The 72089-nt window shown below is 43.3% G+C and overlaps 2 protein-coding genes across 2 annotated transcripts; both read left to right on the top strand.

Annotated features, from left to right (window-relative positions):
* Positions 1 to 16450: 16450 nt before the first annotated feature.
* On the top strand, positions 16451 to 26158 carry LOC123487947 (zinc finger protein 239-like). The gene is made up of 3 exons (XM_045218942.1): positions 16451 to 16485; positions 16616 to 16793; positions 25010 to 26158. The coding sequence occupies exons 1-3, from the start codon at positions 16483 to 16485 to the stop codon at positions 25741 to 25743; spliced, it is 915 nt and encodes a 304-aa protein (XP_045074877.1). The 5' UTR covers positions 16451 to 16482; the 3' UTR covers positions 25744 to 26158.
* Positions 26159 to 36591: 10433 nt separating this feature from the next.
* Positions 36592 to 60820, top strand: LOC123487944 (zinc finger protein 850-like). Its single transcript, XM_045218940.1, has 7 exons — positions 36592 to 36626; positions 36757 to 36934; positions 42237 to 43053; positions 54096 to 54123; positions 55319 to 55381; positions 55517 to 55694; positions 59419 to 60820. Exons 1-7 carry the CDS (start codon positions 36624 to 36626, stop codon positions 60240 to 60242), a joined length of 2091 nt encoding a protein of 696 aa, XP_045074875.1. The 5' UTR covers positions 36592 to 36623; the 3' UTR covers positions 60243 to 60820.
* The last annotated feature ends 11269 nt before the right edge of the window (positions 60821 to 72089 follow it).

Genomic DNA, 72089 nt, shown 5'->3' with positions numbered 1-72089 from the left:
TCCTGGAATAGGCTGTACACTATTTTCCACGATCAGCAGCTGTGCTTTTGAACTGTTTCCCTTAGTGCTGTATAGTTACTATGCAGCTTCCTGTGACTGGTACGTTCTCCCCAGTAGAACCAGTAACCTTCCTGTGACTGGTACGTTCTCCCCAGTAGAACCAGTAACCTTCCTGTGACTGGTACGTTCTCCCCAGTAGAACCAGTAACCTTCCTGTGACTGGTACGTTCTCCCCAGTAGAACCAGTAACCTTCCTGTGACTGATACGTTCTCCCCAGTAGAACCAGTAACCTTCCTGTGACTGGTACGTTCTCCCCAGTATAACTAGTAACCTTCCTGTGACTGGTACGTTCTCCCCAGTAGAACCAGTAACCTTCCTGTGACTGGTACGTTCTCCCCAGTAGAACCGGTAACCTTCCTGTGACTGGTACGTTCTCCCCAGTAGAACCAGTAACCTTCCTGTGACTGGTACGTTCTCCCCAGTAGAACCAGTAACCTTCCAGTGACTGGTACGTTCTCCCCAGTAGAACCAGTAACCTTCCTGTGACTGGTACGTTCTCCCCAGTAGAACCAGTAACCTTCCTGTGACTGGTACGTTCTCCCCAGTAGAACCAGTAACCTTCCTGTGACTGGTATGTTCTCCCCAGTAGAACCAGTAACCTTCCTGTGACTGGTACGTTCTCCCCAGTAGAACCAGTAACCTTCCTGTGACCGGTACGTTCTCCCCAGTAGAACCAGTAACCTTCCTGTGACTGGTACGTTCTCCCCAGTAGAACCAGTAACCTTGGATTTTCACGGGGCCTCCCGAGTGGTTGTTGTGGAAAATCGTCCTTATCCGCATTAAAAAAGAAATAGAGACCAGCTGGTCTGCAGAGAAACTACTCTTCATCTTTTGTTTGTTTTTAATGGTGGCGTAATCTGACTTCTCCTCCTGTTATTACTCAGTTTTTAGAAACAATGGTGACGTGACCAAACCCTATTTAGTGAAAATAACAGAGCCATTTCAGCCACCTAGGGGTTTTAAACCTTCTTTCCATAGCTCCTATTCAGTCAGATTATATTCTATCAAAAAGTAACTGTTTCCATTTATATTCCTGATACCTCATCCCTACTGTTTTACTAGGTTTCGCTATGTGTACTCTCCCTCGCAGACACCTACTTGACAATTTTTCCTGATTTTAAAGCAGAACCTGTACAGGGCAGTAAGAGACTGGTCCTCAGCCACATGGAACCAGCTTGCCTCTGCTACCTACAGTGAGGGGAAAAAGTATTTGATCCCCTGCTGATTTTGTACGTTTGCCCACTGACAAAGACATGATCAGTCTATCATTTTAATGGTAGGTTTATTTGAACAGTGAGAGACAAAATAACAACAAAAAAATCAGGAAAAACGAATGTCAAAAATGTTATAATTTGATTTACATACTGTGTAACTGAATACAAAACCAACATTGTTATACATATGATTTGATCGGCTTATTACACCAACATTCATTTATATTATTACACCAACATTCATTTATATTATTACACCAACATTCATTTATATTATTACAACAACATTCATTTATATTATTACGCCAATATTCATTTATATTATTATGCCAACATTCATTTATATTATTACACCAACATTCATTTATATTATTACACCAATATTCATTTATATTATTACAACAACATTCATTTATATTATTATGCCAACATTCATTTATATTATTATGCCAACATTCATTTATATTATTACGCCAACATTCATTTATATTATTATGCCAACATTCATTTATATTATTACGCCAACATTCATTTATATTATTACGCCAATATTCATTTATATTATTATGCCAACATTCATTTATATTATTACACCAACAATCATTTATATTATTACGCCAACATTCATTTATATTATTACGCCAACATTCATTTATATTAATACGCCAATATTCATTTATATTATTACGCCAATATTCATTTATATTATTACGCCAACATTCATTTATATTATTACGCCAACATTCATTTATATTATTACGCCAACATTCATTTATATTATTATGCCAACATTCATTTATATTATCATGCCAACATTCATTTATATTATTACACCAACATTCATTTATGTTATCATGCCAACATTCATTTATTTTATTACGCCAACATTCATTTATATTATTACGCCAACATTCATTTATATTATTATACCAACATTCATTTATATTATCATGCCAACATTCATTTATATTATTACACCAACATTCATTTATAGTATTACACCAACATTCATTTATATTATTACACACTGTCACGCCCTGGCTCCGGGGACTCTAGTATGTGGAGCCAGGGTGTGAGTTTTCATTTGTTTATGTTCTAGTTGTTGTATATCTATGTTGGCCAGGGTGGCTCCCAATCAGAGACGGCTGTAGCTCGTTGTCTCTGATTGGAAGTCATACTTAGGTAGCCGTTAGGCATTCATTATTTGTGGTTTCTTGTTCCGTGTTGGTTTGTTTATGTAACCAGGGACGTCACGTTTCGTTTTGTTGTTTTGATCGTGTGATCATTCTAATAAAGAAAATGTTCGCATTCAACGCTGCGCCTTGGTCCTCCTCTATGAATGACGATCGTGACACCAACATTAATTTATATTATTACACCAACATTCATTTATAGTATTACACCAACATTCATTTATATTATTACACCAACATTCATTTATATTATTACACCAACATTCATTTATATTATTACGCCAACATTCATTTATATTATTACACCAACATTCATTTATATTATTACACCAACATTCATTTATTTTATCATGCCAACATTAATTTATATTATTACGCCAACATTCATTTATTTTATTACGCCAACATTCATTTATATTATTATACCAACATTCATTTATATTATCATGCCAACATTCATTTATATTATTACACCAACATTCATTTATAGTATTACACCAACATTCATTTATATTATTACACCAACTGTCACGCCCTGGCTCCGGGGACTCTAGTATGTGGAGCCAGGGTGTGAGTTTTCATTTGTTTATGTTCTAGTTGTTATATATCTATGTTGGCCAGGGTGGCTCCCAATCAGAGACGGCTGTAGCTCGTTGTCTCTGATTGGAAGTCATACTTAGGTAGCCGTTAGGCATTCATTATTTGTGGTTTCTTGTTCCGTGTTGGTTTGTTTATGTAACCAGGGACGTCACGTTTCGTTTTGTTGTTTTGATCGTGTGATCATTCTAATAAAGAAAATGTTCGCATTCAACGCTGCGCCTTGGTCCTCCTCTATGAATGACGATCGTGACAGAAGAAACCACCATAACAGGACCAAGCAGCGTGAAGAAGAGAGAGGATGGACTTGGGAGCAGTGGAGTAAGAGTCTCGACTGGGCCAAGCCAAGCGAAGAGGAGAGAGGTTGGACTTTGGAGCAGTGGGGTGAGAGTCTGGCGAGAGACATGGAGGCCTGGTCCACGGGGAGAGACGCCCAGAAAATGTTTAGGGGGGGGCTAACGCCGTGGACGACGGGCCAGCAGGAGACCGCAGCAGAGCGGCCCAGCGGATTGGCAGAGGAGGCCGCCAGGTTACGGGGGCCACTGGTCGAAGAGGGGGTGGAAGATGTAGAGGCACGGCGAGAGGTACTGGCGTGTGTTGCCAGTCCGGTCCGGCCTGTTCCTGATCCCCACGTAGGGCCAGTGGTGTGTGTTCCCAGTACGGTCCGGCCTGTTCCTGCCACTCGCACCAAGTATACGGTGCGCATCGCCAGCTCGGCCCGGCCCATTCCTGCTCCCCGCACCAAGTCAGTGGTGCGTTTCGTCAGCCCTGTCCGGCCCGTTCCTGCTCTCCGCACCAAGTCTGTGGTGCGCGTCGCCAGCCCAGTCCGGCCCATTCCTGCTCCCCGCACCAAGTCTGTGGTGCATTTCGTCAGCCCTGTCCGGCCCGTTCCTAATCTCCGCACCAAGTCTGTGGTGCGCGTCGCCTGCCCAGTCCGGCCCATTCCTGCTCCCCGCACCAAGTCTGTGGTGCGTTTCGTCAGCCCTGTCCGGCCCGTTCCTGCTCTCCGCACCAAGTCTGTGGTGCGCGTCGCCAGCCCAGTCCGGCCCATTCCTGCTCCCCGCACCAAGTCAGTGGTGCGTTTCGTCAGCCCTGTCCGGCCCGTTCCTGCTCCCCGCACCAAGTCAGTGGTGCGCGTCGTCAGCCCGGCACGGCCCGTTCCTGCTCCCCGCACCAAGTCAGTGGTGCGCTTCGTCAGCCCGGTCCGGCCCGCTCCTGCTCCCCGCACCAAGTCAGTGGTGCGTTTCATCAGCCCGGCTCGGCCCGCTCCTGCTCCTCACACCAAGCCAGTGGTGTGCGTCGTCAGTCCGGCACGGCCTGTGCCTGTTCCACCGGCACCGGTCAGGTGCTGCGTCACGCCGGAGCTAGAGCAATCCGCTCCACCAGTGTTCAGTTCAGCTCTGGTCAGCAGGGCCAGACTGGACCAGGGGTACTTTGGGGGGTTAGAGAAGGAGTGGGGGTCATGTCCGGAGCCGGATCCGCCGCCGAGGCGGAGTGCCCACCCGGTCCCTCCCCTGTTGTATTTGGTTGTATATTACGCCAATATTCATTTATATTATTACGCCAACATTCATTCATATTAATACGCCAACATTCATTTATATTATTACGCCAACATTCATTTATATTATTATGCCAACATTCATTTATATTATCATGCCAACATTCATTTATATTATTACACCAACATTCATTTATATTATCATGCCAACATTCATTTATTTTATTACGCCAACATTCATTTATATTATTACGCCAACATTCATTTATATTATTATACCAACATTCATTTATATTATCATGCCAACATTCATTTATATTATTACACCAACATTCATTTATAGTATTACACCAACATTCATTTATATTATTACACCAACTGTCACGCCCTGGCTCCGGGGACTCTAGTATGTGGAGCCAGGGTGTGAGTTTTCATTTGTTTATGTTCTAGTTGTTGTATATCTATGTTGGCCAGGGTGGCTCCCAATCAGAGACGGCTGTAGCTCGTTGTCTCTGATTGGAAGTCATACTTAGGTAGCCGTTAGGCATTCATTATTTGTGGTTTCTTGTTCCGTGTTGGTTTGTTTATGTAACCAGGGACGTCACGTTTCGTTTTGTTGTTTTGATCGTGGTGATCATTCTAATAAAGAAAATGTTCGCATTCAACGCTGCGCCTTGGTCCTCCTCTATGAATGACGATCGTGACAGAAGAAACCACCATAACAGGACCAAGCAGCGTGAAGAAGAGAGAGGATGGACTTGGGAGCAGTGGAGTAAGAGTCTCGACTGGGCCAAGCCAAGCGAAGAGGAGAGAGGTTGGACTTTGGAGCAGTGGGGTGAGAGTCTGGCGAGAGACATGGAGGCCTGGTCCACGGGGAGAGACGCCCAGAAAATGTTTAGGGGGGCTAACGCCGTGGACGACGGGCCAGCAGGAGACCGCAGCAGAGCGGCCCAGCGGATTGGCAGAGGAGGCCGCCAGGTTACGGGGGCCACTGGTCGAAGAGGGGGTGGAAGATGTAGAGGCACGGCGAGAGGTACTGGCGTGTGTTGCCAGTCCGGTCCGGCCTGTTCCTGATCCCCACGTAGGGCCAGTGGTGTGTGTTCCCAGTACGGTCCGGGTCTGTTCCTGCCACTCGCACCAAGTCTACGGTGCGCATCGCCAGCTCGGCCCGGCCCATTCCTGCTCCCCGCACCAAGTCAGTGGTGCGTTTCGTCAGCCCTGTCCGGCCCGTTCTGCTCTCCGCACCAAGTCTGTGGTGCGTCGCCAGCCCAGTCCGGCCCATTCCTGCTCCCCGCACCAAGTCTGTGGTGCGTTTCGCCAGCCCTGTCCGGCCCGTTCCTAATCTCCGCACCAAGTCTGTGGTGCGCGTCGCCTGCCCAGTCCGGCCCATTCCTGCTCCCCGCACCAAGTCTGTGGTGCGTTTGCGTCAGCCCTGTCCGGCCCGTTCCTGCTCTCCGCACCAAGTCTGTGGTGCGCGTCGCCAGCCCAGTCCGGCCCATTCCTGCTCCCCACACCAAGTCAGTGGTGCGTTTCGTCAGCCCTGTCCGGCCCGTTCCTGCTCCCCGCACCAAGTCAGTGGTGCGCGTCGTCAGCCCGGCACGGCCCGTACCTGCTCCCCGCACCAAGTCAGTGGTGCGCTTCGTCAGCCCGGTCCGGCCCGCTCCTGCTCCCCGCACCAAGTCAGTGGTGCGTTTCGTCAGCCCGGCTCGGCCCGCTCCTGCTCCCCACACCAAGCCAGTGGTGTGCGTCGTCAGTCCGGCACGGCCTGTGCCTGTTCCACCGGTGGCGGGTCCGGCACCGGTCAGGTGCTGCGTCACGCCGGAGCTAGAGCAATCCGCTCCACCAGTGTTCAGTTCAGCTCTGGTCAGCAGGGCCAGACTGGACCAGGGGTACTTTGGGGGGTTAGAGAAGGAGTGGGGGTCATGTCCGGAGCCGGATCCGCCGCCGAGGCGGAGTGCCCACCCGGTCCCTCCCCTGTTGTATTTGGTTGTATATTACGCCAATATTCATTTATATTATTACGCCAACATTCATTCATATTAATACGCCAACATTCATTTATATTATTACGCCAACATTCATTTATATTATTATGCCAACATTCATTTATATTATCATGCCAACATTCATTTATATTATTACACCAACATTCATTTATATTATCATGCCAACATTCATTTATATTATTACGCCAACATTCATTTATATTATCATGCCAACATTCATTTATATTATTACACCAACATTCATTTATAGTATTACACCAACATTCATTTATATTATTACACCAACTGTCACGCCCTGGCTCCGGGGACTCTAGTATGTGGAGCCAGGGTGTGAATTTTCATTTGTTTATGTTCTAGTTGTTGTATATCTATGTTGGCCAGGGTGGCTCCCAATCAGAGACGGCTGTAGCTCGTTGTCTCTGATTGGAAGTCATACTTAGGTATCCGTTAGGCATTCATTATTTGTGGTTTCTTGTTCCGTGTTGGTTTGTTTATGTAACCAGGGACGTCACGTTTCGTTTTGTTGTTTTGATCGTGTGATCATTCTAATAAAGAAAATGTTCGCATTCAACGCTGCGCCTTGGTCCTCCTCTATGAATGACGATCGTGACACCAACATTAATTTATATTATTACACCAACATTCATTTATAGTATTACACCAACATTCATTTATATTATTACACCAACATTCATTTATATTATTACACCAACATTCATTTATATTATTACGCCAACATTCATTTATATTATTACACCAACATTCATTTATATTATTACACCAACATTCATTTATATTATTACGCCAACATTCATGTATATTATTACGCCAACATTCATGTATATTATTACGCCAACATTCATGTATATTATTACGCCAACATTCATTTATATTATTACACCAATATTCATTCATATTATTACACCAACATTCATTTATATTATTACACCAACATTCATTTTTAACATGATCATCTAAATATGGTAAGCGCAGCACTTATTCACATTCATCAATGAATAACTTCATGACTTCCAATGGAGTACCACAGTATGAGTCATAATACCCATAAAACCTAACCTAACCTAGGATAGTGTCTCAGATCTGGAGCAAGCCCTATTAAACAACCTTGTCTCAAAACCTGAATGTGAATACCTTTGCTGCAAATGTGCCATAAGTCCGTGCCTGTACATTTTGCCGAAATTACACAAACCTAAAACACAACAAGGCAATTATCCAGGCAGACCAGTGGTTGCAGGAATAGACTCAATGTTAAAGCCATTGTCGAGCTTTGTAGACTATTTGATTAAATCTCATGTGCAAAAGCATTGCCATCATATGTGAAAGACTCTATAGATTTCATAAACAAGATCTCACCAATAAGGGGATTAACAGAAGACTGTATTTTGGTCACATTAGATGTGGAGAGTCTATATAGCAGCATTCCCTACACGAGGGCTGGCAGCCTTAGCTCACTACTTGAGAGACCGAGACACGAGGGCTGGCAGCCTTAGCTCACTACTTGAGAGACCGAGACACGAGGGCTGGCAGCCTTAGCTCACTACTTGAGAGACCGAGACACGAGGGCTGGCAGCCTTAGCTCACTACTTGAGAGACCGAGAAACTGACAAACACCCACCTACAAACTTTATTCTAGAGCTGAATGTGTTTTGACATAATTTATAACTATTTAAGGTTTGATGATGAATACGACCTCCAAACGAATGGAACATGGATGGGCTCCACATTCGCTCCAAGCTATGCTAACCTTTATGTGGGTCTGTTTGAAAATCGTTTTTGTTAACAATGAAATACCATTATTGAATAAAACCCTGAAGTGGTATCGATATATTGATGAAATTTTTTGCATATGGGGAGGAACGGGAGAAGAGCTGTCAGACTGTATGGCATTACTCAATGACATTGACCCTAATCTCAAATTCACTATTGAATGTGACACTAAACATGTTCATTACCTCGAGCAAAGTGTGAGATGCTGTCAAGAAACAATGGCATGTTTTATCATCGGACCCAGCTCTGCCAGCTGAATTTAAGAAACCACCACTTATTGTACAAAGGAGAGGTTGCAATTTACGCGACATGTTGGTCGATGCCAACTGCCAGCCACAAAAGAAAATGAGCCAGGCTTGTTTACGCCCTCTTCCGAATGGCAGCTATCAAATCAAATCCAATCAAATTTTATTTGACACACACGTGTTTAGCAGATGTTATAGCGGGTGTAGCGAAATGCTTGTGCTTCTAGCTCCGACAGTGCAGTAATATCTAACAAGTAATATCTAACAATTTCACAACATATACCCAATACACACAAAACTTGTAAGGAATGGGATTTAAGAATATATACATATATGGACAAGCAATGACAGAGCGGCATGGACTAAGATACAGTAGAATATTATAGAATAGAATGCAGTATATACATATGAGATGAGTAGTGCAAGATATGTAAACATTATTAAAGTGACTAGTGTTCCATTTCTTAAAGTGGCCAGTGATTTCAATAGGCAGCAGCAGCCTCGAATGTGCTAGTGATGGCTATTTAACAGTCTGATGGCCTTGAGATAGAAGCTGTTTTTCATTCTCTCGGTCCCAGCTTTGATGCACCTGTACTGACCTCGCCTTCTGGATGATAGCGGGGTGAACAGGCCGTGGCACGGGCGGTTGATGTCCTTGATGACCTTTTTGACCTTCCTGTGACATCGGGTGCTGTAAGTGTCTTGGAGGGCGGGTAGTTTGCCCTCGGTAATGCGTTCGGCAGACCGCACCACCCTCTGGAGAGCCCTGCGGTTGCGGGCGGTGCAGTTGCCGTACCAGGCGGTGATACAGCCCGACAGGATGCTCTCAATGGTGCGAGCTAATAATGTAAAAAATAATACATAAGAGTTGGATGACCATTGAAATAAATGTTTCACAGTCAGAGCTTGTTTTTCCGAGCTACTTTAAAGGGGCAATCTACAATTGCTACATCCAATTTCAAACGTTTAAATTAATTATATATACCCATCGACTCTTTTAAGAATGTAACTTGTAAATAATATGCCCAATGAGCTTTGTTCAACTGTCGTCCCTCATCAGAACCCAACAAGCCTGTTTAACTACATTGTTTGTAAACAATGTAAACATGGTTCGCCTGAAAACATGAATAAACTAGAATTGAAATATCATGGACGTTCAGTTCTTGCGTCCCATAGCAGTATGAATTTGAGCGGGGTTGTATTTCTCCAGCCTCAGATTTTACCAAATCGGGTGGGGTGCGGATTATTTTTAACACATACTTATCAAATTTTTAGGTACAATTTTTTTTTTTTTTCTTTCTTAAAAACTGCATTGTTGGTTAAGGGCTTGTAAGTAAGCATTTCACTGTAAGGTCTACACCTGTTGTATTCGGTGCATGTGGCAAATACAATTTAATTGTATTACCTTTTCTAACAGGGTATTTTCTAACAGGGTATTTTCTAACAGGGTATTTTCTAACAGGGTATTTTCTAACAGGGTTTATTCATAACAGGCTCTGTCGTAGCCGGCCGCGACCGGGAGACCCACGTGGCGGCACATAATTGGCCCAGTGTTTTCCAGGGTAGGGGAGGGAATGGCCGGCAGGGATGTAGCTCAGTTGGTAGAGCATGGTGTTTGCAACGCCAGGGTTGTGGGTTCGATTCCCATGGGGGGTATGACATTTTTATTTATTTATAATGTATGCACTAACTGTAAGTCGCTCTGGATAAGAGCGTCTGCTAAATGACAAAAAAATAAAATAATAATAACACGATTTATTCATAACAGGGTTGATTCATAACAGGATTGATTCATAATGTACAAATCCCTATTCAGCTTCAACATCTGCGTAGAGGAAATTATTATCTGTAAGAAGTAAGAGAACTGGTTATTTACCAATTATTTGTTTACATTGGGCCTCATTCACCAACCGTTCTTACGAAGTAATGTGTTCTTAAACCCCACTTACGCACTTTTTAACGAAGATTCTGACATTCACTAATGTGCAGGTACTCTCCACCTTGGAATTTTTAGCCTCTGGGACATTTCAGCGGGAGTTAGCAGACCGGGTGGGGCATATCACAGCCATCCATCAGCCGCGCTCTCCCACGAGTTGTGGATGGAATAAATCAACTGGCCACACAATATATTTTCTTCCCCTACACAGCGCAACAACAGCTGCCGGTCAAGAGAGGGTTCTACTCTATTGCGGGTCTGCACAACGTAATCGGGGCAATAGACTGCACTCGCGTGCGCATTAAGGCGCTCTCACCAGACCCGTTCCCGTACCTCAACCGCAAGCAATATCACTCAAATCAATGTACAAGTCATCTGCGACTCCGACAACCATCTCTTGAACGTGGTCTCCCGCTTCCCAGGAGGTGCACATGACTCTTATATTTTGCAGAACAGTTCTGTGGGAATGCGCCCGGAACAAGGAGCTGCTGGAGACGCATGGCTCATTGGTAAGCATCGTTCAGTAATTTCAAATTCCAATTGTTGGTTTCAAAAAGTGGGTTTCTTCATTTAATTACTTGTTTCATTAGGAGAATCGGGCGGTATGCCCTGGCTAATGACGCCACTAACAAACCCTCAGACGCACCAAGAGGCCTCTTATAACCAGAGGCACGCACGCACCCGCTCCAGCATTGAGCGAACCATTGGTATTCTGAAGGGACGCTGGATGCGTTTGGACACAGCAGGGGGGAAGCTGCTTTACAAGCCAGAGAAGGTGAGTAGGACTACTTGTCTTATTCAGGTTTGAAAAATTGAGAACATGTTGTAGGATAATCTAATTCCAACAATTCATTTTATTGAGTTTTTCTAGCTTTTGATCATCTTTACAGTGTTTTTTCAGGTTTGCAGAATAATCATGGCCTGTTGTGTGTTCCACAACATCGCTATGAAGCGTGGCGTTCCACTTCCACTTCCGCCACCACACCAGGATGTGCGTCCTGACCCATTGCTGGGACCAGACAACCGACTTGGCGTGGAAGTCAGACAACAAATCATTTCTCGTTTTTGATTTGTTTTGTCCTTTAAATACCACAAATTAAACACATGAAATGACACAGGTTTCAGTGCGCGTCCTTTATATTTTTTAATGTGTGTTAATGTCTTTGAATGTTTCTGATATTGTGGCCAGAGTAGAAGCAATTTCACAGAGACTTTGCGCAATCCGCTCCTGGTTATCCAAGACCTCATCGAAGATGACACGTGCAGTTGGACGGGACCTGGGGGCACGTACAGAGGCAGGCCTACTGCAGGAAGGCCGAATGGTGTCAGGTTCCTCTTCACAGAGGGGTTGCCTGGATTGGAGATCTGTAAATAACAATAACAAAAACGATACTGAAAGTAAAACAGTCACAGTGCACTGATTTTTTTAATTTTTTTTTAGATGTTTCAGTTTGTTCAATATAGGCCTACTGCAAAAGCAATAGGATTTCAAACTGAATAAACTAGGAATTCAGGTGAGGACTCATTCACAGTCACATAGGCCCACATTTGGTCTGACTAACTGGTGTAAAATTCCTTTCCAATCGTTTCACCGTTGCTTTCAGTTAAATTATGGCATGCAATTGTATAAATTCAGAAAGACTTGCTTACCGTTTGATTCACTGGTGGGAGATGGCCTTGGAGGATATGAAGCTGTTGAGATAGGGCCCTGGTCAGTGTCCAGTTGCTCCGCTGATTGCACACCTGAGTGCCATCTCACCAATAATGGTCCCGATGCGCTGGTCAATCTCAGATAACTCAGGGCCTGCATGCCCCCTCCAGTGGTCAGCGTATGTCTCTTATGTTTGGCAAAGGATTTTTTGTGCTCTGATTTTAAGTCAAACCATTTCTTTTTTACATCTTCAATTGAGCGACGTTGTCCAATAAAACAGAGTTCCCGGAATCCGTGAATGAGGGAAATAAGTATTTGACCCTCTCTCAATCAGAAAGATTTCTGACTCCCAGGTGTCTTTTATACAGGTAATGAGCTGAGATTAGGAGCACACTCTTAAAGGGAGTGCTCCTAATCTCAGCTTGTTACCTGTATAAAAGACACATGTCCACAGAAGCAATCAATCAGATTCCAAACTCTCCACCACGGCTAAGACCAAAGAGCTCTCCAAGGATGTCAGCGACAAGATTGTAGACCTACACAAGGCTGGAATGGGCTACAAGACCATCGCCAAGCAGCTTGGTGAGAAGGTGACAACAGTTGGTGCGATTATTCGCAAATGGAAGAAACACAAAATAACTGTCAATCTCCCTCTGCCTGGGCCTCCAAGCAAGATCTCACCTCGTGGAGTTGCAATGATCATGAGAACGGTGAGGAATCAGCCCAGAACTACACGGAAGGATCTTGTCAATGATCTCAAGGCAGCTGGGACCATAGTCACCAAGAAAACAATTGGTAACACACTACGCCGTGAAGGACTGAAATCCTGCAACGCCAGCAAGGTTCCCCTGCTCAAGAAAGCACATATACATGCCCGTCTGAAGTTTGCCAATGAACGTCTGAATGATTCAGAAGAGAACTGGGTGAAAGTGTTGTGGTCAGATGAGACCAAAATCGAGCTCTTTGGCAACAACTCAACTCGCCGTGTTTGGATGAGGAGGAATGCTGCCTATGACCCCAAGAACACCATCCCCACCGTCAAACATGGAGGTGGAAACATTATGCTTTGGGGGTGTTTTTCTGCTAAAGGGACAGGACAACTTCACCGCATCAAAGGGACGATGGACGGGGCCATGTACCGTCAAATCTTGGGTGAGAACCTCCTTCCCTCAGCCAGGGCATTGAAAATGGGTCGTGGATGGGCATTCCAGCATGACAATGACCCAAAACACACGGCCAAGGCAACAACGGAGTGGCTCAAGAAGAAGCACATTAAGGTCCTCGAGTGGCCTAGCCAGTCTCCAGACCTTATCCCAAAGAAAATCTATTGAGGGAGCTGAAGGTTCGAGTTGCCAAACGTCAGCCTCAAAACTTTAATGACTTGGAGAAGATCTGCAAAGAGGAGTGGGACAAAATCCCTCCTGAGATGTGTGCAAACCTGGTGGCCAACTACAAGAATCGTCTGACCTCTGTGATTGCCAACAAGGCAAGTACTAAGTCATGATTTTCAAAGGGGTCAAATACTTATCAAATACTTATTTCCCTTATTAAAATGCAAATCAATTTATAACATTTTTTACATGCATTTTTATGGATTTTTGTTGTTGTTATTCTGTCTCTCACTGTTCAAATAAACCTACCATTAAAATGATAGACTGATCATGTCTTTGTCAGTGGGCAAAGGTACAAAATCAGCAGGGGATCAAATACTTTTTTCCCTCACTTTATAAGGAGCATTGGTGGCAGATCTGAAGGCCGAATGGTAAAGATCATCTAGCCGCTCGATTTATCCTACCATGACTATATCCAACCCAGCTCCATGTGTTGCACTATCATGTATCCTACCATGACTATATCCAACCCAGCTCCATGTGCTGCACTATCATGTATCCTACCATGACTATATCCAACCCAGCTCCATGTGTTGCACTATCATGTATCCTACCATGACTATATCCAACCCAACTCCATGTGTTGCCACTATCATGTATCCTACCATGACTATATCCAACCCAGCTCCATGTGTTGCCACTATCATGTATCCTACCATGACTATATCCAACCCAGCTCCATGTGTTGCCACTATCATGTATCCTACCTGGCTGAAGCTTTGATCCAGTGGAAGAAGTATTGAGGGGCAGGGAGGTTAAAGGTCACTGCAGGGATAGAGCTGTTACTCTACACTATCCCTAGATAATCCAGTAATGAGAGAAAATGGATAGAATATTTAGGGCCCTATCAAATCTGTTAAATGTTTTACCTAATTACATTTTGTTTAGTTTTGTGTTTTCTTCATGTAGTTTTTCCAGGTTTCTGATTTGTCCCTGTTTTTTTTTTGTTTTTTTGCTCTCAAAATCACACTGTTAATAGAAAAACAACAACGTTCTAAGTCCACAACAATACTTAAACCACATCAGGAGACCACTTTTGACGTTCTCCTTTTTGGGTGTAGATACCCTTTAATTCAAGTGGCACCAGCAAGAGCCTTGCTTGGTTAGTGGTGTCTCTGTAGCACACGTGATTGCAGAGTTTGCTGAACAAATCACAACTGGATTGATGCAAATAATCATGATATCATTCTGCAAGGTAGGCATAGACTACTTTGTAGTTAACATTTAATTGACAAGTGTCGTGTATTGGGATTATGCCTTTGTTAAATGTTTTAAGTGGAACTGAAATAATGTTGATTTTAGTATCAAGAGGGAATGTTTTAGTGTAGCGCCACATAAAACAGACAGGAAGTGTGTTGTAGACAGGGGAGACTGGTGATTGGCCAGAAGAGGGAGCCCATCTTTTTGCATTGTTTATAAGTAGGGGTAAACGAAGAAGAGAGGCAGAGCAGCCATTCTGAGGCGTCGCTCTCCGGATGTCATGTCATCTGTCACTTATGCTGAAAGCTTGTGATCTGAATAAACTTATGATCAAGGATTCAGTATGAGCGGACTCCTTTCTTTATCAGCAATGATTGCCACCATTCACCCGATACGACACAAGGTTTTTGGGAAAGCTTTTCCATCAACCAGAAGATGGTTACCATTATCATAATCTCTAACAGCTACACAGTTTGGAATATGCCTGCCTCGTCATTATTTTTTCAATCTGCATTACCCACTCCAGTCAGCAGATGACGATGTGAGACTTTCAGGTGATGCTTCTTGTGTGACGTGTAATCTAGTGGACGGGACGGGAGGCTTTTTCAACAGCGACAAAAGGCTGCTGATTCAACCAGGCGGTAGTTTGCTAGCGAACATAAAGTCGAAACATTGAAGGTCTTTAGACCAATCTGGTTTATTTAATCTTAGTGTTTAGCACATCATTATGTTTACGTGTCTACTAGTTCATTTAAACGTAATTTGCTTGTTAAATTATCAAATGTGGTAAATTGATACTGCACTAGGTTAATCGCCCGGAGCTTGAGCTCACTAAACTAGACGGAGAAAGAAGCTTTCAGAATGAAAAAGGAGGAAGAGGAGGCTATCACATTGAAAGAAGAAGAGGATGATATTACAGTGAAAGAGGAAGATGGGGAAGAGGTTGTCAGAGTGGAAGAGGAGAAGGTAAAAGCTTTCATAATCAAAAAGGAGGACGATGCCATAACATTGAAAGAAGATAATGTAGTGAAAGAAGAGGAAGAACCTTTTGGAGTAAAAGAGGAAGAGGAGGCTATCTCAATAAAAGAGGAGCAGGAAGCCGTTTTGGGAGTGAAAAAGGAGGAGGAGGAGCCTGAAGATCCGATTAACACCAGTGAGTACTGTCTTTAAAACAGGGGCACAAACTATGCAGTTCTTGAACTAATGTGGGGTTTTAAAGGGGCATTCTACTGAAGTTCTACACTTGAATATGTTGTTCAGTACTGTAGGTATTGTTTAAGGGGCAATCTGCAATTGGTACATATATTTTTGGACTTTTAAATTAGATTTATTGAATTATCCATGTTGGTCTACATTAAAGTGTACTTCATCTAATATAACAGGCTTTTAAAATTCAATACTGGTGCATAATTTCTATTTAAAATATCAAAGGGCACCCATTTCGTGGAAAGACCCTTTTATATTTGCATCAAACAATATTTCATAAATGCACAATGAAAGCGACAATTTAAAGCCCTGTTTAGACATATTCATGTCTCTTGTAAGACCCTATGATTGTAATAGATCATAAGTTTACCATCTGTTTGATGTTCTCGTTCACACAGGAGAGAGACATGACTATCATGGATCCTCTGGGGAGCCTCAACAACATCCTGATGCTGACGAGGCAGAGAAGAGTCTCTCCAGATCAGAACACCAGATGGTACAGCTTGGTCTGGTCTAGCATACAGCTTGCTCCATCGGGGGCTGGGTTTCTGTAAAGCACTTTATGACAACAGTGACATCAGCATCCATAATGATATGTGTCTGTGTCCCCTCTATATGGTTACCAGGACAACGCTAGCCCTTCCGCCCTCCCAGAGTCCCCGTGTCGTACCTCTCCCAGTAGCACCTTACTGTTGGGTCTGAAGAGGTTGTCTGTGCGGCTGGTGGACTGCAGGAAAACAACGGGGCTGAGTGGAACTGTGAGAGGAGGAGAAGAGAAGAAAGGAGCAGATTTGACTCATCAAAGTAAGTGCTGTAGTTTAGTTTGAACAAATAAAATAGATCTGCCCACTGGTATCTGTTACCAGGACAACCAGCAGAGTTATGTTAGTTGACATGAAGATAGACTTGTATCTGTTACCAGGACAACCAGCAGAGTTATGTTTGTTGAGATGACAATAAACTGGTACAGTTGAAGTCGGAAGTTTACATACACCTTAGCCAAATACATTTAAACTCAGTTTTTCACAATTCCTGACATTTAATCCTAGAAAAAATTCCCTGTTTTAGGTCAGTTAGGATCACCACTTTATTTTAAGAATGTGAAATGTCCGAATAATAGTAGAGAGAATGATGTATTTCAGCTTTTATTTATTTCATCACATTCCCAGTGGGTCAGAAGTTTACATACACTCAATTAGTATTTGGTAGCATTGCCTTTCAATTATTTAACTTGGGTCAAACGTTTCGGGTAGCCTTCCACAAGCTTCCCACAATAAGTTGGGGAAGTGTAGCTCAGTTGGTAGATCATGGCGCTTGCAACGCCAGGGTTGTGGGTACGATTCCTACGGGGGGCCAGTATGAGAAGAAGAAAAAAATGTATGCACTCACTAACTTTTGTTATGTTGATATAGGACTCGTTTTACTGTGGATATAGATACTTTTGTACCTGTTTCCTCCAGCATCTTCACAAGGTCCTTTGCTGTTTTTCTGGGATTTTCTTTGCACTTTTCGCACCAAAGTACATTCATCTCGAGGAGACAGAACGCGTCTCCTTCCTGAGCGGTATGACGGCTGCGTGGTCCCATGGTGTTTATACTTGCGCACTATTGTTTGTACAGATGAACGTGGTACCTTCAGGTGTTTGGAAATTGCTCCTAAGGATGAACCAGACTTGTGGAGGTCTACAATTTTTTTCTGAGGTGTTGGCTGATTTCTTTTCATTTTCCCATGATGTCAAGCAAAGAGGCACTGAGTTTGAAGGTAGGCCTGGAAATACATCCACAGGTACACCTCCAATTGACTCAAATGATTTTAATTAGCCTATCAGAAGCTTCTAAAGCCATGACATCATTTTCTGGAATTTTCCAAGCTGTTTAAAGGCACAGTCAACTTAGTGTATGTAAATTTCTGTCCCACTGGAATTGTGATACACTGAATTATAAGTGAAATAATCTGTCTGTAAGCAATTGTTGGAAAAATGACTTGTGTCATGCACAAAGTAGATGTCCTAACCGACTTGCCAAAACTATAGTTTGTTAATAAGAAATTTGTGGAGTGGTTGAAAAATGATTTTTAATGACTCCAACCTAAGTGTATGTAAAATTCTGACCTCAACTGTATATTTCCACCACAGTAGACAGTTCTGTTAGTTGACATGAAGATAGACTGGTGGATATGGATGTTATGAATATCATAACACTGAAAAAGGATTCTGCCAATGAAAAGAGAGAAACCAATAGACTATATAAAACCTTGATGAAAGTTAGATTTAGAAAGAAAGTTTCAAGATGATCTGATGTATGGTGCATGTTTTACAAAAACTTTTCCTAAAAACATTATGGATGTTACCTTGCCTGTCCCAGTCACCCCCCTATCTTTACAATATTCTAGAACAAATCCAATGTTATTTGTCACATGCGCCGAATACAACAGGTGTAGACTTTACAGTGAAATACTTACAAGCCCTTAACCAACAATTCAGTTTTAAGAAAGAAAAAAGAAATATAGCAAATAATTAAGGAGCAACAATAAAATAACAGTAGCGAGGCAATATACAGGGGGTTCCTGTACAGAGTCAATGTGCGGGGGCACCGGTTAGTCGAGGTAATTGAGGTAATATGTACATGTAGGTAGAGGTAAAGTGACTATGCATGGATAATAAACAGAGTAGCAGCAGCGTAAAAATGGGGGTGGGGTGGGAACAATGCAAATAGTCCAGGTAGCAATTTGATTAACTGTTCAAGAGTCTTATGGCTTGGGGGTAGAATCTGTTAAGACACCTTTTTTTACCTTGACTTGGTGCTCCGGTACCGCTTGCCGTGCGGTAGGAGAGAGAACAGTGTATGACTAGGCTGGCTGGAGTCCTTTGCAATTTTTGGGCCTTCCTCTGACACCGCCTGGTATAGAGGTCCTGGATGGCAGGAAGCTTGGCCCCAGTGATGTACTGGGTCAAACGCACTACCCTCTGTGGTGCCTTGTGGTCGGAGGCCGAGCAGTTGCCGTGATGCAACTAGTCAGGATGCTCGCTATGGTGCAGCTGTATAACTTTTTGAGGGTCTGAGTACACATGCCAAATATTTTCAGTCTCTTGAGGGGGAGTAGGCGTTGTCGTGCCCTCTTCACGACTGTCTTGGTGTGTTTGTACCATTATAGTTTTTTGGTGATGTGGACACCAAGGAACTTGAAGCTCTCAACCTGCTCCACTATAGCCCCGTCGATGAGAATGGGGGTGTGCTCAGTCCTCCTTTTTCTGTAGTCCACAATCATCTCCTTTGTCTTGGTCACGTTGAGGGAGAGGTTGTTATCCTGGCACCACACTGGCAGGTCTCTGACCTCCTCCCTATAGGCTGTCTCATCGTTGTCAGTGATCAGGCCTACCACTGTTGTGTCGTCAGCAAACTTAATGATTGTGTTGAAGTCGTGCTTGGCCATGCAGTCATGGATGAAAAGGGAGTACAGGAGGGGACTAAGCACGCACCCCTGAGTGGCCCCTGTGTTGAGCATCAGCGTGGCAGATGTGTTGTTGCCTACCCTTACCACCTGGGGGCGGCCCATCAGGAAGTCCAGGATCCATTTGCAGAGGGAGGTGTTAAGTCCCAGGTTACTTAGCTTAGTGATCAGCTTTGAGGGCACTATGGTGTTGAACGCTGAGCTGTAGTCAATGAATAGCATTCTCACGTAGGTGTTCCTTTTGTCCAGGTGGGAAAGGACAGTGTGGAGTGCAATAGAGATTGCACCATCTGTGGATCTTTTGGGGCGGTATGCAAATTGGAGTGGGTCTAGGATTTCTGGGATAATGGTGTTGATGTGAGCCATGACAAGCCTTTCAAAGCACTTTATTTCTACAGACGTGAGTGCTACGGGTCGGTAGTCATTTAGGCAGGTTACCTTGGCGTTCTTGGGCACAGGGACTATGGTGATCTGCTTGAAACATGTTGGTATTATGGACTCGGTCAGGGACAGGTTGAAAATGTCAGTGAAGACACTTGCCAGTTGGTCAGCGCATGCTCAGAGTATACGTCCTGGTAATCCATCTTGCCCTGCGGTCTTGTGAATGTTGACCTGTTTAAAGGTCTTACTCACATTGGCTGCAGGGAGCGTGATCACACAATCACCGGAACAGCTGATGCTCTCATGCATGCTTCAGTGTTGCTTGCCTCGAAGCGAGCTTATAAGTCATTTAGCTCGTCTGGTAGGCTCGTGTCACTGGGCAGCTCGCGGCTGTGCTTCCCTTTGTAGTCCGTAATAGTTTGCAAGCCCTGCCACATCCGACGAGCATCGGAGCCGGTGTAGTATGATTCAATCTTAGTCCTGTATTGACACTTTGCCTGTTTGATGGTTCGTCAGAGGGCATTGCAGGATTTCTTATAAACGTCCGGGTTAGAGTCCTTCTCCTTGAAAACGGCAGCTCTACCCTTTAGCTCAGGGAGAATGTTGCCTGTAATCCATTGCTTCTTGTTGGGGTGCGTATGGTCTCTGTGGGGACGACGTCATCGATGCACTTATTGATGAAGCCAGTGACTGATGTGGTGTAACCCACAATGCTATCGGAATAATCCCCAAACATATTCCAGTCTGTGCTATCAAAACAGTCCTGTAGCTTAGCATCTGTGTCCTCTGACCACTTCCTTATTGAGCAAGTCACTGGTACTTCCTGCTTTAGTTTTTGCTTGTAAGCAGGAATCAGGAGGATGGAGTTATGGTGAGATTTGCCAAATGGAGGGCGAGCAAGAGCTTTGTACGCGTCTCTGTGTGTGGAGTAAAGGTGGTCTAGAGTTTTATTTCCTCTGGTTGCACATGTGACATGCTTGTAGAAATGACATAAAACGTATGTAAGTTTCCCTGCACTATACAGGTGGTTGAGTGCCGTCTTAGTGCCAGCATCGGTTTGTGGTGGTAAACAGACATCTACGAAAAATATAGATGAAAACACTCTTGATAAATAGTGTGGTCTACAGGCAAACAAAACTCAAGATTAGTTCAATTTTGATTCTTAAATGAGGACTGTAGCGTCTAATGATGAAACATTATGGAGTCTTAAAGGAGGACTGTAGCATCTAATGATGAAACATTATGGAGTCTTAAAGGAGGACTGTAGCATCTAATGATGAAACATGGAGTCTTAAAGGAGGACTGGGATGAAAATGGAAAGTAAAGGGGATATCTAGTCAGTCACAGCTGAATGCATTCACTCTAAATGTGTCTTCCTCATTTAACCCAACACATCTGAATCAGAGAGGTGCGGGGGCTGCCTTAATCGACGTTCCACGTCATCCGCGTCCGAGGAAAAGTTGTTGTTGGGGGATAACTGCTTTGCTCAAGTGCAGAACGGCAGACCTTTCCACCATGCGGGCGTGGGGATTCGAACCAGTGACCTTTCGGTTACTGGCCCAACACTCTTAACCGCTAGTCTACAAATGTTCCAACTTCAATTAATTATTTCTCAATGATGCTTTAAAGGAGACGTTTACCCAAAATCCAGAAACTCTGAAGTGATTCCATACTGTGAAACTAGTCCAGTGGAGTGCCCTCTCTCCCTGTAGTGCTGTACTGAAACAGCTTCAAACACGTATCACGTGACGTTGCTGAATGCGGGCCTCGCTCTGCTGCTTTGCCAGTTAATTTGTTATTTTATTAAAGCTATGGCCTTTGGCTTTCACCTGGAATTGTTTATTTATGTCTGAGAAATAAACTTTTTTCGATCAATAAAACATATACAAATATGATGATATCATAGTTAATTCATGACATCTGAATGAATTAACCTTTTCATACTTCAGACCCCTTGACCTTGCCATAGTGTGCAAAGCTGTCATCAAGGCAAAGGGTGGCTATTTGAAGAATCTCAAATACAGTGGGGAGAACAAGTATTTGATACACTGTCGATTTTGCAGGTTTTCTTACTTACAAAGCATGTAGAGGTCTGTAATTGTTATCATAGGTACACTTCAACTGTGAGAGACAGAATCTAAAACAAAAATCCAGAAAATCACATTGTATGATTTTTAAGTAATTAATTTGCATTTTATTGCATGACATAAGTATTTGATCACCTACCAACCAGTAAGAATTCCGGCTCTCACAGACCTGTTAGTTTTTCTTTAAGAAGCCCTCCTGTTCTCCACTCATTACCTGTATTAACTGCACCTGTTTGAACTCGTTACCTGTATAAAAGACACCTGTCCACACACTCAATCAAACAGACTCCAACCTCTCCACAATGGCCAAGACCAGAGAGCTGTGTAAGGACATCAGGGATAAAATTGTAGACCTGCACAAGGCTGTGATGGGCTACAGGACAATAGGCAAGCAGCTTGGTGAGAAGGCAACAACTGTTGGCACAATTATTAGAAAATGGAAGAAGTTCAAGATGATGGTCATTCACCCTTGGTCTGGGGCTCCATGCAAGATCTCACCTCGTGGGGCATCAATGATCATGAGGAAGGTGAGGGATCAGCCTAGAACTACACGGCAGGACCTGGTCAATGACCTGAAGAGAGCTGGGACCACAGTCTCAAAGAAAACCATTAGTAACACACTACGCCATCATGGATTAAAATCCTGCAGCGCACGCAAGGTCCCCCTACCAGCGCATGTCCAGGCCGTCTGAAATTTGCCAATGACCATCTGGATGATCCAGAGGAGGAATGGGAGAAGGTCATGTGGTCTGATGAGACAGAAATAGAGCTTTTTGGTCTAAACTCCACTCGCTGTGTTTGGAGGAAGAAGAAGGATGAGTACAACCCCAAGAACACCATCCCAACCGTGAAGCATGGAGGTGGAAACATCATTCTTTGGGGATGCTTTTCTGCAAAGGGGACAGGAAGACGGCCCCGTATTGAGGGGAGGATGGATGGGGCCATGTATCGCGAGATCTTGGCCAACAACCTCCTTCCCTCAGTAAGAGCATTGAAGATGGGTCGTGGCTGGGTCTTCCAGCATGACAACGACCCGAAACACACAGCCAGGGCAACTAAGGAGTGGCTCCGTAAGAAGCATCTCAAGGTCCTGGAGTGGCCTAGCCAGTCTCCAGACCTGAACCCAATAGAACATCTTTGTAGGGAGCTGAAAGTCTGTATTGCCCAGCGACAGCCCCGAAACCTGAAGGATCTGGAGAACGTCTGTATGGAGGAGTGGGCCAAAATCCCTGCTGCAGTGTGTGCAAACCTGGTCAAGACCTACAGGAAACGTATGATCTCTGTAATTGCAAACAAAGGTTTCTGTACCAAATATTAAGTTTTGCTTTTCTGATGTATTAAATACTTATGTCATGCAATAAAATGCAAATTAATTACTTAATTATCATATAATGTGATTTTCTGGATTTTTGTTTTAGATTGTCTCTCACAGTTGAAGTGTACCTATGATAGAAATTACAGACCTCTACATGCTTTGTAAGTAGGAAAACCTGCAAAATCGGCAGTGTATCAAATACTTGTTCTCCCCACTGTATATAATATATTTGTTTAACACTTTTTTGGTTACTACATGATTCCATATGTATTATTTCATAGTTTTGATGTCTTCACTATTATTCTACAATGTAGGAAATAGTCAAAATAAAGAAAGACCCTTGAATAAGTAGGTGTTCTAAAACCTAAACAAAAATATAAACGCAACAATTTCAACGATTTACAGTTCATATAAGCCAGGGCTGCCCAACCCTCTTCCTGTAGGTTTTCAGTCCAACTCTAATTTAGCATATCTGATTCAGCTTGTTAAGGTCTTGTTGAGCAGCTAATAAGTAGAATCAGGTGTGTTAAATTAGAGCTGGACTGATAACCCACAGGACGATACATCTCCAGGAAGAGGGGGGTTGGGCAGCCTTGATATAAGCAAATCAGTCAATGTAAATAAATTCATTAGGCACTTATCTATGGACTTAACATGACTGGGCAGGAACGCAGCCATTGGTGGGCCAGCCAATCAGAATACATTTTTCCCCACAAAAGGGCTGTATTACAGAGAGAAATTATCCTCAGTTTCATCAGCTGTCAGGATGGCTGGTCTCAGACGATATGGAGGTCCTGGGATGGCGTTGTTATACGTGGTCTACGGTTGTGAGGCCGGTTGGATGCACTGCCAAATTCTCTAAAAAGACGGAGTAACATCTCCAGTGGATATTCCTGCAGTCAGCATGCCAATTGCACACTCCCTCAAAACTTGAGACATCTGTGGCATTGTGTGACACAATTGCATATTTTAATGGCCTTTTATTGTCCCCAGCACAAGATGCACCCTTGTAATGATCATGCTGTTTAATCAGTTTCTTGATATGCCACACCTGTCAGGTGGATGGATTATCTTGGCAAAGGAGAAATGTTCACTAACAAGGATGTAAACAAATTTGTGCACAAGATTTGAGAGAAATAAGCTTTAGTGCTCTTGGATTTCTGGGATCTTTTATTTCAGCTCATGAAACATGGGACCAACACTTTACATGTTGCGTTTATATTTTTAGGAACAAAATATTTCACATTCTTTTTGACTTTATCCAAAATATCATGACATTAGTGATAGTCTAAATCAGAAGAATTGCCATTTAAACAGCAGTGTCGGACTCTTTCGACAATGGGGAGATGTTACTGATGTGCTTTGTGTCTGTCTCCAATGTAAAAAAAAAAAGAAGTTTGGGACTTCCACACAAAATTACTTATCTTAGGTTGAAGGAAATGTGTAGGTCTCATTCTGTATCATACAGCTATTAAGGTTATACATTTACAACCAGCTGCGCAATAGGAATCCAGAGATGTCTGTGTCTTGAGTGTCCTAGAACTGTCTAGTTTTTTGTGTTCTGACTTATAAAACAGAATGAATAAAAATGTATCAGTAATTACCAGGAAGCTCTACAACATCATTTGTTTTGAAATCACACCAAGATTGTTTTAATTGATTAAATGTTTCAAAACTGTCCTCAGGTTATTGAGGGATCTGATTTGGATTAAATGTCATAGCAAGGTGGTTTTATCAAGTGGAGGTTTCATTCAGGTCTCTCTTTAAATAAACACTGTCTTTGGCAGGAGAAAAACCAAAGTCGGAGGAATCAGAGACGTCCAAACCAGCAAGACGACACCTCTGCTCCCAGTGTGGAACTAGGTTTGTCAAGTTAGGAAGCCTGAAAAGACATGAGAAGGCACACACAGGAGTGAAGCCACACCATTGCGCCCAGTGTGGAAAGAGTTTTAACAACTTAGGAAACATGAAAGCTCATGAGAAAATACACAAAGGAGAGAAGCCATACCATTGCGCCCAGTGTGGAAAGAGTTTTAAACGGTTAGACTACCTGAAATCTCATGAGCAAATACACACAGGGGAGAACCCTTACCACTGCTCCCATTGTGGAAAGGGTTTTGTCCGTTTACAGACCCTGAAAGTACATGAGAAGGCACACACAGGAGCGAAGCCACACCATTGCGCCCAGTGTGGAAAGCGTTTTAACCACTTAGGAAACATGAAAGCTCATGAGCAAATACACAAAGAGGAGAAGCCATACCATTGCTCCCAGTGTGGAAAGAGTTTTAAACGGTTAGACTACCTGAAATCTCATCAGAAAGGACACACAGTGGAGAAGCCTTACCACTGCTCCCAGTGTGGAAAGAGTTTTAGCTGGTTGGACACCCTGAAAAGACATGAGAGGATACACACAATGGAGAAGCCTTACCACTGCTCCCATTGTGGAAAGAGTTTTAACCAGTTAGGAAACATGAAAGCTCATGAGCGGACACACACAGGAGAGAATAATTACTTATCCTAGTGTGTAAGTTGATATTTCACATCACATTGACTTAAAGTTCATCAGAGGACATACACATTGCTCCCATTGTCTTTATATTGTTGACTGAGATTGTGTTTACTTGGTTGTGTATACAAAGTATACTTAAACATTTATTTGTAAGTTTTTATTAGAAAACATGAATTGAACATAGAGCTTGTCAGTTTGAATATAGAGTAGATCAGATTCCATGTGTTTAAATGGTCCTTTTTTAAACTCTGTGTGTGTTTATCTGGGTGTGTCATTCCTCCAGCTCTACAGATAATCAAATTATATTTGGATGTGATGCATTTGCTTCATTGTTTACATTGTTGGCCCACTGATGATTTAATGAAATAGAGTGGGGGGAAAAAAGTATTTAGTCAGCCACCAATTGTGCAACTTCTCCCACTTAAAAAGAGAGGCCTAAAATTTTCATCATAGGTACACGTCAACTATGACAGACAAATTGAGAGAGAAAAAATCCAGAAAATCACATTGTAGGATTTTTAATGAATTTATTTGCAAATTATGGTGGAAAATAAGTATTTAGTCACCTACAAACAAGCAAGATTTCTGGCTCTCACAGACCTGTAACTTCTTCTTTAAGAGGCTCCTCTGTCCTCCACTCGTTACCTGTATTAATGGCACCTGTTTGAACTTGTTATCAGTATAAAAGACACCTGTCCACAACCTCAAACAGACACACTCCAAACTCTAATATGGCCAAGACCAAAGAGCTGTCAAAGGACACCAGAAACAAAATTGTAGACCTGCACCAGGCTGGGAAGACTGAATCTGCAATAGGTAAGCAGCTTGGTTTGAAGAAATCAACTGTGGGAGCAATTATTAGGAAATGAAAGACATACAAGACCACTGATAATCTCCCTCGATCTGGGGCTCCACGCAAGATCTCACCCCGTGGGGTCAAAATGATCACAAGAACGGTGAGCAAAAATCCCAGAACCACACGGGGGGACCTAGTGAATGACCTGCAGAGAGCTGGAACCAAAGTAACAAAGCCTACCATCAGTAACACACTACGCCGCCAGGGACTCAAATCCTGCAGTGCCAGACGTGTCCCCCTGCTTAAGCCAGTACATGTCCAGGCCCGTCTGAAGTTTGCTAGAGTGCATTTGGATGATCCAGAAGAGGATTGGGAGAATGTCATATGGTCAGATGAAACCAAAATATAACTTTTTGGTAAAAATTCAAGCATGGGGGTGGAAACATCATGCTTTGGGGCTGTTTTTCTGCAAAGGGACCAGGACGACTGATCTGTGTAAAGGTAAGAATGAATGGGGCCATGTATCGTGAGATTTTGAGTGAAAACCTCCTTCCATCAGCAAGGGCATTGAAGATGAAACTTGGCTGGGTCTTTCAGCATGACAATGATCCCAAACACACCGCCCGGGCAACGAAGGAGTGGCTTCGTAATTAGCCAGTCTCCAGATCTCAACCCCATAGAAAATCTTTGGAGGGAGTTGAAAGTCCGTGTTGCCCAGCGACAGCCCCAAATCATCACTGCTCTAGAGGAGATCTGCATGGAGGACTGGGCCAAAATACCAGCAACAGTGTGTGAAAACCTTGTGAAGACTTACAGAAAACGTTTGACCTGTGTCATTGCCAACAAAGGGTATATAACAAAGTATTGAGAAACTTTTGTTATTGACCAAATACTTATTTTCCACCATAATCTGCAAATAAATTCATTAAAAATCCTACAATGTGATTTTTCTCATCTTGTCTGTCATAGTTCACGAGTACCTATGATGAAAATTACAGGCCTCTCTCATCTTTTTAAGTGGGAGAACTTGCACAATTGGTGGCTGACTAAATACTTTTTTTCCCCACTGTAAATGTTATCTGACTCTGTAATGGAACAATTTAATTGTATGTGTCCACATAACTGAGAATGTGACTAACCTTGAGAAAACTGTCCTATTATAATCTCTTGTTCTTGGGAGTATCATACTGTGTTGCGAACCAGCTTGCACCTGCGTCCTTGTATAAATAAAGTCCTGCCCAGGAACAGGAAACTATAAAGATATGTGCTCATCACCCAATGCTTTGGAATTCATACTGTCTACACTGCACTGTGTAACTCTGTTATTCTCTCTGAGCTCAGAAATAAAGAATCTTGGTTTGACTTAGACTCCAGCAGATCCTTATTTTATAATATCCACCACAACTCGCCCACAGATTGCTGTTTCATCATTGTCTCAATGAAGAGTTCCTCGTTCGACTTTCCTGGGGGCATTTACAAGCCTCCCACTGGTTGAATAAACGTTGTTTCCACGTCATTTCAAAAAAAAAAATCCATGTGATGATGTTAGATCAATGTGGAAAACTGATTGGATTTGCAAAAAGCCATCAACATATTTATTTTTTACTGACCTGGCAATCTAAATCCAATGACGGGTGACATTTGCATTTTAATGAGGGAAATAAGTATTTGACCCCTCTGCAAAACATGACTTAGTACTTGGTGGCAAAACCCTTATTGGCAATCACAGAGGTCAGACGTTTCTTGTAGTTGGCCACCATGTTTGCACACATCTCAGGAGGGATTTTGTTCCACTCCTCTTTGCAGATCTTCTCCAAGTCATTAAGGTTTCGAGGCTGACGTTTGGCAACTCAAACCTTCAGCTCCCTCCACAGATTTTCATTGGGTTAAGGTCTGGAGACTGGCTAGGCCACTCCAGGACCTTCATGTGCTTCTTCTTGAGCCACTCCTTTGTTGCCTTGGCCGTGTGTTTTGGGTCATTGTCATGCTGGAATACCCATCCACGACCCATTTTCAATGCTCTGGCTGAGGGAAGGTGGTTCTCATCCAAGATTTGATGGTACATGGCCCCGTCCATCATCCCTTTGATGCGGTGAAGTTGTCCTATCCCCTTAGCAGAAAAACACCCCCTAAGCATAATGTTTCCATCTCCATGTTTGACGGTGGGGATGGTGTTCTTGGGGTCATAGGCAGCATTCCTCCTCCTCCAAACACGGCGAGTTGAGTTGATGCCAAAGAGCTCGATTTTGGTCTCATCTGACCACAACACTTCCACCCAGTTCTCCTCTGAATCATTCAGATGTTCATTGGCAAACTTCAGACGGCCCTGTATATGTGCTTTCTTGAGCAGGGGGACCTTGCGGGCGCTGCAGGATTTCAGTCCTTCACGGCGTATTGTGTTACCAATTGTTTTCTTGGTGACTATGGTCCCAGCTGCCTTGAGATCATTGACAAGATCCTCCCATGTAGTTCTGGGCTGATTCCTCACCGTTCTCATGATCATTGCAACTCCACGAGGTGAGATCTTGCATAGGGAGATTGACAGTTCTTTTGTGTTTCTTCCATTTGCGAATAATCGCACCAACTGTTGTCACCTTCTCACCAAGCTGCTTGGTGATGGTCTTGTAGCCCATTCCAGCCTTGTGTAGGTCTACAATCTTGTCCCTGACATCCTTGGAGAGCTCTTTGGTCTTGGCCATGGTGGAGAGTTTGGAATCTGATTGATTGACTGCTTCTGTGGACAGGTGTCTTTTATACAGGTAACAAGCTGAGATTAGGAGGTTTGAGTTGCCAAACGTCAGCCTCAAAACTTTAATGGCTTGGAGAAGATCTGCAAAGAGGAGTGGGACAAAATCCCTCCTGAGATGTGTGCAAACCTGATGGCCAACTACAAGAAACGTCTGACCTCAGTGATTGCCAACAAGGGTTTTGCCACCAAGTACTAAGTCATGTTTTGCAGAGGGGTCAAATACTTATTTCCCTCATTAAAATGCAAATCAATGCGTAACATTTTTTACATGCATTTTTCTGGATTTTTTTGTTGTTATTCTGTCTCTCACTGTTCAAATAAACCTACCATTAAAATTATAGACTGATCATGTCTTTGTCAGTGGGCAAACGTACAAAATCAGCAGGGGATCAAATACTTTTTTCCCTCACTGTATATATACACACACACTACCAGAGAAAAGTTTGGACACCTTCTCATTCAAGGGTTTTTCTTCATTTTTACTATTTTTTAAATTTTTGAATAATAGTGAAGACATCAAAAATATGAAATAACACATATGGAATCATGTAGTGACCCAAAATCTTTTAAACAAATCTAAATATATTTTATATTTGAGATTCTTCAAATAGCCACCCTTTGCATTGATGACAGCTTCGCACACTCTTGGCATTCTCTCAACCAGCTTCGTAAGGAGTGATTGAATGCAGTTCAATTAACAGGTGTGCCTTGTTAAAAGTTAATTTGTGGAATTTGTTTCCTTCTTAATGCTTTTGAGCCAATCAGTTTTGTTGTGACAAGGTGGGGGGGGTATACAGAAGATAGCCCTATTTGGTAAAAGACCAAGTCCATATTATGGCAAGAACAGCTCAAATAAGCAAAGAGAAACGACAGTTCATCATTACTTTAAAGACATGAAGGTCAGTCAATCACAAAAAACATCAAGAGCTATGATGAAGCTGGCTCTAATGAGGCCCACCACAGGAAATAAATAGTTACCTCTGCTGCAGAGGATCATTTCATTAGAGTTACCAGCCTCAGAAACTGCAGCCCAAATAAATGCTTTACAGAGTTCAAGTAACACACACATCTCAACATCAACTGTTCAGAGGAGGCTGTGTGAATCAGGCCTTCATGGTCGAATTGCTGCAAAGAAACCACTACTAAAGGACACCAATAAGAAGAAGAGATTTGCTTGGGCCAAGAAACACGAGCAATGGACATTAGACCGGTGGAAATCTGTCCTTTGGTCTGATGAGTCCAAATGTGAGATTTTTAGTTCCAACCGCTGTGTCTCTGTGAAACAGAGTAGGAGAACGGATGATCTCTGCATGGGTGGTTCCCACCTTGAAGCATGGAGGAGGTGGTGTGAATGTGCTTTGCTGGTGAAACTGTCTGTGATTTATTTAGAATTCAAGGCACACTTAACCAGCATGGCTACCATCGCATTCTGCAGCGATACGCCATCCCATTTGGTTTGGGCTTAGTGGGACTATAATTAGTTTTTCAACAGCACAATGACCCAACACACCTCCAGTCTGTGTGGGCTATTTGACCAAGAAGGAAAGTGATGGAGTGCTGCATCAGTCACTCCATCACTTTCCACAATCACTCCACCTCAACCCAATTGAGATGGTTTGGGATGATTTGACCACAGAGTGAAGGAAAAGCAGCCAACAAGTGCTCAGCATATGTGGGAACTCCTTCAAGACTGTTGGAAAAGCATTCCAGGTGAAGCTGGTTGAGAGAATGCCAAGAGTGTGCAAAGCTGTTATCAAGGAAAAGGGTGGCTAAAATATATTTTGATTTTGTTTAACACTTTTTTGGTTATTACATGATTCCATATGTGTTATTTCATAGTTTTGATGTCTTCACTATTATTATACAATGTAGAAAATAGTAAAAATAAAGAAAAACCCTTGAATGAGTTGGTGTGTCCAAACTTTTGACTGGTACTGCAAAAGTGGGGAGAACAAGTATTTGATACACTGCCGATTTTGCAGGTTTTCCTACTTACAAAGCATGTAGAGGTCTGAAATTTCTAAACTAGCAACAATAACTATTGTCTATTGTTATTCTCAATGACCTTCCTGGCCTAATGAAAGCTAAATACAATGTTGGCGCCAGTTTTCATGTCTTTGGTTATTAGCTTATATTTCTCATTAAGAATAATGTTGTTTTAATTCTATATGAGTCACGACTTGCTTTGGTCATGTGTTCTCTTATGGGTCAATTATTTTAATTAGATTATAGCAATTAGGCTCTCTCCTCAATCACTAACAGTGCCTTCTGAAAGTATTCAGACCCCTTGACTTTTTCCACATTTTGTTACCTTACAGCCTTATTCTAAAATAGATTAAATAGAACAATTTCCTCAGCAATCTACACACAATCTACACACAATACCCCATAATGACAAAGCTAAAACAGGCTTTTAGAAATTTTTGCAAATTCATTAAAAATAAAAAACAGAAATACCTTATTTACATAAGTATTCAGACCCTTTGCTATGAGACTCGAAATTGAGCTCAGGTGCATCCTGCTTCCATTGATCATCCTTGAGATGTTTCTACAACTTGATTGGAGTCCACCTGTGGTAAGTTCAATTGATTGGACATCATTTGGAAAGGCACACACCTGTCTATATAAGGTCCCACAGTTGACAGTTCATGTCAGAGCAGAAACCAAGCCCTGAGGTCAAAGGAATTGTCCTTAAAGCTCCAAGACAGGATTGTGTCGAGGCACAGATCTGGGGAAGGGTACCAAAACATTTCTGCAGCATTGAAGGTCCCCAAGAACACAGTGGCCTTCAGTGCCTTCAGAAAGTATTCAGAACCCTTTACTATTTCCACATTTTTGGTTACATCCTTATTCTATTATAATTTTTATTTTTATTTTTATCCTCATCAATCCCCATAATGACAAAGCAAAAACTGGTTTTTAGAAATTGTAGCTAATTTATTAAAAATAAAAAACCTAATTATCATATTTACATAAGTATTCAGACCCTTTACTCAGTACTTTGTTGAAGCACCACTGGCAGCGATTACAGCCTCAAGTCTTCTTGGGTATGATACTACAAGCTTGTCACACCTGTATTTGGGGAGTTTCTCCCATTCTTCTCTGCAGATCCTCTCAGGTTGGATGGGAAGCTTTGCTGCAGAGCTATTTTCAGGTCTCTCCAGAGATGTTAGATCGGGTTCAAGTCCGGGCTCTGGCTTGGCCACTCAAGGACATTCAGAGACTTGTCCTGAAGCCACTACTGCGTTTTCTTTGCTGTGTGCTTAGGGTCGTTGTCCTGTTGGAAGGGGAACCTTCGCCCCAGTCTGAAGTCCTGAGTGCTGTTGAGCAGGTTTTCATCAAGGATCACTCTGTACTTTGCTCCGTTCATCTTTGCCTCAATCCTGACTAGTCTCCAAGTCCCTGCCGCTGAAAAACATGCTTCACCGTAGGGATGGTGCCAGGTTTCCTCCTGACGTGACGCTTGGCATTCAGGCCAAAGAGTTCAATCTTGGTTTCATCAGACCAGAGAATCTTGTTTCTCATGGTCTGAGAGTCTTTAGGTGCCTTTTGGCAAACTCCAAGTTGGCTGTCATGTGCCTTTTACTGAGGAGTGGCTTCAGTCTGGCCACTCCACCATAAAGGCCTGATTGGTGGAGTGCTGCAGAGATGGTTGTCCTTCTGGAAGTTTCTCCCCTAGAGGAACTCTATATCTCTTTCAGAATGACCATCGGGTTCTTGGTCACCTCCCTGACCAAGGCCCTTCTCCCCCGATTGCTCAGTTTGGCCACGCAGCCAGCTCTAGGAAGAGCCTTGGTTGTTCCAAACTTCTTCCATTTAAGGATGACGTTCTTGGGGACCTTCAATGCTGCAGAAATGTTTTGGTACCCTTCCCCAGATCTGTAACTCGACACAATCCTGTCTCAGCGCTCTATGGACAATTCCTTCAACCTCATGGCTTGGGTTTTGCTCTGACATGCACTGTTAACTGTGGGACCTTATATAGACAGGTGTGTGCCTTTCCAAATCATGTCCAATCAATTGAACTTACCACAGGTGGACTCCAATCAAGTTGTAGAAACATCTCAAGGATGATCAATGGAAGCAGGATGCACCTGAGCTCAATCTCGAGTACTTACACTACCGTTCAAAAGTTTGGGGTCACTTACAAATGTCCTTGTTTTTTAAAGAAAAGCAAAATGTTTGTCCATTAAAATAACGTCAAATTGATCAGAAATACAGTGTAGACATTGTTAATATTGTAAATGGCTATTGTAGCTGGAAACGGCTGATTTTTAATGTTTGCTAATACAAGTTCATCATTTAAAAGGCTAATTGATCATTAGAAAACCCTTTTGCAATTATGTTAGCACAGCTGAAAACTGTTGTGCTGACTTGAGACCAGTTGAGTATCTGGAGCATCAGCAATTGTGGGTTCGATTACAGGCTCAAAATGGCCAGAAACAATTAACTTTCTTCTGAAACTCGTCAGTTTATTCTTGTTCTGAGAAATGAAGGCTATTCCATGTGAGTAAATGCCAAGAAACTGAAGATCTCGTACAACGCTGTGTACTACTCCCTTCACAGAACAGCGGAAACAGTCAAAATAGAATATTGTATGAAATACTATAGCTTACCATGACTGTATCCAACCCAACTCCATTTGTTGCCACTATCATGTATCCTACCATGACTATATCCAACCCAACTCCATGTGTTGCCACTATCATGTATCCTACCATGACTATATCCAACCCAACTCCATGTGTTGCCACTATCATGTATCCTACCATGACTATATCCAACCCAACTCCATGTGTTGCCACTATCATGTATCCTACCATGACTATATCCAACCCAGCTCCATGTGTTGACACTATCATGTATCCTTCCATGACTATATCCAACCCAGCTCCATGTGTTGCCACTATCATGTATCCTACCATGACTATATCCAACCCAACTCCATTTGTTGCCACTATCATGTATCCTACCTGGCTGAAGCTTTGATCCAGTGGAAGAAGTATTGAGGGGCAGGGAGGTTAAAGGTCACTGCAGGGATACAGCTGTTACTCTACACTATCCCTAGATAATCCAGTAATGAGAGAAAATGTATAGAATATTTATGGCCGTATCAAATCTGTAAAATGTTTTAACTAATTACAATTTTTTTTTTTTTTTACGTTTTCTTCTTGTAGTTTTTCCAGGTTTCTGATTTGTCCCTGTTTTTCTGTTTTTCGCACTCAAAATCACACTGTTAATAGAAAAACAACAAAATTCTGAGTCCACAACAATACTTAAACCACATCAGGAGACCACTTTTGACATTTTCATTTTTGGGTGTAGATACCCTTTAATTCAAGTGGCACCAGCAAGAGCCTTGCTTGGTTAGTGGTGTCTCTGTTGCACACGTGATTGCAGAGTTTGCTGAACAAATCACAACTGGATTGATGCAAATAATCATGACATCATTCTGCCAGGTAAGCACAGACTACTTTGTAGTTAACAAGGTTTTTGGGAAACCCTTTCCATCAATCAGAGAATGGTTGTCATTAGCATCATCGCTAACGGCTACACATAGCGGTAGATAAACGCTCACACTCAGACAGGGGTAAATACAAATCCCTTAGGCAGATTTAACGTCGACTTGATGTAGATTGTACCACCCAAAAGGGCACTTTAGAGACTGGAAGGGCAAAGGGGCATGTGGTCTACACAGGTAGAGCCCTGTCTGTCGACGTTGCCTTTGGCAAAGGGGGCACTGCTTCATGTGGCGGCTCAGTTAAAAGGGTGAAAAACGTTTTATTGTTTTTGGGCAGGATTATGTGAGGTGTTATACAAAAAAATTTGCGATGCGTCTTGGTCGATTTAGCTCGGAATATGCCACCATCTGCAATCTGTCGCCTAATCCTGCCTAATGGGCAGGTCAGCCCTGGAGGAAAGTGTTGTCTGTAAGAAGAGAGAACATACATTTTACATTTTAGTCATTTAGCAGACATTCTTATCCAGAGCGACTTACAGTTAATGATTGCATACATTTTCATACTGGCCCCCGTGGGAAACGAACCCACAACCCTAGCGTTGCAAGCACCATGCTCTACCAACTGAGCTACAGGGGTGTGTGTACCTTTCAGAGGATATTCCTCCAATTCGTCTCTCAGCCTATGCATAGCATCTGATTGTTTTTAAATGACTTCTTATGACATTGTTTGCCAGAATAAACGATGTAATAGAGATTGTTCCAATCTGTGTTACCTACTCCAGTCAGCAGATGGCGATGTGAGTCTTTCAGGTGATGCTTCTTAAGTGACGTTTAATCTAGTGGACAGGAGTCTTCTTCAACAGCGACAAAATACTACTGATTTCGGTAGCTTCCACATCGGTAGCTTGCTAGCGAACATAAAACCTTTAGACCAATATTGTGTATATTAATGTCAGTGATTTTAAACATAATTCTGTTTACGTATTTACTAGTTAACAAAACTTAATTTGCTTGTTAATTGAAGTCGGCAAATTTGTTAAATTGATAACGTTACTGTACTAGGCTAATCGCTAATGCTAACTATCTAGCTAGCTAACATCCCCGACCATGAGCTCACTAAGCTATACGGAGAAAGGAGCTCTTGGGCTGAACATCATCGTAAAAGAAGAAGAAGAAGAGGAGGATATTACATTTAAAGGAGAGGAAGAATATTTTGGAGCAAAAGAGGAAGAGGAGGCTATCTCAATAAACGAGAAGGAGGAAGACGTTTTGGGAGTGAAAGAGGAAGAGGAGGAGAATGAAGGTCCTGTTAACACCAATGATTATTGTCTTAAAAGCATTTGCACAAACTATGCATTTGTTGAGCTAGGCTAATGTGTGGTTTTAAAGGGGCATTCTACTTTAGTTCTACACTTGAATATGTTATTCAGTACTGTATAAGTTGTTTAAGGGGCAATCCACCATTGGTTCATGCATTTTTGGGACTTTTAAATGTATAGATTTAATGAATTATCCATGTGGTCTATATTAAAGTGCACTTCATCTAATATAACAGGCTTTTAAAATTCAATATTGGTGCATAATTTCTACTTAAAATATCAAAGAGACACAAAAGGCACCCAATTAGTGGAACGACCCTTTACATTTGCATCACAAACAATATTTTATAAAATCATGTTGAATGTGGCCATTTTAGGCCCTGCTTAGATATATTAATGCCTCTTGTAAGACCCTATGATCGTAATAGACGGTCATAAGTTTACAATCTGTTTGATGTTCTCGTTAACACAGGAGAGAGACATGACTATCATGGATCCTCTGGGGAGCCTCAACAACATCCTGATGCTGACGAGGCAGAGAAGAGTCTCTCCAGATCAGAACACCAGATGGTACAGCTTGGTCTGGTCTAGCATACAGCTTGCTCTATCGGGGTCTGGGTTTCTGTAAAGCACTTTATGACAACAGTGACATCAGCATCCATAATGATATGTGTCTATGTCCCCTCTATATTGTTACCAGGACAACGCTAGCCCTTCCGCCCTCCCAGAGTCCCTGTGTCGTACCTCTCCCAGTAGCACCTTACTGCTGGGTCTGAAGAGGTTGTCTGTGCGGCTGGTGGACTGCAGGAAAACAACGGGGCTGAGTGGAACTGTGAGAGGAGGAGAAGAGAAGAAAGGAGCAGATTTGATTCATCAAAGTAAGTGCTGTAGTTGACATGAAGATAGACTGGTGGATATGGATGTTATGAATATCATAACACTGAAAAAAGATTCTACCAATGAAAAGAGAGAAACCAATAGACTATATAAAACCTTGATGAAAGTTAGCTTTAGAGAGAGAGAGTTTCAAGATGATCCAATATAAGGTGCATGTTTTACAAAAACATTTCCTAAAAATATTATGAATGTTACATTGCCTGTCCCAGTCACTAACTTTACAATACTGTAGAACAGGCAAAACCAAACTCAAGACACTTCAATATGGTCTGTATTGCTTCATTAACATCTGATCTACACAATTGGTAAAAAATTGTAAATATATATATTTTTTTAAACAAGCTCCGTAAGCCTTTTCTAAAAGCCATGAAATATGTTCTGTGACACTTGGTCTCTGTAAATTCATGCAATTTCCTACTTTAACAGGTCAAATAAAACCTGAACTCCAACATATAGACCTTAAAGAACGTGGTTTAATTTGGAAATGCCTAACTTTATTTGTTCATGTGTGACTGATGTCAGTGTGGTGCTAACAGTTTAGTTTCCTCCTCTGTCCCTGTCTCCATACCGGGCTCAAACCAGTGATCCTCTGCTTCTCAACACACGTGACCGCTCTCCTTGACAATGAACCGATTGAGCTGTACAAAAGGTACCAGCTGGATAGCTCCATCTGTGACGTTTCAAGCTAAAGGTACCAGTTGGTTAGCTCCATCTGTGACGTTTCAAGCTAAAGGTACCAGTTGGTTAGCTCCATCTGTGACGTTTCAAGCTAAAGGTACCAGTTGGATAGCTCCATGTGTGACGTTTCAAGCTAAAGGTACCAGTTGGATAGCTCCATCTGTGACGTTTCAAGCTAAAGGTACCAGTTGGATAGCTCCATGTGTGACGTTTCAAGCTAAAGGTACCAGTTGGATAGCTCCATGTGTGACGTTTCAAGCTAAAGGTACCAGTTGGATAGCTCCATGTGTGACGTTTCAAGCTAAAGGTACCAGTTGGATAGCTCCATGTGTGACGTTTCAAGCTAAAGGTACCAGTTGGATAGCTCCATCTGTGACGTTTCAAGCTAAAGGTACCAGTTGGATAGCTCCATCTGTGACGTTTCAAGCTAAAGGTACCAGTTGGATAGCTCCATGTGTGACGTTTCAAGCTAAAGGTACCAGTTGGATAGCTCCATGTGTGACGTTTCAAGCTAAAGGTACCAGTTGGATAGCTCCATCTGTGACGTTTCAAGCTAAAGGTACCAGTTGGATAGCTCCATGTGTGACGTTTCAAGCTAAAGGTACCAGTTGGATAGCTCCATCTGTGACGTTTCAAGCTAAAGGTACCAGTTGGATAACTCCATGTGTGACGTTTCAAGCTAAAGGTACCAGTTGGATAGCTCCATCTGTGACGTTTCAAGCTAAAGGTACCAGTTGGATAGCTCCATGTGTGACGTTTCAAGCTAAAGGTACCAGTTGGATAGCTCCATCTGTGACGTTTCAAGCTAAAGGTACCAGTTGGATAGCTCCATGTGTGACGTTTCAAGCTAAAGGTACCAGTTGGATAGCTCCATCTGTGACGTTTCAAGCTAAAGGTACCAGTTGGATAGCTCCATCTGTGACGTTTCAAGCTAAAGGTACCAGTTGGATAGCTCCATGTGTGACGTTTCAAGCTAAAGGTACCAGTTGGATAGCTCCATCTGTGACGTTTCAAGCTAAAGGTACCAGTTGGATAGCTCCATGTGTGACGTTTCAAGCTAGCTGTGGAGCGAGCTTACGGCACGTTCTTTTCACCGCTACACATGTTCAGGTTGACTTTTCCTGCGTCCCCCACCATCACACAATTACTGTTGTTGTTTATTACAAACCTAGATCTGGATCAAGTGGGCATCATTTGAAAAGCTTATTCTATTGCCAACATGACTAGCTAATGTCTAAAATGAGATGTGTTGTGGCCAGTGAGAGGATGAATATTAATGTGATCTACTGCTGAAAGTTGTGCTACTAGTCAGAGTGCTAGAGCCAGACACTCACTATACCACAATAAGTGGTGTGTATTTAACAGATGGTGAGATCAGAAACAAATCAGTCCCTTTGTTTGCTCTGTTTGACCTACTCTGCTTTCTGACATGGAAAAGCCTTTTCAACTATAAAGGTGTATTTGGCTGCCATTTATGCTGCAACAATGATACAGTGGGGGAACCACAACACATCCATAGCTCTGGGAACCCCCCCTGATCTGAACCCCAACACATCCATAGCTCTGGGAACCCCCCCTGATCTGAACCCCAACACATCCATAGCTCTGGGAACCCCCCCTGATCTGAACCCCAACACATCCATAGCTCTGGGAACCCCCCTGATCTGAACCCCAACACATCCATAGCTCTGGGAACCCCCCCTGATCTGAACCCCAACACATCCATAGCTCTGGGAACCCCCCCCTGATCTGAACCCCAACACATCCATAGCTCTGGGAACCCTCCCCTGATCTGAACCCCAACACATCCATAGCTCTGGGAACCCCCCCCGATCTGTTATTTTATGAAGGACATGCGTCACCTACGCCCAGTACTTGACGCCATTTCCACTGTTGGATCTGCTGGAAAGTGTAGAAATTAGATTTCTCTAGTTTAAAACCGCTTTACTTTTAGCCATTACATTCGTATACTGAGTTACATCCCCCCATAATGTCATGAGGTTCTATAGTAGCAAGGGTCTGACACCTCCGGAGGGCTTGATGGCTCAATCCACCAGAGGTGTGGCTACATCCTAGGCATTTTTCAAAGGCATCTCTGTTCAAGAGATCTGTAATGGAGCATGTTGTGGTGATGTACCTTCATGAGGTTCTACCGACTGGACATCACTGGACATCACTGCACATACGGTGAGTAGTGTCGGGATCTCTGAGGGATGATCCTGTCTAGACTTGGCATCGGAGAATATATGAGCGCTATATCCCCAAAGTGAGAGACCGAAAGAGTCATTGGAATAGAACTTAAGGTTTACCTAACATAACCCTGATTCTATGATGTTCACCACATCACCTTTCACACATGGAAGACAAACATGTACTTAGAAGGGAAGACAGGAGCGACTATTGGCCCCTTATATGGGAAGTGGAGTGTTCTGCTTTATATCCTGGAGTATCTAATGATGAAACATTATGGAGTCTTAAAGGAGGACTGGAGCATCTAATGATGAAACATTATGGAGTCTTAAAGGAGGACTGTAGCATCTAATGATGAAACATTATGGAGTCTTAAAGGAGGACTGTAGCATCTAATGATGAAACATTATGGAGTCTTAAAGGAGGCCTGGAGCATCTAATGATGAAACATTATGGAGTCTTAAAGGAGGACTGTAGCATCTAATGATGAAACATTATGGAGTCTTAAAGGAGGCCTGTATTATCTAAAGATGAAACATTATGGAGTCTTAAAGGAGGACTATAGCATCTAATGATGAAACATTATGGAGTCTTAAAGGAGGACGGGGATTAAAAGGGAATGGAAAGGGGATATCTAGTCAGTCACAGCTGAATGTATTCACCCTAAATGTGTCTTCCTCATTGAACCCAACCCCTCTGAATCAGAGAGGTGAGGGGGCTGCCTTAATCAATGTTCCACGTCATCAGCGTCTGGGGAGCAGTTGTTGTTGGGGGATAACTGCTTTGCTCAAGTGCAGAACGGCAGACCTTTCCACCTTGCGGGCGTGGGGATTCGAACCAGTGACCTTTCGGTTACTGGCCCAACACTCTTAACCGCTAGTCTACAAATGTTCCAACTTCAATTAATTATTTCTCAATGATGCTTTAAAGGAGAAGTTTACCCAAAATCCAGAAACTCTGAAGTGATTCCATATTATGAAACCAGTCCAGTGGAGTGCCCTCTCTCCCTGTAGTGCTGTACTGAAACAGCTGCAAACACGTATCACGTGACGTTGCTGAATGCGGGCCTCGCTCTGCTGCTTTGCCAGTTAATTCTTTATTTTATTAAAGCTATGGCCTTTGGCTTTCACCTGGAATTGTTTATTTATGTCTGAGAAAAAAAACGTTTTTCAATCAATAAAACATATACAAATATGATGATATCATAGTGAATTCATGACATCTGAATGAACAAGTATTCAGACCCCTTGACCTTTTCCATATTTTGTTATGTTACAGCCTGATTCTAAAATAATTAAAAATAAATTTTCTTTCATCAGTCTACTACACACAATACTCCTTAATGACAAAAAACCAAACAGGTTTTTAAATTTTTTTGCAAATGTATTAAAAATAAAAAACAGATACCTTATTTAAATAAGTATTCAGACGCTTTGCTATGAGACTCAAATTGAGCTGAGATGTATCATGTGTCCATTGATCCTTGAGATGTTTCTAGAACTTACCTGTGGTAAATTCAATTGATTGGACATGATTTGGAAAGGCACACACCTGTCTATAATAGAGCTGGACTGATAACCCACAGGACAGTAGATCTCCAGGAAGAGGGGGGTTGGGCAGCCTTGATATAAGCAAATCAGTCAATGTAAATAAATTCATTAGGCACTAATCTATGGACTTAACATGACTGGGTAGGGGCGCAGCCATTGGTGGGCCTGGGAGGGCATAAGCCCACCCACTTGGGAGTCAGGCCCAGCCAATCAGAATTTATTTTTCCCTACAAAAGAGCTTTATTACAGAGAGAAATACTCCTCAGTTTCATCAGCTGTCGGGATGGCTGGTCTCAGACTATGTGGAAGTACTGGGCTGGCGTTGTTATACGTGATCTGCGGTTGTGAGGCCGGTTGGATGCACTGCCAAATTCTCAAAAAATACGAAGTTGGCTTATGGTAGAGAAATTAACATTCAATTCTATGGTAACATCTCCAGTGGATATTCCTGCAGTCAGCATGCCAATTGCACACTCCCTCAAAACTTGAGACATCTGTGGCATTGTGTTGTGTGACAAAACTGCATATTTTATTGGCCTTTTATTGTCCCCAGCACAAGGTGCACCCTTGTAATGATCATGCTGTTTAATCAGCTTCTTGATATGCCACACCTGTCAGGTGGATGGATTATCTTGGCAAAGGTGAAATGTTCACTAACAAGGATGTAAAAAAAAATTGTGCCACGAACGCTCTACAACATCATTTGTTTTGAAATCACACCAAGATTGTTGTAATTGATGAAATGTTGCAAAACTGTCCTCAGGTTATTGAGGGATCTGATTTGGATTAAATGTCATAGCAAGGTGGTTTTATCAAGTGGAGGTTTCATTCAGGTCTCTCTTTAAATAAACACTGTCTTTGGCAGGAGAAAATCCAAAGTCGGAGGAACCAGAGACGTCCAAACCAGCAAGACGACACCTCTGCTCCCAGTGTGGAACTAGGTTTGCCAAGTTAGGAAGCCTGAAAAGACATGAGAAGACACACACAGTAGAGAAGCCATACCATTTCTCCCAGTGTGGAAAGACTTTAAACCGGTTAGACAACCTGAAATCACATCAGCAAATACACACAGTGGAGAAGCCGTACCACTGCTCCCAGTGTGGAAAGAGTTTTAACAGGTTAGACACCCTGAAAAGACATGAGAGGGCACACACGGGAGTGAAGCCACACCATTGCGCCCAGTGTGGAAAGAGTTTTAACCGGTTAGACTACCTGAAAGCTCATGAGCGAATACATACAGGGGAGAAGCTTTTCCATTGCTCCCAGTGTGGAAAGAGTTTTAACCGGTTAAACTACCTGAAAGCTCATAAGCGAATACACACAGGGGAGAAGCCTTTCCATTGCTCCCATTGTGGAGAGAGTTTTAACTGGTTAGCATCCCTGAAAATACATGAGAGGACACACACAGGAGCGAAGCCACACCATTGCGCCCAGTGTGGAAAGAGTTTTAACCGCTTAGGAAACATGAAAGCTCATGAGCGAATACACACAGGGGAGAAACCTTTCCATTGCTCCCATTGTGGAAAGAGTTTTAATCAGTTAGACAACTTGAAAAGACATGAGAGGACACACACAGGAGCGAATCCATACCATTGCGCCCAGTGTGGAAAGAGTTTTAACCGCTTAGGAAACATGAAAGCTCATCTGAGAATCCACACAGGAGAGAATAATTACTTATCCTAGTGTATAAATTGATATTTCACATCACTTTTACTTAAAGTTCATCAGAGGACATACACAGTGCTCCCATTGTCTTTATATTGTTGACTGAGATTGTGTTTACTTGTTTATACCATATGAAATGTGTTTATACAAAGTATACTTAAACATTTATTTGTATGTTTTTATTAGAAAACATGAATTGAACATGGAGTTTATCAGTTTGAATATAGAGTAGATCAGATTCCATGTGTTTAAATGGTCCTTTTTTAAACTCTGACTATGTGTGTGTTTATCTGGGTGTGTCATTCCTCATGGATTTGCTACATTGTTTACATTTGCATTGTTGGCCCACTGATTATTAATTAAATAAATGTTCTCTGATTCTGTAATGGAACATTTTAATTGTATGTGTCCACATAACTGGGTATGTGACTAACCTTGTGAAACTGTCCTATTATAATCTCCTGTTCTTGGGAGTATCATTCTGTGTTGCAAACCAGCTTCAACCTGCGTCCTTGTATAAATAAAGTCCTGTCCAGAATTCATACTGTCTTCTACACTGCACTGTGTAACTCTGTTATTCTCTCTGAGCTCAGAAATAAAGAATCTTGGTTCGACTTAGACTCCAGCAGATCCTTATTTTATAATATCCACCACAACTCGTCCACGGATTGCTGTTTCATCATTGTCTTAATGAAGAGTTCTTCGTTCGACTTTCCTGGGGGCAGTTACAAGCCTGCCACTGGTTGAATAAACTTTGTTTCCACGTCATTTCAACAAAACAAATCCATGTGATGATGTTAGATCAATGTGGAAAACTGATTGGATTTGCAAAAAGCCATCAATATATTAATTTTTTACTAATCTGGCAATCTAAATCCAATGACAGGTGACATTTTGGATCAATATCCACCTTAGTAGCTAAGTTTCCATGCAATTTGTGACATATTTTCATGTGAATATTCTCAAATCTGCATGAAACAATATACACATTTTCCCACCAGAACCTTTTCCATCTAACAGACTGTTGCGGATCAAAGGCTTTGCGTGATGACGTAGTGCACAAAAAATACTCATGTTTGCAACAGTTGGACTAATGATTACAGACTATGTCAGCTAGATACAGGCAACAGTTTGCAAGGCAGTATTGAATGTGTCACTGTCTGTCACCTCAAATGTTTCTCTCCACCTGTGTGCACCTACATTCTAAACTTTCATTCATAGGCTAGATTGTAGCAACCTCATGATGGGTATAGGGAAAAGTATCATGTAGTAGCATAAACCTATTGCTGTTACATTTGTCACGAACCGGCTCAAGTTCGTAACAAAAGGGAGACACGTGGAGACAAGGAATACCCAAAATATATATTTATTAGCTAAAGTAAACTAAATCAAATAACAATGGTGTGTGTAATCAGTAATCAGTAGTGTAAGTGAGTGTTTGCATGCATCAATGTAATAATGCAAGGTGTTGAAAGGTGCCAAAGCAAACAACCAAAAAGCCACAAAAATAGCACAACCAAAATCAGTCAAAAGTACCTGCCTGGAGAGAGTCTCCTCAATGAATGTGGAAGAGGTCCATTTATGCTGGGACACACCCGGCCCAGGTGTTTCCCATGTAGCTGATGACCCTCCCAACTCCGCCCACCGGCATCCTAATAAGGAAACAAGAGCAAAGTGAGAATACGGCAGACAGAGTGGGAGGGTCGTCACCCCCCCCATAAGACCGGGGACCAACAAGGACCCCGGACCAACGTACCAGCCCCTGCGTCCCAAACCGACAATTTGTACATGTTCACACCTCCACTTGCCCCACCCATCATCCTCCTCTCCAGACCTCAGCAACATTTACACAGGAAGCAATCTTTAAGAAGAAAGAAGAACACAAGACTAGGAGGGGACAAACAGGAAAGATAGAACATGACAAAACAAACAATGGTCGGTCACATCAATATTCATGAACAGGGCGCACGAGAGAGCGCATCAGCAATCACGTTATCAGTCCCCCGGATGTGCCGCACATCTAGATGGAAGAATTGTAAAAATAAACACCATCTCATTATCCTCTGATTAGGACACCTCATGGACCTCAAAAAGGTGAGAGGGTTATGGTCAGTGTAGACCACAATAGGTACTACACCCGACCCAACATACACTTCAAAGTGTTGTAGCGCCCATATAAGTGCTAATGCTTCTTTTTCAATGACCGAATAGTTCAACTGATAATGGTTAAACTTTTTGGAAAAGAAACTAACAGGCCTCTCAACCCCTGCCACATCTGCTTGCAGCAAAACTGCACCCGCCCCCACATGACTAGCATCCACCTGCAAGGTAAATGACAAATCCACACGAGGAGCAGCCAGTACCGGAGTTGAAGTAAGCAACCTCTTTGCATCTTCGAAAGCCTGTTGACAATGAGCAGACCATACGTACACAGCCTTAGCTTTCAGCAAATCTGTCAAGGGAGCGACCACAGTAGAGAAGTTCCTACAAAAACCACGATAATACCCAATCATTCCCAAGAAACGCATCAGTTCCTTTTTAGTAGTTGGTAGTGGAAAAGCATCAATAGCTACCACTTTAGCCCGAACAGGACGCACTTCACCCTGCCCAACCACCTTTCCAAGGTATGTAACAGTCGCCTGAGCAAACTCACATTTAGCCAAATTCATCGTGAGACGACCTGCAGCCAGACGTCCGAACAAGGCTTGAATACGGGACAGATGTTCCTCCCAAGTATCTGCATATATCACTACATCGTCCAGATAAACAGCGCACCCGGCCAGACCAGAGACAACCCTGTTCATAAGTCGCTGAAAAGTTGCAGGCGCATTACGCAGTCCGAAACTCATAACCGAATACGAGTACAGACCAAAAGGTGTAATAAAGGCAGAGATTTCACGTGCCCTATTCGTCAGTGGCACCTGCCAATAGCCCTTTAACAGGTCAAATTTGCTCACAAACTTAGCTGCGCCGACTTGATCAACGCAGTCCTCCATCCGAGGAAGAGGAAATGAATCCGCCTTAGTGACATCGTTTACCTTACGGTACTCCGTATAAAATCTGTTTGTTCCATCCGATTTACTGACCAAGATACAGGGAGAAGCCCAACTGGAGAAAGAAGGCTCTGCTATTTTACTCTCCAGCATGTACCTGACCTCAGTATCCAGACAACGCAGTTTCTCTGAAGAAACTCTATAGAACCGTTGACGAATGGGGTCAGCATCTCCAATGTCAATATCATGTTCTATTAAGTGTGTACGTGTTGGTGTATCAGAAAACAACCCTGGAAATCTCAGAATCAGACCAACCATCTCTTTCCGCCCATCAACAGGTAGATGAGTAAGAAGGCTATCTAAAATCTCCAGTGTCTCTGAATTCTTCAATCTACCCTGCAGTATGCAATCGTCGGGACCAGAAACATCTTCCTGCTCCTGCACAGACCTAGCATGACCAGAACCCAGGGAATAAACAGTATCAGCCAAAAGAACAGCCTACCGTCCTCTGTAGACTCCCCTGTTCAGTCTCAGAGGAACGTGCATAATAGGGTTTTAACAAATTTACATGGCACAGTTGGTGTGCTTTCCTCCGTTCTGGAGTGGCAACTAGATAATTTTGCTCAGTGTACTGGCGCACCACTGTATATGGACCTTGAAACTTGGCTTGAAAAGGAGAACCAACAATTGGCAGCAGAGCCAGAACCTGATCACCTGGACTAAAGTGACGAGGCTCAGCTCGCCGATCATTTATGCTCTTCATCCTGTCCTGTGAAGATGATAGCTTCTCTTTAGCCATTTCACCAGCGGCATACAAGCGTCGCCGAAAATCACACACATATGATAACAGGGACTGAGGAGGCTCGGGAGACTTCCAGTCATCCTGGAAAACAGATAAAAGCCCACGCACCCTATGTCCAAACACTAAGTCATTTGGGCTAAAACCTGTGCTCTCCTGTGAAACCTCCCTAGCAGCTTACAGTAACCAAGGCAACCCCTCCTCCCAATCCTTATCCATCTCAGTACAATAAGCTCTCAACAAAGACTTAAGTGTTTGATGGAAACGTTCCAGTGCTCCTTGACTTTGGGCATGATAAGCGCTAGACAAGTTGTGTTTAATATGGAGTTGTTGGAGAACCTGTCCAAAGAGATTAGAAGTGAAATTAGATCATTGATCACGTTGAATGACCTTAGGGATTCCAAACAGTGAGAAAAACTGAGTCAAAGCTTTTAACACAGACTTAGTCGTGATAGACCGGAGAGGATAGGCAGCAGGAAACCTAGTGGTCTGACACATCACAGTCAACAAATAATTACTACCCTTTCTAGAACGAGGCAGAGGTCCAACACAGTCAATAATCAGATACTCAAAAGGTTTACTGAGTACAGGAATAGGGAACAGTGGTACCGGCTTAATAGCTTGATTAGGTTTACCAGTTAATTGACAGGTGTGACAAGTTTTGATGAAATCAGAAACATCCCTCTTTAATCTTGGCCAAAAGAAATGTCGTAATATGCGATTGTAGGTTTTTCTCACACCCATATGCCCAGCAACGTCGTTGTGAGAAGTTGTCAGCACCAACTCACGAAGCTTAACTGGTACCACAACCTGACTAATCGCCTCCCCCAGAAAACAACTACCATGAGACATCCACTTTCTCATCAGGACCTCCTCTTGGAGAAAATAGCCCTGTGCGACATCTCCCAACTGTTCCACAGGCACAATTTGGTCCCGCAACTCTTCTAATGTAGGGTCAGCCCGTTGCGCCTCGATTAAATCGGAGCGGGATACAGATAACGGGATAACAGGGAAAACAGTAACAGACTTCTTTATGGTATTCTCGTTAGCCAGTTCCGTGACCAGGTCGTCGTGGATCATAGAACGCGTCACTGCACACGCAGAAAACACCTCTGGGAAATTCTGCGCACTCTCATCAGGAATCCCTACAATTGAAGGCTTAGTGGAAACCACTAAAGATGGAAACACGATAGGCCACACACGCTCCCCAGCCAAGTTATTTCCAAGGATCATGTCAATACCCTCAATAGGCAATGAAGGACGCACCCCTACAACAACCTCACCTTTCACCAGTCCACAATCCAACATCAGTTTATGCAATGGAACTGACAGAGTGTTCAAACCTATTCCCCTAATTAGAACACTATTCCCCGAATCAGTCTCCGCAGAGAAGGGTAACACAGATTCCAACACAAATGATTCAGAGGCACCTGTGTCTCTTAGGATCTTTACTGGCACTAGGTTCTTACTTCCTACCATAGACACAAAACCCTCCGTAACGAAAGGTAAATAGTCGGGATCAATATAGCCCTTCACATGGCTCTGGGCATGAGACAATGCGTCAGGAGTGAACTGATGTGGAACAGGCGCTGCTAACGCCGTAGGCCTCGATTTACCATAAGCACCTGTACTGAATTTACCCCTAGACCTAAGAATCGGACATTCATTTTTCCAATGACCTAATTCTCGACAGTAGTGACACTCTTGACCAAAGTCAGTTTTACCACGGGTATCAGGCTCAACCCCAGTTGAATGAAACTCTGCCCGGGAACCGAAGTATCTCGGCGAGCGAGGCCCAAATCTCTGCGAACGCCCCCACTCACTCCGAATACGGGGTTCTGCAAAAAAATGTGTGTGAGTCAACACATATTCATCTGCCAAAACCGCAGCTTCAGCGACAGTCTTTATTTTTCGTTCGTTAAGGTACGTCGCTATACGATCAGGGATTGTGTCCTTAAATTGTTCTAACATAATCCGATCACACAGCCCTTGGAAAGTCATAACTGCAGAGGCGGAACACCAGCGATTAAACTGTGAAGATAATATTCGCGCAAACTCAACATGAGTCTGCTGATCATCCCTTTTTAAAGTTCTAAATCGTTGGCGGTAAGCCTCAGGGACCAATTCGTAACTCTGTAACACAGCCGTTTTAACCTTATCATATCTGACACTGTCGGCTACACTAAGAGCTGAATATGCTTCTTGCGCTTTACCAGTCAGCACACACTGCAACATCAAAGTGTGATCAGAATCAGGCCAACTCCTAGCGTCAGCAACACGCTCAAACAACGAAAAGAGTGTCTCCGGGTCCTTTTCATTAAACTGGGGCAACAACCGTAAATTCCCAACAATATCAAATGTGTCTGGATTACGACCAAAAGAGGAATGACCCCTAGGTAACTCTGGATCACCTTCCCAGAGCAAACTCTCCCCTGAGAGCTTTCCTTCCCTAACCAACTCTAGTCGCTCTTGTTGCAGCTTGATTTTAGCACGCTCCATATCCTGTTTAAATTCCAATTCCCTTTCATATTTTACACGATCATGCTCCATTTTAGCTTGTTCATGCTCCCACTGTAACAGAAGCAGTTCTTTCTGCTGTTCAAAAAGAAGACTACTATGACTAACCGATGGAGCGGTCATTGTAACATATTGGGGAGACAACGTGTCCTCAGCAGAGGCTGCCCCAGTGGTAACATCCAGAATACCACTCTCCATCAAATTGGCCTTCAATATTAACCTAATATAATTTTTTTGACGTTTATCACTAATTTCAACCTTGTAGTGTTCAGCAACCTTCAACAGCTGTTCTTTAGTACATAATTCTAACAGTTCTTCTGATGGAAAGAAAATGAACTCGTCTACATTAGACGCCATAATCAGGAAAAAAAAAATATATATATATATATCATAATAATCTTGCTCAACCCCTCTGCTGAGCACACCAGACACAAGAGAAATGACAATCACACCGAGCACCACAAAAGAGAGCTGGGATATGGAGCTTCCCCAAAACCTACAATAACTCAACCCTAGTCTTCGTGCAGATTCGCGGTGGGTAATTACGCACTGTAGCCCGCTGGCAAGGAATTAAACCCCCCAGCACGCTGGTAGATTTCCCCAAGCCACGGATGTGCCCCGAGACAACTGCTCAGTCCACTGACACCACACAAAAATAACAAACATTTAACCATGCCCAACGTATCCCAAAACAAAACACGTCACTAAGCCTATCAGGGGAAAAAGCTATAGCTCCGGGTAGCAAATGTCACTACCCTACCCAATCTCCCACTGAGGTACACAGCCGAGTGTACTCACCTCCTCAGACCGATATCCCAACAGCGAGTAGAGCAAGAGTTTCCAGGCTGGGCAGGGACTGGAAACTAACCAATGTACTCTCTCCAACGCAGTACACAACCCAAAGGCAACCAATACTGGGCCTATCAAACTCAAACAAACAAACAAAATTTACAAAGAAAGACCCTACAGAATTGGACATTAACTCCACGTTCTCTCAAACACAACCATTTACTTTTACATTTACGTCATTTAGCAGACGCTCTTATCCAGAGCGACTTACAAATTGGTGCATTCACCCTATAACCAGTGGGATAACCACTTTACAATTTTTTTTTTTTTTAAGGGGGGGTATGTAGAAGGATTACTTTATCCTATCCCAGGTATTCCTCAAAGAGGTGGGGTTTCAAATGTCTCCGGAAGGTGGTGAGTGACACCGCTGTCCTGGCGTCGTGAGGGAGCTTGTTCCACCATTGGGGTGCCAGAGCAGCGAACAGTTTTGACTGGGCTGAGCGGGAACTATGCTTCCGCAGAGGAAGGGGAGCCAGCAGGCCAGAGGTGGATGAACGCAATGCCCTCGTTTGGGTGTAGGGACTGATCAGAGCCTGAAGGTACGGAGGTGCCGTTCCCCTCTCAGCTCCATAGGCAAGCACCATGGTCTTGTAAAAGATGCGAGCTTCAACTGGAAGCCAGTGGAGTGTGCGGAGGAGCGGGGTGACGTGAGAGAACTTGGGAAGGTTGAACACCAAACGGGCTGCGGCATTCTGGATGAGTTGTAGGGGTTTAATGGCACAGGTAGGGAGCCCAGCCAACAGCGAGTTGCAGTAATCCAGACGGGAGATGACAAGTGCCTGGATTAGGACCTGTGCCGCTTCCTGTGTAAGGCAGGGTCGTACTCTCCGAATGTTACCAGTTCAAGATCCCGGACGAGCCCCCACTTGTCACGAACCGGCTCAAGTTCGTAACAAAAGGGAGACACGTGGAGACAAGGAATACCCAAAATATATATTTATTAGCTAAAGTAAACTAAATCAAATAACAATGGTGTGTGTAATCAGTAATCAGTAGTGTAAGTGAGTGTTTGCATGCATCATTGTAATAATGCAAGGTGTTGAAAGGTGCCAAAGCAAACAACCAAAAAGCCACAACAATACCACAACCAAAATCAGTCAAAAGTACCTGCCTGGAGAGAGTCTCCTCAATGAATGTGGAAGAGGTCAATTTATGCTGGGACACACCCGGCCCAGGTGTTTCCCATGTAGCTGATGACCCTCCCAACTCCGCCCACCGGCATCCTAATAAGGAAACAAAGAGAGAATACGGCAGACAGAGTGGGAGGGGCGTCACATATTGAACAGGGTGAAGTGGAATATGAATGACAGTCATCCAATGTATGTAGAAATATGGCCATGCTTATGAAAAACAAAATGTCCTCCCTCATCTTAAACGGCACCAACCGCCACTGTTTGGGTGGTGGACCATTCTTGGTACACATGGGAAACTGTTGAGCTGGAAAAACCCAGCAGCGTTGCAGTTCTTGACACAAACCGGTGCGCCTGGCACCTACTACCATACCCCGTTCAAAGGCACTTAAATATTTTGTCTCCCCATTCACCCTCTGAATGGCTCACATACACAATCCACGTCTCATTTGTCTCAAGGCTTAAACATCCTTCTTTAACCGGTCTCCTCCCCTTCATCTACACTGATTGAAGTGGATTTAACAAGTGACATCAATAAGGGATCATAGCTTTCAACTGGATTCACCTAGTCAGTCAATGACATGGACGGAGCAGGTGTTCTTAATGTTTTGTATACTCAGTGTATATCACTAAAGATAATCAAGTGCCATTTGCATGTGATGCATTTGCTCTATTGTTTACAGGATGATTTGTATCTTATAGAGTGTGGCTTTAAGGGAATAGTATGGTCAATTTTAGCACACACCACCACTTCCCCCACTGCTTCACACTCCTTTGTCTCATGTCCTTCTGAACACTTACATTTTAGTCATTTAGCAGACGCTCTTATCCAGAGCGACTTACAGTTAGTGCATATATATATATATTTTTTTTCATACCCCCCGTGGGAATCGAACCCACTACCCTGGCGTTGCAAACGCCATGCTCTACCAACTGAGCTACATCCCTGCTGGCCATTCCCTCCCCTACCCCGGACGACGCTGGGCCAATTGTGCGCCGCCCCATGGATCTCCCAGTCGCGGCCGGCTACGACAGAGCCTGGATTCGAACCAGGATCACTAGTGGCACAGCTAGCACTGCGATGCAGTGCCTTAGACCACTGTACCACACCTTGGAACCTCCCTCCTACACACTGCTGCCACATGCCCATAAGTTTGACACCTGTAACATCTTAAGGTATTCGGCCCATATGCTCTCACTGGATAACTTATATATCCTAACCTCCCTTTCTCAGGCAAAGACTCAACTTCAAAACTCAAAAGAACAGACAATGACTCTTCTGTTTCCCCACTCTCTCGCCACCCTGTTTACGTCGCACCAAACGACGAGCATCACACACACCGGGAATCATCTCCTACAATTGGTCAACTTTTACATTCACTGCTACTCCAGTAATCACTCCTCTCAATGGCGCACTTTTCTTAAGAGCGAAACAATTCACAATTCTTTCCCCCATTTGTTTAACTCTGAGCGCCTTCTCCCTCTGCCCAACAGAAACTCACACAATTATCACTAGACCACTTCTGGTTACCCTCACCGATTCTACTATACCCAACGCTCTTTTCACCCATCTTGAAACCACAATTGGATCAGCCAAAAGGCAAGGATCCATTTTTCCCACAAACTTCACTCCTACTGTCACAGACACATCTTTATGCTGACCCGCTGTGTAATCCTCGGGCTCCGAGTACTTCATCACACCTTCCACCTCCGATACATCACCCTCATTCTCTTCCATTTCTCCTCCTGTCTTCAGCTCACTTTGCTTACATTTCCTACCACTCTTCTTTAACAAACCTTCTCCCTTTTTCCCGCCATTTTCAACTGACTCAAACTCAGTCTTCCTCCATCTCTCTCTTAGACCTCCTCTGCCTCTCTTTTTCCCTCCATTCCTCCTCATTCATCCAAGTATACGTCTCCTTATGATAATAATGCATTTCTCCAAACCTATATCTGTTTCTTGCCTTCTCTAAGGACTCCATTTTCCCCCTCCTCTCCCTTCCGGCGTCTATTCTATTCTATCCTCGGCCTTGACCTCTTCATTGCTCTCCTCTTCTGATCCGCTGTCCTCCTCTCCTGAATTACCATCGTCTTCCGATCCCTCATCGGAGCTGTTATCCTCACTATCATCGGGACTTTTTTTGAAAAAATGTTTTTATTTCACCTTTATTTAACCAGGTAAGCCAGTTGAGAACAAGTTCTCATTTACAACTGCGACCTGGCCAAGATAAAGCAAAGCAGTGCGATAAAAACAACAACACAGAGTTACATATGGGGTAAAAAAAAACATAAAGTAAAAATATACAACAGAAAATATATATACAGTGTGTGCAAATGTAGCAAGTTATGGAGGTAAGGCAATAAATAGGCTATAGTGCAAAATAATTACAATTAGTATTAACACTGGAATGCTAGATGTGCAAGAGATTATGTGCAAATAGAGATACTGGGGTGCAAAAGAGCAAAATAAATAACAATATAGGGATGAGGTAGTTGGGTGGGCTAATTTCAGATGGGCTGTGTACAGGTGCAGTGATCGGTAAGGTGCTCTGACAACTGATGCTTACAGGTGCTCTGACAACTTACTCCCTTTCCAATTGCTCGTCTTTTTCGCTTAAGACGCCATGCTCCCCAACTCAAACTGGCTAGCTACCAAACCAGAGATACACCAAGCTGTCTGAACAATCGTTGTAAGGCCATCCACCTCGACATTATTTGCCAATACCAAGAATGTAGTAAATATTGTTTCCAAACTGCGTTACCCACTCCAGTCAGCAGATGGCGATGTGCGTCTTTCAGGTGATGATTATTGCGTGACGTATAATGGACTGGACGGGACTCTTCTTCAGCAACAACCACACGGCTACTCTTTCAACCACCTCGGTAGCTTGCTAGCCAACATAAAACCGAAAGATTGAGGCTTTAGACCATGTTTATGTACATTAGCTAATCTCAGTGTTTTAAACACATTTCTGTTGACGTAACATTATCTACTGGGTAACTTTAACCTAATTTGCAAACTTGTTAAAGTTGATACTGAGCCTAGCACTAGGCTAGTCGCTAATGCTAACTAACTAGCTAACATCCCTGACCATGAGCTCACTAAACTTCTCCTCCCCTGCTAAAGAAGAGGAGGTCTGCTGTATGGAGAAAGAAGCTCCGGGGCTGAAAGAAGAAGTCGTGAAAGAAGAAGATGAGAATATTACAGTTAAAGGAGAGGAAGAAGCTTTCAAAACGATAGAGGAGGATATTACATTGAAAGAAGAGGAGGAGGATGTTACAGTGAAAGGAGAGAAAGATCCGTTTGGAGTGAAAGAGGAAGAGGGGATAGAGGCTGTCACAGTGGAAGAGGAGGAGGTAGAAGCTTTCAGAATGAAAAAGGAGGAAGAGGATATCACATTGAAAGAAGAAGAGGATGCTATCTCAATGAAGGTGAAGGAGGAAGACGTTTTAGGGGTGAAAGAAGAGGAGACAGAATATCAGATTAACACCAGTGAGTATTGTCTTAAAAACAGGGGCACAAGCTATGCAGTTGTTTTTCTAATGTGTGTTTTTAAAGGGGCATTCTGCTGAAGTTCTACACTTGAATATGTTGTTCAGTACTGTAGGAATTGTTAAAGGGTCAATCTGCCGTTGGTACAGATACTTTTTGGACTTTTAAATTAGATTTTTTGAATTCTTTAATGTTCTACATTAAAGTGCACTTCATCTAATATAACAGGCTTTTGAAATTCAATATTGGTGCTTAATTTCTGCTTAAAATATCAAAGGGACGCAAAAGGCACCCATTTAGTGGAACGACCCTTTTGACATTTGCATCACAAACAATATTTTATAAAGTCATGATGAACGTGGCAATTTTAGGCCCTGCTTAGATATATTAATGCCTCTTGCAAGACCCTATGATTGTAATAGACGGTCATAAGTTTACCATCTGTTTGATGTTCTCGTTCACACAGGAGAGAGACATGACTATCATGGATCCTCTGGGGAGCCTCAACAACATCCTGATGCTGATGAGGCAGAGAAGAGTCTCTCCAGATCAGAACACCAGATGGTACAGCTTGGTCTGGTCTAGCATACAGCTTGCTCTATCGGGGTCTGGGCTGGGTTTCTGTAAAGCACTTCATGACAACAGTGACATCAGCATCCATAATGATATGTGTCTGTGTCCCCTTTATATGGTTACCAGGACAACACTAGCCCTTCCGCCCTCCCAGAGTCCCTGTGTCGTACCTCTCTCAGTAGCACCTTACTGCTGGGTCTGAAGAGGTTGTCTGTGCGGCTGGTGGACTGCAGGAATACAACGGGGCTGAGTGGAACTGTGAGAGGAGGAGAAGAGAAGAAAGGAGCAGATTTGACTCATCAAAGTAAGTGCTGTAGTTTAGTTTTAACAAATAAAATAGATCTGCCCACTGGTATCTGTTACCAGGACAACCAGCAGAGTTCTGTTAGTTGACATGAAGATAGACTGGTATCTGTTACCAGGACAACCAGCAGAGTTCTGTTAGTTGACATGAAGATACACTGGTATCTGTTACCAGGACAACCAGCAGAGTTATGTTAGTTGACATGAAGATAGACTGGTATATTTCCACCACAGTAGACAGTTCTGTTAGTTGACATGAAGATAGACTGGTGGATATAGATGTTATGAATATCATAACACTGAAAAAGGATTCTGCCAATGAAAAGAGAGAAACCAATAGACTATATAAAACCTTGATGAAAGTTAGATTTAGTATGATCTGATGTATGGTGCATGTTTTACAAAAACTTTTCCTAAAAACATTATGGATGTTACATTGCCTGACCCAGTCAACCCCCTATCTTTACAATACTCTAGAACAAATCAAAATGTATTTGTCACGTGCGCCGAATACAACAGGTGTAGACCTTACAGTGAAATGCTTACTTACAAGCCCTTAACCAACCAACCAGTGTTAAGAAAGAAAAAAGAAATATAGCAAATAATTAAGGAGCAACAATTCAATAACAGTAGCGAGGCAGTATACAGGAGGTTCCTGTACAGAGTCAATGTGCGGGGGCACCGGTTAGTCGAGGTAATTGAGGTAATATGTACATGTAGGTAGAGGTAAAGTGACTATGCATGGATAATAAACAGAGTAGCAGCAGCGTAAAAATGGGGGAGCAATTTGATTAACTGTTCAAGAGTCTTATGGCTTGGGGGTAGAAGCTGTTAAGAAGCCTTTTTGACCTAGACTTGGCGCTCCGGTACCGCTTGCCGTGCGGTAGCAGAGAGAACAGTCTGACTAGGGTTGCTGGAGTCCCTGGCAATGTTTTGGGCCTTCCTCTGACACCTCCTGGTATAGAAGTCCTGGATGTCAGGAAGCTTGGCCTCTGTCAGACCCTTGCTGTTAGAGGACACGAGTACATCCTGGTTGTCGTAGATTACGCTACCAAGTTCCTGAAGGCCGTACCCCTTCGCAACGTGTCGTCAAAGGGAATCGCCAAGGAATTGTTCATGCTGTTTTCCCGGGTGGGCCTTCCGAAGATGATACTGATCGACCATAATACCATTTTGAGGGATCCTCGACTTAGCCAAGGAGACCTGGGAGGCCCAATACTTCCTGTTCCGGTCGACGACAGAACATGTCACCCTGATGCGGGACCGACTGTCGGCAATCTGGCCCATAGTAAAGGAGCATATGGAGAAGACGCAACAGACTCAAGTCCGAGCCTACGTTAAGTCGGCGACACCCAGGGAGTTCGCCATCGGAGAGAAAGGGATGGTACTCGTGCCCACAGCCGAACACCGCTTGCTGGCGTAGTGGAGGGGGCCCTACGAGGGAACGGAGAGGGTCTCACCGGTCAATTACCGCATCAAGCAACCCGACAGGAGGAAGAAGGACCAACTCTATCATGTCAACCTGCTGAAGAAGTACCATGAAAGAGAGGAGAGTGTGGCTTTGATGGCAGTGGAGGACGAGAGGAAAAAAGGAGGCCCCTGTACAGGTACGCCGTGGCCGAAAGCTCCTGCCGGAGCAGTCGAGACAGCTAGACAAGCTGATTATGCAAGTCGGCAGGGTATTCTCCTCCTCCCCTGGACGAATAGAGGTCCTGTTTCAGCATATCCACACTGAGCCAGGCAAAAAGGTGCATATCCGGCCATACCGGATACCCGAGGTCCGCCGAGCCATCGCTAAGAACGAGGTAAGTGAGATGCTGAGGGTGATCGAGCCGTCTACGAGCGAGTGGTCTAGTCCCAAAGTCCTGGTCCCCAAACCCGACGGTAGTGTGAGGCTCTGCACCGACTTTAGGGGCTTAAACGCCATCTCTAGGTTCGTCGCGTATCCGCGTGGATGAACTCTTGGAGCGCTTGGGAAAGGCCAAGTTCATCACCACCCTGGATCTGACGAAGGGATATTGGCAAGTGCCGGTGGTTCCAGACGAAGAGGGATGTCCGCGCCTTCTTGGGAATAACGGGATATTATCGTAGTTTCATCCCTAGATATGCCACCATTGCCAACCCCCTCACAAATCTCATCAAGAAAAACCTGCCAAACCTTGTAGCGTGGAAGGAGGAGACGGAAAACGCCTTCCAGTTGCTAAAAGATAGCCTGTGCTCTGATCCCGTCCTGCAGAGAGCCTGTGCTCTGATCCCGTCCTGCAGGCTCCCATCTTCTCTCAAGAGTTCATTGTACAGGTAGACGCCTCGGATACGGGGCTCAGGGCCGTCCTGGCTCAGGGTGAAGGCGAAGCAGAGAGGCCTATTATCTTCAGTAGGAATAGGCCTCTCTGTAGGAAGATCAGTAGGAAGCAGGAAGCTCAGTGACCGGGATCAGAGATATGCTACCGTAGAGAAAGAGGCCCTAGCCATTAAGTGGGCCCTCGATTATCTCCGGTACTACCTACTCGGGCGTAGGTTGGCCCTCGTTACCACACTCCCTTCACTTGGATGGCCAGTAAGAGAAACAATAACAACAGAATAGCCAGATGGTTTCTTGCATTACCACCATTCTCTTTCCGTGTCATCCACAGGGCCGGATCGAGAACGGGAATGCGGACGTGCTGTCCCAACGCGACCAAGACAGTGCGTCTGGCGCCCGGCCCTCCAGTCCGGTCCTGAGGTGGGAGGTATGTGCCCACTGCTAGTAGTAGCCTATTCGTGGGTCTGTTAACATGACTGTGCAGGGGCACAGCCATTGGTGGGCCTGGGAGGGCATAAACCCACCCACTTGGGAGCCAGGCCCATCCACTGGAAAGCCCATCCAATCAGAATTATTTTTTCTCCACAAAAGGGCTTTATTACAGAGAGAAATACTCCTCAGTTTCATCAGCAGTCCGGATGGCTGGTCTCAGACGATGTGGAGATCCTGGGCTGGTGTTGTTATACGTGGTCTGCGGTTGTGAGACCGGTTGGATGTACTGCCAAATTTTCTAAAATGATGTTGGAGGCGGCTTATGGTAGAGAACTTAACATTAAATTCTCTGGTAACGGCTCCAGTGGATATTCCTGCAGTCAGCATGCCAATTGCACCCTCCCTCAAAACTTGAGACTTCCATGTTGCGTTTTTTTTATATTTTTAGGGAAAAAATATTTCACATTCTTTTTACTTTACCCAAAAATATCATGACATTAGTGATAGTCAAAATGTTAAAAATGTGTGAATGTCTAAATCAGAAAAATTGCCATTTAATCAGCAGTGTTGGACCCTTTTGACAACGGTGAGATGTTACTGATGTACTTTGTGTCTGTCTCCAATGTAAAGAAAAAAGTTTGGGACTTCCACACAAAATTACTTCTTTACTTATTTTAGGTTGAAGGAAATGTGTAGGTCTCATTCTGTATCATACAGCTATTAAGGTTATACATTTACAACCACCTGCACGATAGGAATCCAGAGATGTCTGTCTTGAGTGTCCTAGAACTGTCTAGTTTTTTGTGTTCTGACTTATAAAACAGAATGTTTTAAAACTGTCCTCAGGTCGTTGAGGCTTATAAAACAGAATGAAATGTTTGAAAACTGTCCTCAGGTCATTGAGGGATCTGATACAATTTCATAGCAAGGCGGTTTTATCAAGTGGAGGTTTCATTCAGGTCTCTCTTTGAATCAACACTTTCTTTGGCAGGAGAAAAACCAAAGTCGGAGGAACCAGAGACGTCCAAACCAGCAAGACGACACCTCTGCTCCCAGATTGGAAAGAGTTTTACCAAGTTAGGAAGACTGAAAAGACATGAGAGGGGACACACAGGAGAGAAGCCACACCATTGTGCCCAGTGTGGAAAGAGTTTTAAAGCATTAGGAAAGCTGAACGCTCATGAGCAAATACATACAGGAGAGAAGCCATACCATTGCTCCCAGTGTGGAAAGAGTTTTAACCGGTTAGGAAACATGAAATCTCATGTGCGAGTACACACAGGGGAGAAGCCTTACCACTGCTCATTGTGTGGAACTAGGTTTGCCAAGTTAGGAGCCCTGAAATCTCATCAGCAAATACACACAGGGGAGAAGCCTTACCACTGCTCCCATTGTGGAAAGCGTCTTAACAGGTTAGACACCCTGAAAAGACATGAGAAGGCACACACAGGAGTGAAGCCACACCATTGCGCCCAGTGTGGAAAGCGTTTTAACCACTTAGGAAACATGAAAGCTCATGAGCGAATACACACAGGGGAGAAGCCTTTCCATTGCTCCCACTGTGGAAAGAATTTTAAACGGTTAGACACCCTGAAAAGTCATGAGAGAATCCACACAGGGGAGAAGCCTTACCACTGCTCCCAGTGTGGAAAGAGTTTTAGCCATTTAGGAAACCTGACAGCTCATGTGCGAATCCACACGGGGGAGAAGCCTTACCACTGCTCCCAGTGTGGAAAGCATTTTAGCCAGTTAAGAAAGCTGAAACAACACATGAGACTGCACACAGGGGAGAAGCCTTACAAACTCTCAGTCTGAGGGAAGACATATTACTCATCACAGTCACTTAAAAGTAATGCGAGAATCCACATAGGAGAGAATAATTACTTCTAGTGTGTAAATTGATATTTCACATCACAAAGTTCATGAGAACATACACAGTGCTCCCATTGTCTTATATTGTTGACATGAGAATGTATTTACTTGTTTATTCCATATGACATTTAATTATACTAAGTATACTTAAAAATATATTTGTATGATTTTATTAGAAAACATGAATTGAGTATGGAGTGTCAGTTTGAATATAGAGTAGATCAGATTCCATGTGTTTAAATTGTCCTTTTTTAAACTCTGACTGTGTGTGTTTATCTGGGTGTGTCATTCCTCCAGCATTACAGATAATCAAGTGATATTTGGATGTGATGCATTTGCTCCATGGCATTGTTGGCCCACTGATGATTTAATGAAATAAATGTTCCCTGACTCTGTAATGGAACATTTTCATTGTATGTGTCCACATATCTGAGTTACATATGGAGTATATCTTGCTACATTTGCACACACTGCATATATATTTTCTGTTGTATTTTTGACTTTATGTTTTGTTTTACCCCATATGTAACTCTGTGTTGTTGTTTTTATCGCACTGCTTTGCTTTGCTTTATCTTGGGCAGGCCGCAGTTGTAAATGTTCTCAACTGGCTTACCTGGTTAAATAAAGGTGAAATACATTTTTTTGACTAACCTTGTGAAACTGTCCTATTATAATCTCCTGTTCTTGGGAGTATCATCCTGTGTTGCAAACCAGCATGCCCCCAAGTCCTTGTATAAATAAAGTCCGGCCCAGGAACAGGAAACTTTAAAGAAATGTGCTCATCACCCAATGCTTTGGAATTCATACTGTCTACACTGCACTGTGTAACTCTGTTATTCTCTCTGAGCTCAGAAATAAAGAATCTTGGTTTGACTTAGACTCCAGCAGATCCTTATTTTATCATATCCACCACAACTCACCCACGGATTGCTGTTTCATAATTGTCTCAATGAAGAGTTCCTCGTTGGACTTTGCCACTGGTTGAATAAATATTGTTTCCATGTCATTTCAACAAAACAAATCCATGTGATGTTGTTAGATCAATGTGGAAAATGGATTGGATTTGTAAAAAGCCATCAACATAAGGTATTTTTATTTATTTTTCACTGACCTAAATCCAATGACAGTTGACATTTTGTGTTGATTTCATGTTGAATTCACTTTAGTTGACTCAATTAAATGTAAATAGAAACTAGATGTTGAACTGACGTCTTTGCCCAGTGGGCTGGTTTGAATAAGCGGCAGGTGTTGGATCAATATCCACGCAATTTACCACAGATTTTCATGTGAATATTCTAAAATCTGCATAAAACAACAAACACATTTTCCCAACAGAAATATTTCCATCAAACAGACTTATTGCGGATAAAAGGCTTTGCGTGACGTAGTGCACAAAAAAATTACTTTTGCTGTTAAATTGTCATGTACCGAATGAAAAATACAAGTTAAATGGGTTAAATAAGTCCAATAAGGACCACACAACATATCATCGCGTGACTCCAAGTTAACTTCGATTTGATGGTTATTATATCAATATTTGCGAATAAAGGAGTTTCCACCGCCATTTCTCGCTTATACATTTTTACAGACACATAAAGACCCCACCATGTAAAACGAACGAACAAATTGTCTGTCGGCATTTATACAATTGTACCCGCATATCCTGTTTCCATCAGCCCCGTCATTACTTTTGAAATGGTTGGATCAACATCAACCTTCATGATATGGATGAAGCCTGATTTGGAATGTCTCAGTAGTTCTATCTGGCTCCGTAGTACACCCCTCTGATAATCAAGTGATATTTACATGTGATGCATTTGCTCCATTGTTTACATTTAAGTTGGTGGGCCACTCTGATGATTTATATCTTACAGATTGGGGCTTTAAAGGAATAGTATGGTGACATCTTAGTGTGGCTTGAAATAAATAGGATTATTAATCAAAAACTTCTATAGCAACAATACACTGCGGCTTTGACGTCAAGAAGAGAACTGGCTGATGGGTGGTGGTGCTACTCTATAGGTAAGGCTGTCCAGTCCAATATGAATGTTCAATACACACAAAAGGTTGATCGGTAGCCAGTTAACTAGCTGTACAGGCCAATATGAATGTTCAATACACACAATAGGTTGATCAGTAGCCAGTTAGCTAGCTGTCCAGTCCAATATGAATGTTCAATACACACAATAGGTTGACTGTGGAGGTGATTTCCCACAGTCAAATTCCTGCAATGAGAGCTAAGACTAATATTTGTGTAAACTATACATCTGTGGTTGTCACTGAGTTGGTTGATATCCCATTTCATGGGGTCACACTCTATAGTTAAGGCTGTCCCTATAGAAAGTCTACACCCCCCTTGAACTTTTTTTCCACATTTCGCTGCCTTACAATTCAATCTAAAAGGGATTAAATTAGATTTTATAGAACAATTATAATTGGATAAGTCCGTCCCCCACCCGAGTTAATACTTGGTGGAAGCCATTACAGTTGTGAATAATTTTCATTAAGATTCTACCAACTTTGCGCAAAATACTTCCAGTTGATGTCAAAATTGCTCATTGGATGGACAGCGATATTGAAACCTGAGTTTCTCTTATCTTTTCAGCAGATTTAAGTCAGGACTGAGAACAGACCTCTTAGGAACACTCAACAAGTCTTTGAAAGCCATTCTGGTGTGTCTTTTGCATAAACATTTGTGTAATTGCAAGAAAAATAAAACCCTATCCCAGGGGTTTTCAGAAGACTGAGGTGGGTTTTCTTCTGCCGGTGACAAGCATACCCATAACATGATGCTTCCACCACAATACTTATTGTGTGGTTAATGTGTGGTCTATCTCAGGTCATCAGACTGTTGAATAGTCACCACTAGCCGGCCTCCGCCCAGTACCCTGCCCTGAACTTTAGTCACTGTTACTAGCTGTCTACCACCCAGTACTCAACCCTGTATTCTAGTCAAGGCTCATCCTATATAAAAACTGCTGTAGACACCTTTTTATATTCATATACGGTCCATAATGTCTATGCACACCATCATATACATTGTAAACAAACTGTATATATTTATATACCAGACTCTGACATTGCTCATTCTACTATTTCTATATTTCTTCATCCTTAAAATAAATTGTGGGGATTTGCGTGTATTGTTTTGTATTGTTAGATATTCCTGCACTGTTTCAGTACACCTGAACATCTGAAATATGCGTATGGCTGTGGGAATGAAGATCAGACAGTGAAGAGACTCCAGGGATGGTGATGAAGGCTGTAGGAATGAAGATCAGACAGTGAAGAGACTCCAGGGACGGTGATGAAGGCTGTGGGAATGAAGATCAGACAGTGAAGAGACTCCAGGGACGGTGATGAAGGCTGTGGGAATGAAGATCAGACAGTGAAGAGACTCCAGGGACGGTGATGAAGGCTGTGGGAATGAAGATCAGACAGTGAAGAGACTCCAGGGACGGTGATGAAGGCTGTGGGAATGAAGATATTTTTTCATTTTTAATGGAATTGACCCCAACCCTGACTAAAACTGAATATTATTTCTGCCTGTCTCCAAACCACAGCACTTTTGACACCACTGCCAGCCTGTTCCTGATATTCTGGTCTACATACATCAATGCTGAATGGCTGTGAGAGCCCACCCTCCTCTGGCCAAGATCTGCACTCTCCAATCCCCAGCCAAATAAAATCAACATAACTTCCTGTAGGCAGTGTAGCATAACTTCCTGTAGGCAGTGCAGCATAACTTCCTGTAGGCAGTGTAGCATAACTTCCTGTAGGCAGTGCAGCATAACTTCCTGTAGGCAGTGTAGCATAACTTCCTGTAGACAGTGTAGCATAACTTCCTATAGGCAGTGTAGCATAACTTCCTGTAGACAGTGTAGCATAACTTCCTGTAGGCAGTGCAGCATAACTTCCTGTAGGCAGTGTAGCATAACTTCCTGTAGGCAGTGTGTAGCATAACTTCCTGTAGGCAGTGTAGCATAACTTCCTGTAGGCAGTGTGTAGCATAACTTCCTGTAGGCAGTGTAACATGACTTCCTGTAGGCAGTGTAACATAACTTCCTGTAGGCAGTGCAGCATCATTTCCTGTGAAAGTAATGAAATAAATGACATGGAATTTAAAGGTGTGGTATTTCCTTCTGAGTATGTGATCAAAAGCTACTATAAAAATGACATTGGCAATTAAGTATGGTAAACTAAGAAAACAATCAACATTCCCAGCATGGAGTGCAACCTCGGAACAAATACTTATTTACAATGACGGCCTGGCAAGAGGCAAAATGCCTCCTGTGGGGCAGTAAGAATTAAGATATCTGGTTATTTTAAAATGACTTTTCATGAAGTTATTAGCAAGAATAAACAATGTAATTATTCTTTTCCAAAACTGATGACCCAACCCAGTCAGCAGATGGCGCTGTGACATACATTATTAAAGTGGCCAGTGATCCCATGACTATGTATATAGGGCAGCAGCCTCTAAGGTGCAGGGTTGAGTAACTGGGTGGTAGCCGGCTAGTGATGGCTATTTAACAGTCTGATGGCCTTGAGATTGAAAAACAGCTTCTGTCTCCCAGCTTTGATGCACTTGTACTGACTTCGCCTTCTGGATGATAGCGGGGTGAACAGGCCGTGGCTCTGGTGGTTGATGTCCTTGATTATCTTTTTGGCCTTCCTGTGACATTGGGTGCTGTAGGTGTCCTGGAGGGCAGGCAGTGTGCCCCCAGTGATGCGCTGGGCAGACCGCACCACCCTCTGGAGAGCCCTGCAGTTGCGGGTGGTGCAGTTGCCGTACCAGGCGGTGATACAGCCCGACAGGATGCTCTCAATTGTGCATCTGTAAAAGTTTGTGAGGGTCTTAGGGGCCAAGCCAAATTTCTTCAGCCTCCTGAGGTTGAAGAGGGGCCGGTGCGCATTCGTCACCACACTGTCTGTGTGGGTGGACCATTTTAGATCGTCAGTGATGTGTACGCCGAGGAACTTGAATCTTTTCACCTTCTCCACTGTGCTCCCGTCGACGTGTATAGGGGCGTGCTCTCTCTGCTGTCTCCTGAAGTCCACGACAAGCTCCTTTGTTTTGTTGATGTTGAGGGAGAGGTTATTTTCCTGGCACCACTCCGCCAGGGTCCTCACCTCCCTGTAGGCTGTCTTGTCGTTGTTGGTACTCAAGCCTACTACTGTTGTGTCGTCTGCAAACTTGATGATTGAGTTGGAGGCGTGCTTGGCCACACAGTCATGGATGAGCAGGGACTACAGGAGAGGGCTGAGCACGCACCCTCGTGGGGCCCCAGTGTTAGATCAGCAAAGTGGAGGTGTTGTTTCCTACCTTCACCACCTGGGGGAGGCCCGTCAGGAAGTCCAGGATCCAGTTGCACAGGGCGGGGTTCAGACCCAGGGCCCCAAGCTTAATGATGAGCTTGGAGGGTACTATGGTGTTGAAGGCTGAGCTATAGTCAATGAACAGCATTCTTACATAGGTATTCCTCTTGTCTAGATGGATATAGGGCAGTGTGCAGTGCGATGGCGATTTCATCGTCTGTGGATCTATTGGGGTGGTATTGAAGTGGGTCTAGGGTGTCAGGAAAGGTAGAGGTGATATGATCCTTAACTAGCCTCTCAAAGCACTTTATGATGACAGAAGTGAGTGTTACGGGGTGATAGTCATTGAGTTCAGTTACCTTTGCTTTCTTGGGTACAGGAACAATGGTGGACATCTTGAAGCAAGTGGGGACAGCAGACTGGGATAGGGAGAGATTGAATATGTCCGTAAACACTCCAGCCAGCTGGTCTGCGCATGCTCTGAGGATGCGGCTAGGGATGCCGTCTGAGCTGGCAGCCTTGCGAGGGTTAACACGCTTAAATGTATTACTCACATCGGCCACGGAGAACGAGAGTCCACAGTCCTTGGGAGTGGACCGCGTTGGTGGCACTGTGTTATCCTCAAAGCGGGCGAAGAAGGTGTTTAGCTTGTCCGAAAGCAAGACGTCGGTGCCCGCAACGTGGCTGGTTTTCCCTTTGTAATCCATGATTGTCTGTAGACCCTGCCACATACGTCTCGTGTCTGAGCCGTTGAATTGCGACTCCACTTTGTCTCTGTACTGACATTTTGCCTGTTTGATTGCCTTACGGAGAGAATAACTAAAATGGTTTGTATTCGACCATATTCCCAGTCACCTTGCCATGGTTAAATGCAGTGGTTCGCACTTTCAGTTTTGTGGCGAATGCTATCCACGGTTTCTGGTTTGGGTAGGTTTTAATAGTCACCGTGGGCACAACATCCCCTATACACTTCCTGATGAACTCAATCACCGTGTCCGTGTATATGTCTATGTTATTCTCAGAGGCTACCCGGAACATATCCCAGTCCGCGTGATCAAAACAATCTTGAAGCATGAGGCCGATTAGTCAGACCAGTGTTTAATAGACCTCAGCACGGGTACTTCCTGTTCGAGTTTCTGCCTATAGGAAGGGAGGAGAAAAATGGAGTCGTGATCTGATTTGCCCGAAGGGAGGGCGGGGGAAGGGCTTGTAGGCATTCCGGAAGGGGAGTAGCCATGATCGAAGTGTTTTAGCAGCGCGAGAACTACAGTCAATGTGTTGATAGAACTTCGGTTGCATGTTCCTCAAATTTGCTTTGTTAAAATTCCCAGCTACAATAAATGCAGCCTCAGTTCCTGTACGTTATCACAATCACACCATGAGTAGTTAATTGAGTAGTTAATTATGAAACATACACCACCGCCTTTCTTCTTCCCAGAGAGTTCTTTATTCCTGTCTGCGCAATGTACTGAGAACCTGATAAAGAAATGTGTGAGTAAGATATGACTAAAATGTCACACCCTCAGTTAAACTAATAAGGTATGACTAATTAGAAGACTAGAGCTTAGAGAGTTAATCATATGTGCTTATATAAGATGCATATTTGCCCAGCAACAGAGTATTTGTGTCTTGTGAAACCAGTAAAGGAAGTCTGTGTATGTGTGACCTGATAATCAAGAAAACAGAAGATAACCACATGAGCTAAACCCAGGTGTGAAACAGCTACAAGAGGAAACAAAAGGCTGTTGTGTGAGCTTGCAAGAAGAATATGATAAAGACTGATATGTGTACAGTGGAAAAATACAGCCCGCCTAGAGCGGGGTGGGATTTTCGTCTGATGTGTGAGTATAAAAAGACTGTGCGCCCATTTTGGGGCAGAGCGCTCTCTGAATAAAGATCAGATAATTGTAAGCTGGGAGACTCTGTCTGTTTATTAGAGATTTACAACCTCTGGGAAACAGATTGAGCAATATAAGAGTTCAGTTTGAAACATTGAGATAGAAATTCTCGTGACAGAACCCAGCTGGCTGTATGGACAGGGACAGTATATCCGGAGAAAGCCATGATTCCGTGAAACAGAGTATGTTACAGTCCCTGATGTCACCCTGAGCTCGTCTACTTTATTGTCCAGAGACAGAACATTAGCGAGTAATATACTCAGAAGCGGTGGATGGTGTGCATGTCTTCTGAGTCGGACTAGAAGTCCACTCAGAATACCTCTTCTCTGCCGGCGGCATCTTGGAGCAGCCTCTGGGATATGTTCAATTGCCCTAGGGGGTACGAACAAAGGATCCATTTCGGGAAAGTGGTATTCCTAGTCATAATGCTGGTATCCAAAAGTTATTTCCGGCTGTATGTAATAACACAAAAAACGTTCAGGGCTAATAATGTAAGAAATAACAAACAAAGTAAACACTGCAAAGTTGCTTAGGAGCTAGAAGCAGAATTTAGAATATGTCTCTTGGGAATATTGAAAGTGCATTCGGAAAGTATTCAGACCCCTTGACTTTATCCACATTTTGTTAACTTACAGCCTTATTCTAAAATTGATTAAATTGTTTTCCCCCCTCATCAATCTACACACAATACCCCATAATGACAAAGCGAAAACAGGTTAGCAGAAATGTTTGCAAATTTATTTAAAAAATTATGAACTGAAATACCTTATTTACATAAGTATTCAGACCCTTTGCTATGAGACTCGAAATTTCAGCGGCATTGACATGATTGGTTGACGGTAGGTGGGGGCAGTACATCCTCCACAACAGCTCCGGATGCCCTGACTTCTGCAGAGGCCGTATCACCGTAAATTATGCATGGTAAATGCAGACGTCGGATTGTCCATGCAGCGTCCAGATAGATACACAACGCCCTTCTCTCTCCAGAATGCACTCTCTCCCGCCAATTTGTGCACATTCATTGTTTCATAACTTCATTGTGTGAATTGTTTGTGTTTGATTGCTAGTGTCTATCAATTCCCCAAAGTATGAATGGATGCCTTCTGCAGAGGCCGTATCATCGGATGCCCTGACTATTTTTACATAGTTGGCAATGGAAGTTACTTTTTAGGTTTGTATCATTTTCCATTAGATTTGGATAGAATTTTGATTAACCACATGACAACGATTTAGAGATATGAACACGTTATTATAAATGAAATGAAAATGTTCCACGAAAATGTGCATATGAAAACCATAACTGGCACGCAGATCGGTAGAAATGGTAAGATAAATATGCATTCCACATGAGAAAGGTTGCAGACTCCTCGTTTAGCCTATTACCGGCAACTTCAGGAGAGTAACGTCAGAATCTGTGAAAGCCAGCAGGACAGGGAGGAGAATGGTTGGGTCAGGTTAAAACATCTTCTGGGTAGGACCCTTCATCTCAATTTCCGCCTAAAATGACCCAAATCTAACTGCCTGTAACTCAGGACCTAAAGCAAGGATATGCATATTCTTGATAGTATTTTAAAGGAAACACTTTTAAAGTTTGTGGAGATGTGAAATTCATGTAGGAGAATATAACACATCTGGTAAAAGATTATCAAATGCAAAAGAAAGGCCATACATTGAGACAGGAAGCTGGGGGTCATTTAGATGTTGTCCACAACAGGGCAACTGTGTGTGCAAAGATTCAGACAGATTCATTCATGAATGAGAGAGCTACATGATATTTAGCATGGAGAGCTACATGATATTTAGCATGGAGAGCTACATGATATTTAGCATGGAGAGCTACATGATATGTAGCATGGAGAGCTACATGATATTTAGCATGGAGAGCTACATGATATTTAGCATGGAGAGCTACATGATATTTAGCATGGAGAGCTACATGATATTTGCATGGAGAGCTACATGATATTTAGCATGGAGAGCTACATGATATTTAGCATGGAGAGCTACATGATATTTAGCATGGAGAGCTACATGATATTTAGCATGGAGAGCTACATGATATTTAGCATGGAGAGCTACATAATATTTAGCATGGAGAGCTACATAATATGTAGTATGGAGACTCCCAGGTGTCCCTCATGAGTTTGCCTAAATGTACCCAAGTGGCCGAATTGGTCAATTTTCAAGTACATAACTATAGAGAACATAACAAAAATGCTATGGTAATAAAACATTTAAAAAAGTTCACACACTCCCAGGAATGTCATACATGATGCATCATTAGCTTCCCCTACGTAAAAGGAACTAACAGGAGACGAGAACCCCTGATCCAAAGCCTCCCAACACAGAAGGGAACTATTTAAGATAAGGGCCAAGTTAGCAGCACAACACTGAACACAACACAAACCACACACACAGTGGAGAGAAAAACAAAACAATTTACACACTATTTACAATTTAGAGTATGTAGAACTACCCACAGTCCTCTACACAAGACTGAGCTCCTGATGCCAAGTCCCATAGCAGTCTCTTTCCGCTGTGAAGCAGAGGGTAACGGCACAAGTTGTGCAGGTGATGGGAGATTTCTTGTGGCACAGAATACAACGACGCCTCCCCGCTGTGCTCTTTTGGCCCTGAGGCACATTCAGGTCTGCACTTCTGTATTTCGGCAGGTGAACACCACCGGTGCGCAGGAGCAGAGGGACAGAAGGTGCCGCCGCGGTGGACTTTGTGCCGTAGTCAGCAAGCTCCTGGACGAGCAGCTCTCTGAAGGCCAGCTGTGTTATGGGGGTCTGTCCGCAGCTCTTAGCCATTTCCTTCTGGAGGATGAATGCATTCACCACAGCAATGTCGATGAAGTGATAGAACAATGTCTTGTACCATTTCATTTTCTTGTGTAGAACGTTGTTGTAGCCTATCAGCGTGTCTGACAGGTCCACACCTCCCATGCTCTTGTTGTAATCCTTTACAGCAGCTGGAACGGGGACATTTTTCTTGATCCATGCCCCATTAGCGTCCTTCACGCGCCTGCTGACGTGATCGCCACTGTACGATTTGTGGATACTGGAGCACATGACCACCTCTCTGGTATCCATCCACTTTACAAAGAGCAGGTCATCTTTACGAATCCATCGCATGGCACCCCTACCAGCCCTCTTAGGCATGTCGTTTACTTTTGTTTTGGGAAAACCCACTCTGTTGGGACCAATGGCGCCACAAGACCATACATTCAGTTTCCTCAGGTCTGTAAACAGGGTAGGGCTTGTGTAAAAGTTGTCCACAAACAGTTTGTAGCCTGTCCCCAGCAGTGGAAAATCCAATAATTCCATAACGGAATCATAACTAAGTCCCTTACCGGTGGCCGAGACGGATTTCCCCTCGTAAACAAAACAATTCCAAGTGTAGGCACACACAGAATCGGCCAAAACAAACAGTTTGTAAGCACATTTTGTTGGCTTGTTTCGCATATGTTGTTTGAGGTTAATTATATCCTTTGAGGCTACCATCCTCTCATCTATGGACAGGTTCTGGGCGGGGTGAAAATGGGTCTTGCAGGCCTCAACAATGCTGGAGTACAGAGGTTTGATTTTGCAGAGCCTGTCAAAGCTCGCTGTGCCCTCTTCTTCTCATTGTCGTCGTCAGCTTGTGGGTCACTGATATGAAGCGCCCACCAGATAGTCAGAAACCTGGTACAAGACATGACAGAGGTGGGGAAAGGCAGTTGGTGGAGTCTTGAGCTTCTCCAGTAGTCCTTCACGTTTTTCAACTTCACAAGCCCCATGTAAATGACCAGTGAGATGTAACAGTAGAGGTCTTGGATGGAAATGGGCTTCCATGCCTCTTTCTTCCCTGCTTGCTTCTTAGCCCCATACGTGTTGGTGTTAGACACCAGCGAATCAAGAACGGACAAGGAGAAAAACATCTGGAAAAGATGAAGGGGCTGTACTTCCCAGTCATGTCCAGCTGAGGTCCTGGCTGCCTTTTAGGTCGAAATGTTGGTGGAAGTGGCTCCACGTCATCCTCTAGCACAGTGTGCCAACGTTCCTCTCCCTCTGTGGTAGTTGCAGCTGGTGCACTGGCCCTCATCCGCTTCTGGGCTGGCCTTTTCACACCTGTAGATGGCCGGGCGGTGGTGGGTGTGGAGCCAGAGACAGCAGCAGGGGGTCAGACTGGAGGAACCAATTCCTACGTTTGAATGAGTGGGGGATGGAGGACTTGAAAGTGGTCTCTTTGGAGTTGGCTCCCAGAGGTCATCTGAGTCAGAGTCTCTCCAACTATTGAGGATTTAAAAAAAATTCAGTTAGATTTCAAGTTTACTATTACTTATTTTATCTAACCTTTATTTTAGTAGGAGCTCTGAATTAATACTTTTACGGATGAGCCCTGCATCAATACATCAAATACACAACACATATCTATAAACATATATCATATAGAAGATGGGGAACACAATCAATATAACAAAATATGTGGACCAATAGGCAATAAGACACTCAAAAACCACAGAATGTCATAGCCAACAGAAGATACACATAGGCTATGCTAATACATTGTATGCCTCAGGTCTAATATA

This window comes from Coregonus clupeaformis, unplaced genomic scaffold, assembly GCF_020615455.1.
Source record: "Coregonus clupeaformis isolate EN_2021a unplaced genomic scaffold, ASM2061545v1 scaf1922, whole genome shotgun sequence".
NCBI classification, from domain to species: Eukaryota; Metazoa; Chordata; class Actinopteri; order Salmoniformes; family Salmonidae; genus Coregonus; species Coregonus clupeaformis.
The sequence above is the reverse complement of the archived record's forward strand: the minus strand, read 5'-3'. Positions and strand labels throughout refer to the sequence as shown.

Coding starts and splice junctions, on each gene's coding strand:
- LOC123487947 (XM_045218942.1), top strand. Junction 16,794..25,009: donor AGCAGATTTGACTCATCAAA/GTAAGTGCTGTA, acceptor TGTCTTTGGCAG/GAGAAAAACCAAAGTCGGAG.
- LOC123487944 (XM_045218940.1), top strand. Junction 54,124..55,318: donor TGGCGATGTGCGTCTTTCAG/GTGATGATTATT, acceptor TCCTCTGGGGAG/CCTCAACAACATCCTGATGC. Junction 55,695..59,418: donor AGCAGATTTGACTCATCAAA/GTAAGTGCTGTA, acceptor TTTCTTTGGCAG/GAGAAAAACCAAAGTCGGAG.